Source organism: Coffea eugenioides, chromosome 10, assembly GCF_003713205.1.
Source record: "Coffea eugenioides isolate CCC68of chromosome 10, Ceug_1.0, whole genome shotgun sequence".
In the NCBI taxonomy this organism is placed as follows: domain Eukaryota; kingdom Viridiplantae; phylum Streptophyta; class Magnoliopsida; order Gentianales; family Rubiaceae; genus Coffea; species Coffea eugenioides.
Window position 1 is genome coordinate 28,761,386 of NC_040044.1, and position 72,089 is coordinate 28,833,474.

Sequence of the window (72,089 nt, forward strand, 5' to 3'; positions counted from 1 at the left end):
AAGACTAAATCAAAATGCAAATGAGTTTGCTATTCACAGGAGAAGGCAAGTCAGATTCATTAAACCTGTTCATTTGATTGATCCAATGTCAGTATGCAACTTTTGTTGTCAATTTGGTCACATGAATAGCAACTGTTTTGTTAAGAAAAACATGAGGAATGGCATGAGATGCATGTGGATAGTTAGACATAAGACTAACTCTCAAGGACCCAACATGTAAAGGGTACCAAGTATTATCTTGTGGGTTTGTGTGTAGGTGAACCAGGATAACATTGCTAAAGAATCAAAATGGTTCATTGATAGTGGATGTTCAAGACATATGACTGGTGATGCATCACAATTCATTAAACTCAAGCAAAAAGCAAGTGGAAAGGTAACGCTTGGAGATGATAACAAAGCCAAAACTGTTGGTATTGGTGATGTTGGTAAGAATGGTCAAACCTCTATCCACAATGTTCTTCTCGTTGACAATCTGAGCTACAATTTATTAAGTGTTAGCCAACTGTGTAATAGAAATCTGTTTGTATTGTTCAAAAAGCTTGAATGTCTCATATTTGACTCAAAGTTCAACATTATTTTCAAAGGAAAAAGGGTTAATGATGTCTATGTAGTTGTTCTTGAAAAAATTGATTCCTCCTATCTCAAATGTTTCAAAGTAGCAAATGAGGACCCATGGTTATGGCATAGAAGACTGTGTCACTTCAACATGGATTTGCTAAAGGAAATCTCTAAAAAGGATCTTGTTAGAGGTCTCCCAAAAATCAGATTTGAAAAGGACCGGATATGTGATGCTTGCCAATTTGGAAAAGAAGTCAAGGTATCTTTTAAACTCAAAAAATGTGTTTCTACTTCAAAACCACTTGAACTTTTACACCTTGACCTGTTTGGTCCTACACAAACTACAAGCCTTGGTGGTAAGATATATTGTTTTGTGATTGTTGATGATTACTCTTGATATACTTGGGTGATATTTCTTACTCATAAAGATGATGCCTTTAAGAATTTTACTTCATTGTTTGCTAAAGTGCAAAATCTGCTTGGCTTGAAAATTGTTAGGATTAGAAGTGATAATGGGTCAGAATTCAAGTTCTACGGTTTTCCAGAATTTTGTGATCATAATGGCATTACTCATGAATTCTCTATTGCTAGAGTCCCCCAACAAAATGGAGTTGTAGAAAGAAAAAATAGAACTCTCCAAGAGGCTGCTAGAACCATGCTTAGTGAATGCAATTTACCAAAATATTTTTGGGCTGAAGCCATAAACACAGCCTGTTATACCATGAACAGAGTTCTCCTAAGACCAATTTTGAACAAAACGTCCTATGAGCTTATGTTTGACAAAAAGCCTGTTGTTGGTTACTTCAGAGTTTTTGGTTGTAAATGTTTCATTTTGAATATCAAGGAACATCTTGGAAAGTTTGACAAGAAATCTGATGAGGGAATTTTCTTGGGATACTGTGAAAACAAAAGAGGTTCAGAGTTTATAATCGTAGAACACTGATTATAGAGGAGGCGATACACATTACATTTGATGAATCTAATGGTGACATTTCTATGAGTTGTGGTGAAGATGATGATACAGGTGTTCAAGAAGAACTAAAGAAGTTAGCAATCAATGATCATGACTCTGCTTCACCAGAAACTGATTTAAAGGATGCTGATACTCAGGACAGTCCAGCTGGAGAAGTGAATGACAGAGATACCATTACTCCTAATGATCTTCCAAGAACCTGGAAATTTGTTCATAACCATCCCAGGGAGCTTATAATTGGTGATCCATCTGAAAAGGTCAGAACTCGTTCTTCTAGACACCTAGTAGACAATCTTGCTTTAGTATCACATATTGAACCTAAAAATGTTGTTGATGCATTGAATGATGAGCACTGGATTTTAGCTATGGAAGAAGAGTTAATCCAATTTGAAAGAAACAAAGTTTGGACCCTGGTTGCTAGACCACAAGACCATCCTATCATTGGCACAAAGTGAGTTTTTAGAAACAAAATGAATGATAAAGGGGAGGTTGTTAGAAATAAGGCCAGGCTGGTGGCTAAGGGATATACTCAAGAAGAGGGAATAGACTTTGATGAGTCCTTTGCACCTGTAGTTAGGCTGGAGTCCATAAGAATGTTTCTAGCATTTGCATGTTTCAAGAATTTTAAATTATTTCAGATGGATGTTAAGAGTGCTTTCTTAAACGGTTTTATAGATCAAGAAGTCTATGTTGACCAACCTTCTGGTTTTGAAAATGAATCTTATCCAGATCATATTTTTAAACTCTCAAAAGCTTTATACGGATTAAAGCAAGCTCCTAGAGCATGGTATGAACGTCTGAGTGGATTTTTGATTGAAAATGGTTTTAAAAGGGGCATTGTAGATACTACACTTTTCACAAAACAAAGCTCACGAGATCTTTTAATTGTACAAATATATGTGGATGATATCATATTTGGTGCTACTAATGAGAGCCTGTGCAAGGACTTTTCCATCGTCATGCAAAAAGAATTTGAAATGAGCATGATGGGAGAACTGAACTTCTTCCTTGGACTTCAAGTGGTTCAAACCCAAGATGGAACATTCATAAATCAAACAAAATACACCAAGAAACTGCTGAAAAGATTTGGAATGGAGAATTCAAAGCCTGTTGGAACACCTATGTGCACCTCTACCAAACTTGACAAGGATGAGGAAGGTACAAAAGTTGAGGAAAAGAAGTACAGAGGTATGATTGGAAGTTTAACTGCCAGTAGGCCTGACATCATGTTTGCTGTATGCTTATGTGCTCGATTTCAATCCTGTCCAAAGGAATCACACTTGAATGCAGTAAAAAGAATTTTTAGATATCTTAAAGGAACCTTAAACTTTGGTTTGTGGTATCTAAAATGTCATGAACTTCCTTTATATGGATTCTCTGATGCGAATTTCGGTGGGTGTAAAATAGATAGGAAAAGTACTACTGGTATATGCAACTTTCTTGGAAATTGTTTGGTATCTTGGTTTAGTAAAAAACAAAATGCTATCTCATTGTGCACTACTGAAGCTGAATATGTTGCTGCTGGTGCTTGTTGTGCTCAATTGTTATGGATGAAAAATACATTGAATGATTTTGGTTTAGTGTATGAATGTGTACCTATGTACTGTGACAAACTAGTGCAATTAATCTGACAAAAAATCCCATTCAGCACTCTAGGACTAAGCACATTGATATAAAGCATCATTTCATTCGCGATCTTGTCTCAAAGGGGGTAATCCGTGTCCAGTTTGTTTCTTCTAAAGAGCAAATCGCTGATATCCTCACAAAAGCTCTTCCACTGGATCAATTTGTGTTCCTGAGAACAAAACTGGGCGTTTCAGAAAAAATATTCTAAGTTTCGTTTTCTGGTCAATCTTTATCGGACGTCCGACAGTGTTCTTCGTCCAGTATCAGAAAAACCCTGGTTCGGACGGTTGTGTCGGACGCTTCACTACGTTCGGACGTCCGACACTCAAAAATTGAGCACTATAAGGCAGTTACCCATTCTTCCCAATTCATTATCTTCCATAGTCTCGGACGCAACCTTTCAGTTTCCTTTCATATTTAAAATTCAAATTCCTCTCTCATCAAACCAAGTTTCAAGAAATTGACTCAACCAACTCCATTACACCTCTATTGCCCATTAACCACCCATAAAAATCACTCCTAACCGTCAACTACCTCATTGTTCCCAATTCATATCCGAAACGCTAACTTTTTATAATTCTCTCCCTGCGGCATTTCAATGCATTCTCATTCTTGCTCATACTGCATTCTTCCTCTGTACAACACGTTCTGTATCAAAAACACATCCACATTGCATCATGGTTAGAATCAGAGGTGGATCTACTAGTGTCGGACGGTCCTTTAGACTTAGAGATGAGGACATTGAAATTGTGGAACCGTCTACCAAATCACCTAAAAAGAAGATTGTGACCCGGGGTGATAAAGCCAAGCAAACTGCCCAAAGAAAATTGGTTTCTCAAACTGCTGAACCATCTGATGAGCAGATGGAAGAGCAGATCTCTGAAGGAAACACAATTGGTGGAAATGAGGAACCAGAACAAGCTACCCAGAATGATGAAATTGTCACAAGGTCATCTGGTAAAAGAAAGAGAACTGCAAAGAGGAAGAGCACTCCCCAATCCAAGAAAAAGCAATCTGCTGATCCCTCTGTTGATCAGCAGAATGAAGGAAACATTGCTGAGAATCAGCAAACACCTGAACCCTCCACCAGAAAGTCTCCAAGGACAAGGACTGAGGCTCAAAATGTTGGGGCATCTGGCACACAAACCTCAAAAGGGAAACGTTCTGGGAAAGACCCAGTATCACAACCCGTAACAGAACCCACTCCTCTCCCAAAATTCATTGATGATGAAGCCAGAGACAGATTTGAGTTAGTCTCTCAAAAAGGGTTCATCACCCAAAGGCTCATCCTTCCCTACGAATTTCGTAAGCTTGATCTTGAACCTGTCATTAAACTGTTTGAATTCCAGAAATGGACTCATCTTCTGACCATTCCTAATGTCTTTTACCCTGACATGCTTTATCAATTATTTGCTAATCTTAGAAAGGGTAAATCACACACTGAACTCATCTCTAGGGTCAACTCTATAGACATCACGTTAACTCCTGACATTGTGAATTCCATTCTGAAAACTAGCATTGAATCTAGTTTCAAAGGAAAAATTACAAATTTCTTTTCGTATGAGGAATTTCCTTCTGCCTACCATCATTTTTACATTGCCAAACTCATGACCTATTTTCAAACTCACTTCAATACTCCTGCTGAGGCAAGATTAGATGATCTCAGTCCTCAGAATCTAATCATCTTCACCATCATTTCGAATCTGTTGGTGCCAACTAATGGCCACAGAACAGATGCAAACAAAATGGAACTTTATCTTTTCTACTGCTTTGTTGAAAAAATCCGCATTGACTTTGGTTTTGTAATGTGCAAGTTTCTGCTCAAAATTAGCACTAACAGTCGTAGGTAGCTCTCTTATGGCAGATTTCTGACTCCTATCTTTGCATATTTTGAAATACCTTTTTCTGGAAAATCTCCCAAAGACAGTGCTTCATCAGTTTTCTCAAAAGCTTATTTTGAAAGAAAGAATTTAAGATTTTTTGATGGCCATTGGTGCTATAAGGAGACTGTGGCTGAATCCAGAAGGAAAAACTTTCATGAAACCCCTGTCACTCCTAGGACTCCTCGTGATCAGTCAGACTATGTCTCTCCCTTCACCATTCATCCTAGAAAGTCTGCCAGCAAGTCCTTCACATCCAATTCTGAAGTCATCTCCTTACTTGAAGACCTCAAACAACATGTCTTGCTTATTGAAGATGGTCTCATGATGACCATGACCCCTGCCCAACAATCCTCCTTCATTGAAAACAGAAATCTTCTTGTCCCTCCAATACCTGAAAACAATGCAAATGTTCATGGGAAAGAGCCAAGACTTGAGCCCACAGGGCCTACTACTGGTACTGAGACCACACCAGCTTCCAGTTCTCAGCCCAAGGATAAAGGCAAGGCTCCAGCAACTGAGGAAGCATATGAAGATGATGATGAAGAAACTGAGGAAGAAGAGGACCCTGAACAGTTTCGTCTGGCCAGGAGGAGGCCTGGATCATCTAAAATCACCATCTAGGCACTACTAGGTCACTGCACCTTAATCTAGGACTATAGTTCATCTTTTGCATTGCAAAACTTTTGGCTAAGTGATGTACACCTGGTCTGTACAACTGGATATTTTCTACTGTTTATGGATGTTATAACTAAGTGTTTGTTATGAATGTTTGTTATGAATGACTGTTTGTTATGGAATCTGCTGAATGAATGTGTTCGTTATGAATGTTTCTGTTGATTCCAAATTGTACTGAACATGAATGGATTTTGCTGATACTATCTGATATTGCGTGTTATTGATAATGTTTCTGATGGATCATACTGATGTTATCTGATACTGCTGGTATCAAAACTGATATCACTTTTGTGATGACAAAAAGGGGGAGAATTGGATTAGCACTGATGGTATAGAGTAACTAGTTAGGGGGAGTCAGTATCAGGGGGAGTTGCGTTGGATTAGCACTGATGGTATAGATTGCGTTTCTTCCTGAATACTTATGCACTTCGTTAGGACGAGTTGTTATATCCTAGTTCGTATATTTTTGCTCGATCCAAATGTTTTGTCATCATCAAAAAAGGGGAGATTGTTTATCTCAATTCATATCTTTTGATGATTACAAAACAAATGGATGTTACTAATACTCTTTGTAGAGATACTTTTCAGAAATGACACTAAACAGGTCTGTGGACTTAAAGCAAATAAAAGAAGATCAAAAAGGATGAAAAGTGCTGAGGAAGCTGTCGGACGCACAAAAGGAGAGTATCGGACATCCGATATCCTTTGAGTATCTTCGGATATGTGAAGAACTCAGACTCGGACGTCCGAAGAAGACAAGCCAGGGTTTCTACAATTACTGATCACGATCGGACGCTCAACACCTGAGTATCGGACGTCCGACAAGCGTTGCTGCACTTCGGACGCAACACTCTGGACACATCGGCCGTCCGAAGGAATTGAAGAGGAATTCCAAGTGTGCATCTTACCCTCGGACGCATGGTGATAAGGGATCGGACGTCCTAAGAGATTCAAGAAAACTTCCAGAACTCATTGATCTCGTTCGGACGCATAAAAACTGAACATCGGACGTCCGACAGCACCAACGGCTAGTTGACTCTTTAGTTGCCTTCTACCCGTTGACAGCATTAATTGAAGAATTTTCTGGTCTCCTATAAAAAGAACAAAGTCAACCACCTCAGAACAACTTTGCACATCAAGTCTACATCAGATTGTGAGTGATTCAAGTGTTAGAATACTCCAAAGAAACATTTGTATTCTTAGCTTGTGCAATTTTCTGGTAGTTTTTCAAGTGTGACACAGCTTCTTCAATAGTGTAGCTTTGTGAGGGTTTTTCGAGTGTTTGTAAAACTTCCTTGCTTGACCAAGTGTGGTTTGGGGCAAGAAGGAAGTGATCCTTCCCTTGTACACAGGATATTGGTTGCAAGATTGTTCAACTTGAAGTAACCTGGTATATAAAAGTGCTGTTCAAACTCCAGTAGAGTTTGAAGTCTGGTTTGTTTCTCTATTTTCATTTACAGCTTTTCCATATAAACTGCTCTCCTCTTCATCTTACGAATACCTGTGCTTTTTAGTAATCTGATCCATTGGGTGGTCTTTGAGAAAAGAAAGGTAGGCCTTGAAGAAAAGTGACCTATATCTTAGCTGGTTTTTTTGAAAACCTAATTCACCCCCCCTCTTAAGTTGTCTTCGATCCTTACACAAAGCTGCCCCTATTTATTCTCTTCATGTCTCTTCAATTTTCCACAAGAAACCTCTTTTGTCTTGAAGAGTCAAAAGTTAAAAGTAGAATGACATAAAGTTGATAAAAGTTGATGTCTTAAACCTAAAAAGTGGTTGTCAAAATGTCATAGTTGATGTAAAAGAGAAGGATGAAAAGCAGGCCATAAGTTGTGCAAGTTGCGCAACTTGTGAAATTTTTTTAATCAAGTATTCGACTCAGTATTTGATTTGGTTTTCGCTCTACAACCCCGGATACTGTTTAACACTCTTGCTCTTGCAAAACAATCTGACAAGTATCCAACTTGATATTCGGCTCCATGTTCATTAATCAATGCCATATACCTCTCAACACCCTTGCTTCTGAAAACTTTCTGATGAGTATACGGCGAGGTACCCAGTTCAACTTCCACTATTCGGTGCTGTATCTTTTCTCTGAATCCAATGCAGTAAATTGTAATGGGCGCTGTTTATCTTGTATTCCTGCCAAAACAAGTTTTACAAATAAGTCTACCCGCCTTCACACAATTTTCCACAGTTTGCTTACTACATCAACTAGTTATCACCTAATCATCAAAATAACCATTCTTATAATCATTTTAAGCCTAATTAACCACAATCCATCCAAAATATATACAAAATATTAGGCAAAATATACACTAATCAAATTGATTTTTAGTCTTCTTGAATTTTAACTCAAGTTTCATATATAATTGATTTTTCATAATGATTGAAGATGATAAGTTGAGTGTTAATTGAGTAATTGATTAATTTGATGATAATTTTATCTTTGTTATCAATAATGAAGTTTTCGAGCACTTTACATCCATATTTTCTAGCGAATTGTGACTGCTTTGTGAATGACTATGTCCATTTAATCATTCAATCTATCCTAGAGCTTGTTTTATTACATTTTGAGGCGATCAGGATCGACTTGAAAATGATGGTAAAAGGCATTCTTTGAAACGTTTGAGCCTTTCAAACCCACCTTTATTCATTAATCCCTAGTGTCCCTATTGAGCTTTAATATGAACAATGGAAAGAACCATCATTCGACTTTCTTTCATGGAATCTTATTTACTTTCCAACGAGCCTAGCTACTATTACAGTTATGCTATCCTAAATGACCTTTGTAAGAGAGTTTAATGGCACACTTTTTGTTTACAAGGAAAAATAAGGATAGAAAATGATAGATAGGGGAGAATTGAAAGAAGTTCAAAAAGAGGTACAATCATGTTATTCACGAATGAAAGATAGCTGAAAAGAAAAAAAAGGGGGGGGGGATGAGTATTTGATGTACGTGCTACAATTGAAAAGACAATGAAAAAAAAAGATGAAAAAAAAAGATGAAGAAGGGAAAAGCAATGCTTTGAAAACTGCGGAATGAAGTTCGGTTTTGAATGAATATATGTCTTATGCTTCATAAGTTGTTGCAACTCATGAGTCAAGAAACCATAAGAATCATTATAAATATCGAATAATAGCAGTAGAGGAGGGGGCTATGTTCACACCATATTTTTCCTACTATCAAGAACTGAGGGATAAGCTACGAGGAGAGAGTAGTAAAAGCACAACGAAAATAGATTTGCTACTCCTCTTTTACTTTTTTTTCTTTTGCCTCTTGAATTTCATTTTTCTAAATGTCTTTAGGGAAATCCATGATTGTATTTTTTAGTTTAGTTATGTTTTAAATTTTCTAAAGCAAGGCTATGCTAGGTCAAAATTATACGATGTCTAAATTATTTGAATTACTTGTGGTTGGATCTCCTTGTGGTTTGTCAAATGTTCAATTTAACCTCCACTGGTTTAGAAACCTACACTATAACTCTTTGTAATTTCAACTAAATTAAAAATTGGATGGAAAACATCCAATTTAATGGTTATACGTGAAATGTCAATATTGCCCTCGTATAAATGAACTCCTTGTGGTTTATGAATGTTCAATTTAGCTTCCTGCAGTTTTGACTAAATTAAAAATTGAACGGAAACCATTTCACGTTAGTAGGGGAAATATTAATATTTCACATACAACTGTTAAAATTTTTCAATTTAGTTGAAATCACAAGGAGCTATAGTATAAATTTCCAAACTGGAAGGAGTTAAATTGAACATTCGGTAAACTGTAGTGAGTTTTTGAATATTTTACCCTATATTTATTGTTGATTTAAGCACTTAATGCTTACAATTGCATGATTACATAATTTTTCTTGAGCTGATTTTTTAACTTTAAAAGAAACTACGTTCGTTGCTACCAAACTTAGAATATTGATCCCACCAGGGTGCATGATATAGGATCATTACTTTGACTAGATTAGTATATTCATATCACATGTATGCGTGTTTTTACATGATCATTCATTCTCTTTCACAGTGGCAAAGAAAGAGTTAAGAAAGAGTTTATTGCCAAAATGGAGGTAACGGTGGAAATGGATCTACTAAGAATATTTAAAATCTTTGTTTTTGTAAACCTTGAATTAATATTTATTCATTTATTTGGCTGTTAATCAGGTGAAGCACCTTCGACCAAAATGACGAAGAATGATACTCTTCTCAATGGTCCAAGTCTTGACATAAACGAATATGGGTGAAAAAAGAATATTGAAGCTAAGCATCATTCAAAAAGGATATTAAATAGGGACGCTTTGATTATATGGTAAGGTTGAAGGGGTTATAAGTAAGAGGTATTGAATTCGAGTTCTCAAACTTACCAAAAAAAAAAAAAAAAGATACTAAACTATGGCGTAGGCATGTATACTCTACGATGAAACAACTAAACATTTGTATGTGCACATATACAAAAGTGAAGAAAGGATCCCAAATTAAGTAGGTTTGTGATAAAAAGATGTTAGTTTATTTCCAACTTTACTAAAGAATTCTTGCCTCGTTTCATTTTCTGATATGTTACAAAACTATCCCAAAATTGAATTCAGTACCATTAAAAAATTTTAACTAGATTGAAATAGATTTCCTTTTTCCTCATTCACATTAAACACAAATACTGAGCACGGATCTACAAACTAGTTTGCTACCAAGACCAACCCCTTTTTCTTTGCTAGGTCACTAGCTATGACAAACCAGACCAACTTGCTATTTTGAAATATCTACTTTTGCTTCCTTTTGGTCTTTTGGAGTGGGGAAGTTTAGTTATCCAGAATCCTGGCGACCCTTTTGAAGAAGACCCTTCAACCATTCAGCTAATACTTGTCGTTGAAATATTATACATCAAAATAATTAAGATTCGGCTCAATTATTGGTCTTTTTCATTTTGATTATTATTGTTCTCAAGATATTTCTATGAATTGTTTGGTAAATAATTCTTTGTCCTTCGAGGCAATGGTCATGGAAGCTATAAAAGGAGGGAGTAAACAAAAAGAACATCATGTTAGTTTGACAATTTTTTTTTAACCTCCCACAGTTATCCATGCCCATCTGACCTCCAATTATCATATCAAGATTCGAACCTTAAACTTAGAAGCGGCAAGGACTTTAAGAGCCTCCCCTCCCCTCACTACATGTTAGTTTGATTTAGTTTCATATATGATAGATAGATTATACAGATCTTCTCACGAGCAGGATCAACCTTTGGCTGAATGGTAAACAAAATGTAATGCCATTTTGTATTTATTCACGTGTTTGAAACCTTGAAACAGATTCAAGTTAGACTACTCTCATATTTTCATGATCCTTTTCCTTACAAATTCAACTAGGTCACACTTTGTGGTCAGCATCAAGCTCTAACAATAATCAATAAACAGACAAATATGATGATATTAAGAAGGGATAATTTCAGAAACATTCCTTGAGGTTTCTGGCAATTACAGAGAGCTCCCATCAAGTTTTAAAAATTACACCTACCTCCCTTGCTTTTAAGGTTTATATAACAATATAGACCCAATAGCCTATAATTTTTCACAAATATCCTAAAATACCCTTCTTCAGAGAACAAGACAAAATAAAACAAGGTTTTAATCTTTTATTTCTTGTATGTGTCACATTCACTAAAACAAACAAAGTCCAGCGACTCCAACTAATCTCAAAATTCATTACTCGCTAATTCTTGCCTAATGCAACTCACTACGGCCACTACCAATACTAAACTAAGAAATGCCCCCATGTCCCTATGAACATAATTCATCATTGCTCTGGCAGTCTTAGAAATAAAGACAAATTTCTATTTTTATAGTAAAACCACAATCAATAGGTAAACAAAAGAGAGAATCAATGAGTAATTGCTAGACTTTTTTGCTTAGCAAACAAAATAGTCACTTCTTTATGTTCCAACTCTCAATTTTATTTTTTTTCCCTATATCACTGTCACATTTTTCATCTTCCCTTAGTTTGACAATAAAATCCACAATTTGCACCTTGTTAATTTGGTAACTTCAATTGGCTAACATTTGTAAAGCGTAAAACTATTGGGAAAAAAAAAAGAAAGGGTCTAAAATTTTTATAGTAAGAAAGAGATAAGAAGACAAAAAATATAGATAAATTTTAGAGATGGTAAAAAATTCATAGTGGTGTGACTGGTAACAATGGAGCACAATATTTGGTGAGAGGGAGAAGCGGTTGTAGGAGAAAAGGAGAAAAGAATATGAAAGAGGGAGGGAGGGAGGGAGGGGGAGATGAAAATTAGAAAATTGATGGAGATTGTTTTTTGATATTAGAAAATGACAAGTAGAATAATAAGAAGTATTTTTTGGATTTAAATGTCCCTTTATGATTTAGTTATTAAGTGGAGGACATTTTATTCATTTGATTGGACCAAGGGAGGTCTATGTAATTGTTGAAACCGCAGGGAAGCCAAATAAAATTGTCAAAAACCTCAAGGGAGGTTTTTGAAATTATCCCTATTAAGAATTAACTAAACCATGAGATTCTTATATTTTAACATGTATAAAGTTATTGAGTGGTTTAAACTGTTGAAACTTCACTTGGTCCAGCTTTATTTATACTTTCTTTTTGAGAATTTGTTAAGATCATACTTATAAGTGAGCTTGGTAAATTTTAATTAGAATAATAATATTTTAGAAATATATTTCAGTTTATTGAGTAATAGCTCATTGAGCAAGTAACGTGCATTTTCAATTTTATTTTCCTTGCTTGCTTGTTCTTCTTCTTTGGAAGCACAAATTTCCTTTTCCCCAAACTCCTCGATCCCCTCTTTTCTTTTTGTGTAAATTTCAGCCCTCCCCTACTAGAAAAAATTTTTAAAAATGTAAAAAATAAGACAAATGCAGGTTCTGTAGTATCACAATATTAATTGCATGGTATAGTTTTCTGTCGAAGATGGATTGATTTGAAATTAGATAGATCAATTGCACGTCCGTGAGAAAAATTTTAGTAATTCTTACCTTAGTTTGTACATCTGTTATGTCATTATGTACATACATATGTACATATATGTATGTTATTTGGTGCTACTGTAACTTGCGAACTTTTGGAATCCAAAACTTTTCCTTCCATATTTCATCTTTGACTTGCAAGGGACCAGACAAAGAACTTGACAACAAAATCAGTAGTCCATATCCACTTTTTCAATGTTAACATGCTAGTTACAAGTCAGGTAGATCGTCTAGACAGCAAATATGGGTCCTCAGTTTGGTGGATATCATTGTAGGAACTGAATGAAGTTTGGTCAAAAGCCAATTTGGATGATCAATACTTTCTGGTTGAGACATACAATCAAAACTAGAATCGCTGCCCTTTTCTGATCCCAACCAAATTCCAGTCATCATGAAACAGGATTAACCATTAGAGGGGGTTTTAGGCTTTTTTTTTTTTGGCAAGCATGATTAAAATAGTTAATTAGAAATTCTAAACTTCAGCAATGGGATGTCTAGGTATCAAATAGTATTGCAAATAAAGTAGTTTGTGTAAATGTAATATGTTGAACAGTAGAATGCTTTAACATCCTTTCGGCAAAAAGAAGGGAAAAAAAAAAACAAAGGGAAAAGACTATGGAGATGAACTATCATAGATTGGATAATGATAATAGTGTTTATAAATTAATATTAGAACAATAACAATAAGGGTAAAGTACGTCACTTGTCACTTGGAAGTTTCATTTCGCCCACTATATTTATTGATCAATTTGGTCATTCCATCTATTTGCTTGGCCAAGAGAGAAGAACTTGCCGCACATGAGCAATACGCTACTTTTTGCGGGTGCATATGGAGTAGTTTGCAAATGAAATGAGACATTGGAAAAGTTGGACACAAACTCAGTACAGTTGTATTTTGTTCAGTTCTGTTCAATCATTGTGTATGTTTAAAGTTTTGATGTATAAATATATTATAATGTTATATTGAATATATGTTAAATATTTTATTTATATACACCACTTTTACTTTGAATATAATAATATAATATAATTGTATACTAAATAATATAAAATGTACGACAACTGGACCAAACGGTACCAAACTCGAACGGTACTATGTCCTCTGTTGGAAATGTTCACTGACTGGCGGCATAGATTATTAAGCCCTATCAGGAAAAAATTCTTTTAAAAAAACTACGACAATAATGATTCTTGCATTCCTATTTTTCTTAGGAAAACAATAGAGGTGTTTTAGCTGGAAAATTACTGGATTTATATTTCTTACAAAAAGAGAGAGAAAATGTGAAAGTCATAGAGTCATGAAAACACTTTTAACAAAGGGGTAAAGGGAGATGGTCAACTAAGACCAGTCACATATTGTGACAAATTTGTGGAAGGCAGGGGTTGAATCCTGACCTTCAGGTCACCAAATATGGTGACCACTGGACCCAATGGCCAGTGGTAATGCATGTGCTACTCGGTAATTAAAAATATCAAATGTCCCATTTCGCTGTCCACTATATTATTTTATGCGTAAAATGACACATGCTCCTACAAATATAGTGCGCGACTCTTGTGCTGTAAATTTTTCTTTAACTAAGAACATCGTCAAAGTGATTTAACTAATTACTTTTTACCAGTTTAGTGGGTGAATTGACATGAAATATAGTGTAATCAATAAAATGAGATTTTTGAGAAGTGCCGAAACAGGTGATGCACTTTACCCTCTAATAGTTTTTGTTCATAAATTTGCCTTCTAAAATTTTGAGAGAAGATTATTAAAACAAATGCCACAATGCTATTTTCAAAAACAGTATTGCTATACTAAGCGAAACATCGGCACGAAATTTCAAAGCAAAAATAGGGTCTTAAAATTAACTTCATTCGTAGAAGAGAGGGAAAATAGGAAGTGTTTATGAAGTGAGACATCTTCTTTTTTTATCTTTCTCACTTAATTCGTTTAGTCGTAAACGTATTTTATATCTTTTTCCCTAAAAAAAAAAGTTGTAAATACTCTTCATTTCGAGTGATTAGAACTAAAGGTCGATGACCCGAATCCTTGCACGATTCTCCGAAGTGAACTTGCAACTGCTTCCAGGGGACCAAGATCAAAGTAGGACCGACATATCATCATCTTTGTAGCTATCAAAGATAAAGTTGGTCTTGTCGATAAGATAATGTCATCTAGCATCATATTGTGTGGTTCATTTTTTCAGTATAATGAATGGATCTCCCACTTCAAAGTGAGAAAATGCTTTGACCAGCCAATGTAGTTTTCGGGAGGAACAAAAGTCCAGATAATCCATTGAGCTTTTCTTTCCCAGACGCAGACACATGCATGCTTCTAAGAACCCAATGCCATTTCCTTCATGGGTCACCACAACCATTAAGATCACCCCATGTGCTGCTTGGAAAATCCTTTTATTTGGTCAACATATTGTGCTAAAATATCTTCACAATCCACGTGACAAATTATTTTTGTATGTTAGAAAGCCAATCACGTAACTATATTATATCAATTAGTTGCTAAAAATTTGCACAATTTAGATTGCAAGTTTTCACAGAAAAATTTTCTCGACACATTTTTCAATTACCATTTTATTTCACATACATCACATCACTACAGCATATTTTTCTACAAAAATTTGCAATTCAAACGAACTCAACATTTTTTGTATTCATGCAACTAACAATTTAAAATAGTTCAATTTTTTTAAAAAAAAAATTTAGTGTTGAAGAGAATAATATAACCTGAGATTGCACGACTCACAAAAAAAGTCATGAGTGTCATCTAATGCATATCAAATGGGATATTTGTAAACATTATTTTATATATGTACACACACACGCACTTTTTGTTTTGTAATGATTTAGGTTTAAGTTTTCTAGTTACTTCACACCATTTTTTGAGAAACAACAACTGATAAATTATGTGATTTGGACAGCCAATCAACTAGTTGATGAGTAATAATTTACATGATTTTCATTACCTCACCCTCATAAAATTGAACATAAGTTGTTGTACTCATTCGAATTGTATGGTTATATCTTACAGAATCCAAATCTTGATTAATGCAATTTTTGATCACTGAAGATAAGGTACACATGGAGATTGACCCCTAATGGCTAAACATACATGACATGCATGATTGCTGACAATTGTCATTGATGTGAGAATGTGTCTTCAAGTGTTTGAACACTTTCGACTTCGTCTTCATGCTTAGAATGGACCTATGGAAGACAACAAAAGATACATAACAATATGTTTGTCCAAAAATTTTTGAATGGAAAGTGTGTTTGCCATATGGTTGTTCTTACTCGATAAATGTTTTTAAAATGGTTTTTTACAAGTTGCAATTATTGAGGAGCTATTTGGTAGCATTTATGTTTCGAGTTTTTCTATTTTTGTTTGTAGAATTTGACAAAGAAAAAAAAAGTCATATAACTATTTCAGATTTCAGATTTGCGAGAGTGAAACATTTCCTTGTTAATTGTAAGTTTTGGATCATATAAGATTGTTAGAATAGTCATTTTTTGGGGTTGACAATAATGGTTATATCTTGCTTATACTAAAGTAGAACTCAATTTGATTTCATTGCTATAATCTTATTATTAAGAATCTTGCAAATGTACTTAATTTTAGGAAAATTCTATGATCCCTTTCAAGTACCATTCCCTCAACTTGAATCTCTCTCTGAAGATAAATAGTTTAATTTTTAAATATTTAATTTAAGGGTCAATAACACTTCTTTTGTCATCTAACGGTAAATTTTATTTATGAATATGATATGTAAAAGGGACTGTACACCCTAACTTTTAATTCTCTGAAATTATTAATATTCATTGACCAACGAAGCCCACTTTGGTCTAGGTATGGGTTTCCTTTCTTGGGCCCAATAGTACTCAGCTCTGGTATGGATTTAGCAAGTAATTACGCCTAATGTTTTCGACGCAAATTTTGTGCAAAGGCATGCTTACCCAGGATCCAAAACATGAGACTATAAGATAGAGATCATACGAATTGAAAAAATGTTGTTCTCTATCTAATTTTTATAAAAAATCAAAATCAGGTGTTCTAATGGGTAAAATTTAAGCTAAAATCTTCTTTGTACAAAACCCATCCAATTTTTCAGGCCCAAATCCATGCTCCTAAAAGAAAAAATTCATACCCATAACTTATGTGGTCTTTGTACTTCTTGTCTACCCACAAATACAAAGGTTGAATTTTCTATACTCTTTCGTCGTTAAATATATAACACATAATTTAAATTTAAATTTGAAATTCAAAATTTGCATATGTGTTTGCATCCAATTGTGATAGTGTATATAAGATTAATTCAAATACAAATACAACTCTTAATGACATCCCACTATTTATAGTGACAATCACATCATCTTCTTCACCATTTATTCTAATATCATGAAAAATAAAAGATAGTACGAGTGCCAGTATGAAAAGGCAGGATGACATTAACATTTCCCGGATAGTAATTTCTTTAAAAATAATTGAAAGCAAACATGTATCCGAATAATGAATTTATATGTGTGTGATTGAATCCTACAATGGATGAAGGCAGTATGATCGCTGCTTTCTATCTTTCAATTGAATGCCAATTGCTTGGAGATTTGTTATACAGGTTTTATTCATTTGTCGCAATATAGATCTGGACATTTTGTAAGATGAGTTTGATCTGAATATGGACCCAACTCTACCCTATAGTTGTCTTGCATGATTTTGATTTTGATGTGGATTCGGTTAGATGTGGTGTCATAATTTTGGACCCAAATCCTCCAAATGCTCACGCATCTTGCCTGTGGTGCCAAATATGGAGGCTCAACCAGCCAAAGACAATGACCATCAGGTTAGCAACTGGTAAAAGCACAAGAAGAAGGCTGGAGACAGGTGGATGTGCAATGAGACTGTAAATCAGTGATAGACCAGATTAGGAAGTAATAATGTGTTAGTGGAAGATATTATAGCTCTTGCTAACACCTTTTGTAAATGTTCCTTTTCCTTCTATTACAAGAGGGAATCAGAGCAGTCATGAAGTGGAAAAATTCGCCATAAACCTTTGTTATAGTATGGAGTGGAAAGGATCTTTCCCCCTCGGGCTCTCTAGAAAGGCACAGGATGATCTAAGGGTAGTTACCATATAAATGTACATGTCTTTTGTACTTTTTTTTTTCTTTTGTACTTTTTTTTTTTTGTAATAGCAAATCCCGTACTTGAAAAAGAGATATCAACGTCAAAATTTTATGAGTAAACTTTACATACACTGTCAGTGTACATCAAGAGCGGAGCCAGAAAAAAATTTTAATGGAGGCAAAAATAATGCTAAAATTTTTTATCTACTCTTTTTCTAATTTTTTAAGCAAAAAAAAATGAATTCACCAACAAGTACAAATGATGGAGGAAAGGGAAATTGGGAACTAGGAAGTAGGAACAAAGAAAGAGACCATCGGTTGTGGATTAAGAAAGGTGGGAGCAATAAATGATGGATTAAGAAAGAGAGACCGTCGGTTGTGCGAGGGGGGAAATTGGGGACAGAGGAGGAAATGGAATTTGGGGAGTGGGGGCACAGTCAAAATTACGTTAAAATTGTATAAATATTATAGGGATTTAAGGGGCCCCCCAGTGCCCCCACCTTAAATCCGCCCCTGGTGTACATACACTATTATGGTTTGATAAATAACACATGAGCAAATTTTGAATTTCAAATTTAAATTTTGTACATGTGTCATATATCTAATGGTGACAGTGTATATAAGATTACACCAAACTTTATTAATAAAAAATGAAAGCAGGACAGAGACATAACCCAAACCTCCAATATAACAATTTAAGCAAAAAGAAAATCAGAAATACTACTCCTATATGTGTTGAGTCATAACATAAGGCATGTTGATGAAATATAATTCAATGATTGCACGAAGTCTACCAGGAAGCTGAGAAAAAGACGGTATAACAGACTCTTGATTCATACCAGGAGACGGTAAAAAATCCGCTGCAGCATATATAGAGGTGGCAAAATGGGCGGGATGGGCGGGATTTGTTTGGGTTTGAGATGGAACCGAATCATATGGGTTTGGGTCCAACCTTACCCATATGTGTTTTGGGACTAATTTGGGCGGGATCACTTTGTGATGGGTTTAGATTGATCCCGCCCAATACCCAAATCTATTTTCTACATATTTTTTTTCCTTTAATTCATTTTTTTATTTTTTTATATAATTTTAATATTTTTTATTTATTAATTTTATTTTAGTTTTATTAAATAAACATGCAAATATTTTATACTCAGGATTCGCATCAAAAATTGGATTAACAAATAAAGGAAAAGATAGATATACAGCCATATTCCAACATATATCAAGATGGCCAAGGTACTTAGGGTGTTGAATATTTATCCTCATCATTGTCCAAGAATGACAGGTCTAAACTGATTGAAATGCTGGAAATTCTTGTGGATAATGACTAGGAAGACTACTAGATTATATTCGCTGGTATGACTATAAAAATTATTAAAGATAATTTTTGAATTTAAGACTCCGTTTGGATTGGCTATTTTTTCAAAAAATAAATTTTTCAAATACAATGATACAGTAATACCACTAACTCAATTGAACAAAAGCTTGCTGTGTTGAAGGGAAAATCAGAAAAACTTGAAGGAAGTCACTGCTCTTTTGGCTCTTTATATTCAACCCAACACTTACGTTTCTGTTAGAGTGGACTCACCTCCAATCACCCGGATGAACGGTCTATTCAACATTTATTGACAGCTAAATTTCATCTTTATAAATCATATGCAATCCTTTGGCCTTCTGGCATTTGAAGAAAACAGGAGATATCTTACATGCAGATAAGAAGTTCGTAGAAAGCATACTCTAGGAAACCGTCTCTGAAGATATGAAAAGTCAGACCAATGTTGTAAATGGTTTCAGAAAAATTCATCTCCTATGTCTACTAATTTCAGCTCCTATTTAAGATCTTCAGATTTTCGCCACTATTCGAGTCCACCTCCAGTTACAGAAAACCTTTCTGCAGGATCTCCTGTTCCATACAATAACAGTGGTGAAGCATTTCTCTGAAATTACATTAACAGTTTAGGTTCTCGTGTAGCTATTTGTTTAATAGTGATTCCCTTCAACCTGCTGATAGTAATTTGAATATACAATTGTTGCTTAGATATTTTCCTTAACTATTTCTTTCTAAAAGAAATAGAAAGATGGAAAAGTGCCTCTTTCACTATGCATTTGTGTATCAAAAGCAGAGACGCTCAATAGTGTTTTTGCTGCCCACTTTATTGTCAGTATATGACCGATGCAAACCACTAATTATTCAAACTTTCATTTTATTAAAAAGAATTTAGTCTAACTCTTCATTTCTTTCAAGAATTAGAGCGTTTGATTTATACCATCTATTCATAGTCCAAAAGGAGTACATTTCTACACAAAACCACCCAAATACTAAGGATAATTAAATATGAAGACCAACAAATTGCTACAACTAACAATAAACAATTTCTGTTAGTCCTATTCCAACCTTTCAAAGCTGAAGAGTTTTTTCAATATTTTTTCAGACACTGAAAACATGAAAAGCCCCAAATTTTTGTTTCAAGTTGTAACAATAAAATATCATAATATGAAGATAGTATACTTATTACAACAGGATAAAACTTCTTAGAGTAATAGTAGGAAACTTCAAACGTCACACGCTATATCTATGCAAAGCATATTCTTATGCAGAGTAAAGGGTGTAACATTCAGGATTAAAAAAGAGGCTCAGGTATTTCTCAATAAAGGAAGAGAGAATAGAAGAAGAATAGTAAGTGGTTACTGATTAGGACTTTCTATAGCAATTAGCAGAGAAAAGCTCCATTTATTGGTACAGGAAAAGTTTCAAGTACGTAATAAAGCACTAAACGAATATTAATAAGAAATAATTTCTTATAGAATGTCCAAAGAAACATTCACGTCATTCGTAAAGCACAATTAGATGTATTGCCCCTATGCTTTTAGTTTAGTTTTAGATACACTTAATCTCAGCTTGAAAAGGAGAAAGAAATGGAAGATACTAATATACTTGTGGCTGTTGTAGAACCACAAATAAAATCTACTACTATAAAATTATAAAGTGTCAGTGGTAGATATGAACGCGTTCTCTTCTAAAGGAAAAAAAAGATATAAATGCGATCTAACATTAATGCAGTATGGGAAGATTTGCAGTAGATTATCACTAACAGATACTACATAATGATTTTAAACAGAAAATAAGATGATAAATGGACTCTAGAAGGAAACTTGGCTTTGAAGATTAGTAAAGTGAATGTCAAAGAACCATTTACCTTGATGCAAACAAGGGGTTCTAATGGATTTATCCCTAGTCTCGCACAGCCATTACAACTTTGATAATGCAACATTTGGGAGAGGCACCTACTTAATTAAATGCCTTCCTCGGAATTAAAGTATCAAATAGTGCCATCTTGTAGCAAATGCAACGTTATGCAGCAAGTCATTCTTTGCCTTGCTGTAATTTTCCTCGCACATGATAAAACTAGGCAACCTGAAGAAGGGTACTGTGGAGCCAAAAAACAAGAGCGTGTAGTCATTAGAAACACCCAGCATCTGTCCCCAAAACTAGAGGATTCCTGCTACCTGTGAGACCTATGCCGATGATCATCATCAGAGTTTCTAGGACGGCTTGGGGAGACTACCTTATCACGAGTCGACCTTCTGTCTAAACCCCTATTATCTCTATCTTCATTTGTGTAGGATCCATCTTCATACTTTCTTGATATTTTCTCCTCTACCATTACGATCTTCACCCGAGTTTGATTTGGCATCACGCCTCCTTGACTCTCTATCACGCAAGTCATTCCTGTCATCCCTATGCCTCGCATCTGTCTCCTTTCTGTCCAATCTCTTCTCATAGTCCCCGTGTCCCCTATCTCTGGGACTCAATTCACCATGCTCATAGTGTCTGTCTAAGCCCGTCTTGGTGCCCTTCGCCCTGGAATCTCTGGAGTCCTTATCTGTCAACCCACGCCCTTTCTGATTAGCAGATTCCAGAACACGGTCTGGCACACCAGATTGTTTTCTGTTACCTGTGGAACCCTCAAACTTGTCATTGGCCCATCGTGAATGCCTATCTTCCTCATGACCCCAACCCGTGTTTGCAGCTCTCTAAACCAAGAATAGAAAAGCACAAGCAACTTAAGAGTAAGCAGCAAAAAGTAGCCTTCATAAGTTATCAACTATGGTAGACCAGCAACATTTCCAGGACTGGTAAATTGTGACTCAGCCAAATCTCCATAGTATTTCATTAACTACAACCAAGAGTTGTATGCTAAATTAACTAAAACGGAGACAGTTTATAGTTTTAGAGCAATTACGTCTGCAAAGAATACAAAGCAGAATTAAACAGAATACCTGATAATGCAATAAACAGTAAAGCAATACATTACCATTGAAGTTCTTACTTGTTTTGATAAACAGTAACTGATTAAAATCAAGGATGGTGCAACTAGCCATTTTAATATGAACTAAGAATCCCAATCCAAAAAGGCTGAAAACAAAACCAAACAAAGAAAAATCTCACTCACTCGTTCATCATGCGAAAATTTACACCCTGCTCCGCGATTGCACTCGCCCCTCTGGAAAGCACGGCAAACCCCACGCTCCTCCCTCTTTCGCTGCTCAGTCTCTTCATCCTCTTCCTCTTTCTTTTTATATTTAGAAACATGGTCAACTCTGATTGTTCTCCCAAGAATTTGGGCACCATTCAAATTATCTAACAACCCCAAATACTTTAAATTAAAATACAAAAAAAAAAATCTTCCAACACAAAAAAGGAGAATAATAATAACAATAAAGAATTACAGAAATTGCTGAATGCTGAGGACTGACCTACAGCAAGATTTGTGCTTCTTTGATCTTCATAAGCAATGAAAGCAAAGCCTTTAGATTTTCCGGTGCCTTTATCTCTAACAAGATTAACATCAACTATCTCCCCGTACCTAAAATCAGTTCATCAATAATTGCATAAAGAAGATAATCAGATTACTACTTTTTATTTGGGCCGGTCGACTGAAAGAAATTTAACTTCCGCGCTGAAAATATAACTTCTTTTGAGCGAGTCCCGGACTTACTGAGCAAAGACGGCGAGGAGATCGCCTTCGGTGAGGTCAAAAGGGAGGCCACCGGCGTAAACATAAGCGGAGTCTTTGTACTTGGTGTGCCAGGACGCCTCGTCGGAGATGCCTAGGGCTGCTTCTTTCGCGTTGATGTTCTGAATCCGCTTCACTAACGTCAATGGATTCATCTTCTTCCTCAGAACTCAGAAGGTTCACGAAAACCTAGGCTGGCCGGGAACCTGGGGGACCCAGAAAGAGTTTTCAGGAGGCCGGCTGCTTGTCACTAAAATCGTAGGCAAATAAAGCGCGAGTTTGTGTTTCCTGCAATGTTTTAAAACCCGGCCCGTCAATTGAATAGGTGAAGTGAAAGGGTCGAGGTTCAATCGGTCGGACCGATTCAACCCCGGTTCAATAAATAAATAAATAAATAAATATATATATATATATAGACACACACACACACACCTATGCACAGAATAAGATATAAGTGCTAAACCACAATTAACATAAGAGCAATATCCAATAATTAACACACACACAATTAACATTTTGAAAACTTTCATCTGTCATGTTACTGTAGATTTTTGTATGGATTTCATCTGTCATGTTAATGAAGGCAGGACAGCTATTGATCTAATATTAGAAGGGGAAAAGGGAACTCTACACTTGTTTGCACCACCAAAAAACAAATAGAAGTTGAAGTTCAGATGGCTCATAGTAGTTCAGTAGCAAAATGGTACTTGAATTCATTTATAATCCTAAATTTCCAGACGAGTCATAATTCCAATCAGGTCAAGCGGAGTTAAACATATGACAGGCGAAATAACTGCTTGATACTTTATTCATCAAGAATCAGCACAACACATCAGAATGTATCATTTTAGGAATTCCAAAATAGGGCGTTGTGTGGATATATCAGCTTGGAAAAACCAACAATATGTTTATTTTGTGAGCCTAATTTAGACATTCTTTCATTTAGGAAAAGAAAATATATTTCAGTGATGTCATGATTCAAAAGCCCAGGTCTCATCAACAGCTTGTTAAGAAAAATCCTCCAAATGGTGCGAGATTTCACCTTTGTCATTAGATCTAGTCCTATTAGGGCTCTTATCTCACCAGACACAAGACCTTATACAGTGAAGTGCAGCATATAGTCCTATTCTCTGCACAATAAAGGAAAACTAAATGAGCAGAGTTGCAGAGAGTAACAGAATTTTCCAACAGGTATCCCTCTATAAGGTTTAGCAACTTCATTCTAGCTCCCTCAGCGGAATATTCTAGCTCGCTCTCAGGCAACAAATTCTCATTTCGAAAGAAATTCTGCATCCAGGGTATAAAAAGTTAAAATCCCCAAATTTAACTTCTACACATTTGGAAATTAGGAATTTAGTGGAAAATAAAAGAACTTTGTAAATCTGTTATGCAAGAATTGCTCTTGTTATCCTCAAAGCAACCAAAGCGTAATTCCAGAGTTTTTTTTGGCTTAGAATCAACAACGAAAGGGAAAAAAAAAGGGAAAAAAGATTAACGAACCTGGTATAAGCTTGAATTCCAGAGATTTTTTTGGCTTAGAATCGCAGCAGCAGGCGGAAAAACTTCATGCTTCGGTGCTTCCTTTTTGCTGATTGCTATGGCTCAAGAAGTCAAGATTGGAGTTTGGAGTTTGGAGAAGGGATTAGAGTTAAGCTATTAAGGGGAGAAGGAAATAGAGACGGCAGGCAAGGCAATTTCGGCAATTGCAAAGAGAGGAAACAGGAAGACCGAAGCGAAGTGCGAAGAGGAATACTGAAGTGAAGATTAGGGGTGAGCATTTGGTGCAAATGCGGTAAATCGGTGCGCTGAATTCGGTTTTTTCGGTTATTGCACCTGTAGAAATCTAAATCGTTTTCAATTTCGAATTGGGCATTACCGAATTCATGCGGTACCCGATTTCAAATTCGAAAACGGTAATGAATTCGGTTAGACCGAATTCATCTATTATTTAAAAAAAAAAACCTGAAGCAAATTAAGAGAATATATAAAACCAATCTTTATAGTTCAGCAACTACCAACCCCCGCAAGCCATTAGATGTTTCTTCTTTTGCACATTGCAGAAAATTCATATCCAGAATCCTAGGTACAACTTCTGGAGCCGTACTTTCACTAGATGTGCACCAGAGTTTGAGAATCTCCACGGACAAGGAGGTAAAATTTTCATTTTAGCAAGTTTTTTCCTTTTTAATTTTTCTAACGGGTAAAAGGTGGAATTTTTCCCCAAGGCCTTAACTTTTAAAGGCTGCACAACTGGAGAGAGCTTCTTGTGTATAAAATACAAAGCTTATGTTATATCACACCTAATCTAAACTACTACAACAGTTAGAGTTTGCAATTGGAAGCTCAGATTTCGTCCCCTTATCAATTCAGGATAACAAATTTCCTAGTCGATCTTGGCCCATTTTAATGCCAGAGACACAGAGCCAAAAACAGAGGAGCACTTACCTAAGTGAGCCAGAGATGAGCAGTGATGAACCAGCGATGAACTAGTGAGATCTTGGTGCTTCGTCTTCGACACTCGGCAGCGATGAACCAGCACGGCAGGACACAACCGACAGGAGACGTAGAGCGCGGCGGACTGGCGGAGGCCGGAGAGGCAGAGAGCAGCTTCGATTTGGGAATTGGGACTTGGGACTTGGGAGTGTTAGTGCTGTGAAAGCCCTAGGTGATGGCAGTCACGGCACTATGCAATATTGCAAATTTGCAATGGTTGTTTTCTCACTTTTCAATTTTCATCAGCTGAAGATGAAATCCGACTTTTCCCAAATGAAAGTGATTTTGTAATTTTTAATATACAAATTGGGGCTCCTAAATTATAATACATTCATTATGCTCCTCAATGATTTAAAAATTAATACTGATTTGATCCCCAAATTTATTCATAATTGAATACATTACTTATGTTCAAATCATTTTGTGGTTTAATTGGCATTTATTTGATCACTTATACCTAAAATCCTTGGTATATGATTTAAGAAACACATAAAAAGTGATTAATTTAACTAATTTAGTTAGTAGTTACAATGAATTTATAATTTACAATGATTAATAATAAGTAATATTAGTTACAAACTTACAAATTACAATGAATCAATGATTAGTGATAAGTTACATTAGTTACAAACTTATAATTTATTTCAAATCAAAATAAAACTTATTTACTTGATTTGCAACTCACATGTATTCACTTACACTGCTTAGTTATTTTGTCTATACTTAAAACCTTAAGATTAGTAAATAGATAATATGAACTTTTAACTTATTTGATCACTTATACCTACAATCCTTAGTCTATGATTTAAGGAACACATAAAAAGTGATTAATTTAAACTAGAATAAACCTTAGACTGTACAATGATTAGTAATAATTTATGAATTTATAATTTACAATGATTAATAATAAGTAATATTAGTTACAAACTTACAAATTATAATGATTAGTGATAAGTTATGTTAGTTACAAACTTATAATTTATTTCAAATCAAAATTAAACTTATTTATTTACATATGTTATTGTGAAAGTCAATACACGAATACATTGATTTGCAATTCATATACATTCACTTACACTGCTTAGTTGTCTTATCTATACTTAAAGCCTTAAGATTAGTGAATATGTAATGTATATTTAGAGTACACTAATACTTGTAAGTTATAGATTACGCATTCAAATATTCAATAATTCAAACATGAATGATGCATCAAATTACCAATATCTAAATTCTAATTACTAATTATGTTTATTGTTTAATATTTAGTATTATACATATATGTATTAATTATTATCTAATTCTAGTCATGTTACTCATGTATAAAATAATAAGTATTATAGTTATCTTATATTGTAATGTTTTACTATGCATTATTGTAGTCATATAACAATTAATAAATACTAAAATAATATAAATATATTGTACATTATTGTACATTATTAGTATTATAAGTACATGATATGATGATAATACCATATACTAATTATTATTAATAACATTTACCTGTATAATATAATAAAGTATTAGTAGTATATACTAATACTAAATAGCATTTATCTATATATTATATAATTTTATATATCAATTTGGTATTCGAATGCGGTAATGTGGTACCCGATTTCAATTACCGAATTTTGAATTCGAAATCGGTTATTACCAAATTCATAATCTCATTACCTATTTTATACCATATTAGAATTCGGTGAATTCGGTATGCACCGAATTGGAACCGAATTACCAAATACCCGATTTCAAATTACCAAATTGAATTTGAAATCGGTTATGAATTCGATACGAACCGAATCTGCTCACCCCTAGTCACTTGTGTCATAAAGACAGTGATTCTCCCAGTCTATAAATTGGTATTGAACGATGTGCATCTAAAAGCCAGTGTTTACTAATTTCATCAGCTCAAGTTAGCATTGGCTTAAGGGCAATAGCACCTAACTCTTGTTGAGGAACCCTTCTGTAGGTAATGACCATAAAGTAGCTGATTCAGGAATGACTATGAGTACTTCTTTGCCATATAATATAGAAGAAGGGACGGTTTTTGTGTTACTTCAATTGCTAAGTACACCTAAAGTCTGTTCTTCCTCATTTTGTTTCTAGTTTTTATATATGAATGGAAATTAGCAGCTAGGAAGTACTTGTGTGAGAACATTTGGTAGTAAAGTTGACAAAAGAAATCGTGTAATCATCAACTTATAGGATGCATCGATCATTAACAGTGTAATGTAGGGGTGAGCAAATTCGGTTCATACCGAATTCATAACCGAATTCAAATTCAATTCGATAATTTGAAATCGGGTATTTGATAATTTGGTACAAATTCGGTACATACCAAATTCACTGAATTCTAATATGGTATGAAATAGGTAATGAGATTATGAATTTGGTAATAACCGATTTCGCATTCAAATTCGGTAATTGAAATAGGGTACCGCATTACCGTATTACCGCATTCGAATACCAAATTGGTATATAAAATTATATAATATATAGATAAATGCTATTTAGTATTAGTATATACTACTAATATATTATTATATTATATAGGTAAATGCTATTAATAATAATTAGTATATGGTATTATCATCATATCATGTACTTATAATAATAATAATATATAATAATGTACAATATATTATTTTAGTATTTGTTAATTGTTATATGACTATAATAATATAAATATATAGTAATACATAACAATATAAGATAACTATAATACTTATTATTTTATACATGAGTAACATGACTAGAATTAGATAATAATTAATACATATATGTATAATACTAAATATTAAACAATAAACATAATTAGTAATTAGAATTTAGATATTGGTAATTTGATACATCATTCATGTTTGAATTATTAAATATTTGAATGCGTAATCTGTAACTTGCAAGTATTAGTGTGCTCAAAATTTACATTACATATTTAACATAAAAATTCATATTATCTATTCACTAATTTTAAGACTTTAAATATAGATAAGACAACTAAACAGTGTAAGTGAATGCATATGAATTGCAAATCAATGTATTAGTATATTGACTTTCACAATAACATATGTAAGTAAATAAGTTTTATTTCGATTTGAAATAAATTATAAGTTTGTAACTAATATAACTTATCACTAATCATTGTAATTTGTAAGTTTGTAATTAATATTACTTATTATTAATCATTGTAAATTATAAATTCATAAATTATCACTAATTATTGTACAGTCTAAGGTTTATTTTAGTTTAAATTAATCACTTTTTATGTGTTCCTTAAAAAAAAATAATAATAAATAAAAGATATAAGGGATACAATTGATATTATATATGCATCAGGGGAGGAAAATGAAATTATCCATTTTCAGAAACAGGCGCCTTAGAGTAAAGCCCTTCGCTATCACTGAACCCGTCACTTTTGTCTAAGCCTCCACCACCGTTACTCCCAGCACCTCTCTCCCAACGGCTCCACCGCAAGAAAACGTAATCGACCTCTCTGAATTCTGAAATCATCAATAGGACTCCACTTGAGGTAAAGCTTAAATTTTTTCCGTTTTCTTTAATATGCCTGTATATATATGTCACCGGTGCTTCGAAATATTAATTCTTTTTGCAAGCTTTAAGTCGATATACTTGTTATTGAGCTCTGCAATCGGAAAATCATTATGTTGAATTATAATTTTGTCTACTACTAGGTTATCTTGTTGCATTTTCACTGGATTTTGAAAATATACTGCTTGATTTCGTCGGCATTATGAACAATATACTGGAAATCTTGACCTTGACACAATTGAGATGCATATCATCCTTATATGGTAGAGATTTTACTTCACTTTTGTGGGGTTCATATGGAGCAGACTCGGAAGGTGTTCTATCAAATGTTTGATTAATCTTTTCTTTTCTAAGATGAATTCGGTTAGACCGAATTCATTACTGTTTTCGAATTTGAAATCGGTTGCAGAGTGAATTCGGTTATGGCCAATTCGAAATTGAAAACGGTTTAGATTTCTATAGGTCGAATAACCGAATTCATTGCACCGAATTACCGATTTTGCACCAAATGCACACCCCTACAAGTGACACTGAAGACAAGTTTTCCTTTCATCTCCAATACCATCAAGTGAAAGAAGAACATTGAGTCGTTAAGGATCCAAGAGCCTGGACATGAGAGGCTCCATGAATTCCCACTCAATTTGTTTGTCACCTCACAAAAACTGAAGATCAGCTAGGCAATTGATGGTGTAGAAATGCCCATGATATTGCAATCTCAACCACATGATCTCCTTTGTGAAGAAGTGTCCAAGGCATGCTGCGAATAAGGACAACTCATGGGTATTAATCGCCTGCAATCTATCATCCAAGAAGTACAATAGGTTAGTCAGCAGTTCTTTAAACTCCCAAAGGAAGAGAGAGAAATATGCAAATGATCCTAGAACAGGTTAAGTTTGAAGGATATGGATTAAAGATGACCAAAATCTAGATCCCAAGGTTCAATGGATTAACTATTTCTTTCATCTCATGCACCCATGTTGTAAGGTCTATTGTGATATATGGACGACTTTCCACATCTCGTTGGCCTAATACAAAAGAAGTTAATTGGCTGTTCCTTCTGTTATAATACCAGGTATTACATTAAATCTAGCAACAACTATGCACTGAATTTCTACTGTTGCAAAAGTTACAAAACTACAGAGTCATCCAAGTTCATCCAGGAAATCACAAATAAAGTTCATTTCCAGAATGAAGGAAGGTGAAAGTCAACTACAATGCAAAGATAATGAGCATGAGGATCAGCATTTGGAAATGCTTGTAGAGGATTAGGTTTGAATGGGAAGGTCCTTTGAACTTTTGCCTAGGTGGCAAAGATACCGAGCTGGAGATGAGAATTAACATGTATTCGCATGCCGACAATTTGAACTGGCCTTTGAAGTTGAACCTCGCACTGATATGTCTGCTCTAACCACACTGCTTTGCAGTGATGTTCCAGGACTCTTTTTGAAGATGTTAACTGGTTTGCTATCAACTTCATACCAGACCCACTTATTGTCCAGGTTGGTGATCAGAATGAGCTAAATTGCCTTCTTTTATTATTTCAACTAGTAACTTGTAAGCAATATTAAAGCCAATATAAATAGCAAGCACTTGAATAAAATTTCAAAGTGAATTAAATAATAAATTCATGAAAGAAGAGCATGTTGGACGCGTAAATGGCTGCAATGGATAAATTCTTGCTCTTTAACTTTTGTTTATCTTTTCTTTTCTTTTATAATGGTGCTCAGCAAAGGCAATAATGGGAGTGTTTTTCAAAGGAGCGTGGTCAGCGAGAAAACAACACACATGTCGCGATCTGTTATCTGTGGACCTCTGCTAAGCAATTACAAGTCCTCTTCCACAGCTTGTGGATGACAAAAATTCAATCAAGAAGTCAGCCAACACATTTGCCGAAGTCCGCCACCAGAAGTTTTAATAAGCTACCACAATAAGCAACTTATGTAGCTTGGGCTTTGAAGTTCAAGGATCCACTCAAAAATTACGTCCATAAACCTGAATTTTGAGGAGCCATTCAAGTATGGACTTAATTTTATATTATGTTGGCAAATCTTGGTAGATGTTGTAATGGTCTCAGTATTGTCTCAAGTTCCTTGAGATCTTTCTCTTCTCAATGTTTTCAGCAGTGATGGAGGCAGACAAATAAGTCAACAAATTAATCATGAACATTGAGTATGAGATTAATCAACAGTATCTACTTTTCCACTTCTGTAAATAAAAAACTAAGACTGATCATAGATTGCTTTAGTTAGACAGTGTTTAATTAGTGAATATACTCATAAACTATTATCAGTACACACTAGAAATTTGGAAGTGGTACAAAATACCCGTAAACTCATTGTACATAGGTCCAACCACCAATATTATTTGCTAAACAGTCTCAGACATGTTTTGTCAGAAGATAACATTTATCTCAAGTTTAACACTCATTCTTGCCATTAACAGTTCAAGTGATTATGCTGTTTGAATCATGACTTACCAAATCCTCCTTATTCAGGCTAAAATGTGTAATAGGTAGTTAATCTTAAAAAGTCCTTTTCCATAATAGTTTGGACCATCTTCAGCCATATTCCTTTTTATGTACATTTCCTGCTAGTGTAGACGAGATTTATTTAACATTTCAAAAGTAAAGCATTTTACTGGTTTTTACTATAGTTCACCACCTGTACTAAGTTGCTCCCATCTTAATAGAATCTAATCTTTCTATCTAACCAGTTTTGTTTTAGCAAATTTTGGATTGATTTTGATGTCTAATTTAATCATAATAATTTGTATAAATGAATATTCTCGAAAAAGTTGTCTTAACCATTAGTACCACTTTACAAAGCTAACATTCTTTGCAAATATGCTTGACATCCTATTCTGTATCTTCCAACAATAAGTAGTAGTTGTATCAGATTGCTCCCATCTTAGGATAACCTAATCCCAATGACCAAAGGAGGACTCTTAGGGTGTTCCCCACCGCTAGGTTCAGGGTTCGAATCCAATGCTTGGTAGTTGGAGGCGGAAAGGCTGTAGGGAGTGTGGAAAGGTGTACAATAAAAAAAAATGAAATAAATGGATAACCTAATCTTTTTATCTCACCAATTTTCATTTTTGCAAATTAGCATGCATTGCTTATATGTTTAACATCCTATTCTGTATTTTCCTAAAACAAACTACTTATTGATATCTGTTGATTTGTTTGAGAAGAGATTAACTGCATATCAAATTTCACACCCACAATAAAAATAATCCCCAAATTCAACTAATCTCGTCTTGCATTACGATCAACTACGGCACACAAAAACTATCATCTCACTATCAGATTTGAAAGGCATTGTCAAGTTCTCAGACAAATCTCCATTCTCTGATCTTCTCCTTAACGACCGATATTTTGCTTAATAAGAAAGTAAACAAAATTCAACCTTCCAAAGAAATGGACTTGACAGCTGACATTCAATATGATCTCTTTGGATTGAGATACCAAAGGTTAATTGCTGTCCATGTTGATCTGGTGATCTACGGTACAGTACAATAACATCTAGCATGATCTCAAAGTTCTGACTCATCTATTCTGACACCCAATGATGTACCCCAACGGTGCATTGGATATCAGATAGTTGCTTACTGGTTATTACTTTATGATGGATCTTTCTAGATGATTTGGGTAGAAAAGTTACTCAAGTTGTGGATTATCAGGGCTAGCAGAATATCAAGATTAACTTATCAAAAAATACATCAGAAAGACCGGTTAGTTATCAACTAATTAGAAATTGTTTGTTCATTAAAAGTTTTTAGGATTAAAATCCATCAAATGGCATTATATCCATCTAATACAGGACTACTAAAACTAAGCAGAGCTCAAAACCATACCCAAAAAAATTACTTTTCAAGTCTAATTTTCTGTCCTATTACTCATCGAACAATGAGGAAAAAGATTTAGAGCTAACTAACAAAATCATCACAATCTATTGAAGTTTGATGAAGTGAAGAAACAGATATTCTTTATAAAAAAAAAAGAAAAAAAAAGACGTGCATTTGCAATTCATCTGTTGTTGGCAAAAGGTGCAGCTTTATCATTTAAGTGAGAATATATTGTTAATCCTTCATCTTTTCCCAGAAAATTGACAACCTATCTTTGCATATCTTCTTTTACTTCCCAAATCTTGTCTTCACTTTCCCAATCCTATATCTCACTTACAGTAGAGTATGCACCTTCTTTCGTTTTTATATATATCCCAGATCCCTAGAGAGTAAATAGCCAAAAACAAAGCAAAATAATATCAATCAACCATGTCGCAAAGAAAAAAGATTGAAGTGGTTGAGACTTTAAGTACAACGACCAAACACTATTGCAATGTTAGAATCCTGACTCAAGCCAACAGTATTAGACCTATTATCATTACTTTTTCAAAGCCTATTCTCATCACTTGGCTTCACTTTCATGGAACATTGCCAAAAATAATGCATTCACCAATTTGAATCCTCAAAGTAATATCATCCATACTTGAAACATTAGATGAAAAAATTAAATCCATGACAACATTAACCGAGAATTTATGTTGATCAGATTATAAAAGATGGGATTAATGACAATAATCATATCTAATATGTGTCACGCTATCCACCCAGATCCCTAAGATGAAGTAGTTTGCATTTGCCAATTATAAAGCAAGACATATAGTCATGTAACCCTTCATGCAGGAATTGTTTCTCACGTAAGTTTGTCTTTTCAGCTTATGTGTTTCTTATCCTCTCTTAGATTATTTATTAGATTGCTTATGGTCTTATAATTGACTAAGAATAGTTTTACCAGTAACTGAGTTTAAGCCCTTTTAAAAAATTTGGGCTGTTGACTACTGAAAATTGGACCTAGATTGGGCCCTTTAGTGCTGTACAATAGCTCACTGGTCTAACTCTATAGCACCAAATATCTATCAGGTTCAAGTGATCCACAGAAGAAACAGACCTTGAATGCTATTTTTGTAAGTGTCAGGCAGCACATGTTTACATGTTTCTTTGTAAGCCTTAGAACCACGCTCAAACAAAAATTGCTCCCTTTCTTTTGCTCCTTAACCTTCTCTTCCTATATCCAATCATGAGTTCTAAGTTAAATTTTTCATCATCCTAATAACTTAAGACATTTAGACTCAATCACAGCTTTAATCCAGAAAAAGAAAAGAGACAGATTCTTTCACAACATAGATTTGTATTGGAAAGGAGAGGGAGAGAGAGACAATTAGACAGTCGCAAAAGGGAAAACATGTAACTTAATTTCGACTACAAAGAACTGAGAAACCTAATCTAGAATTGTTTTATGGTGTGTCAAATCAAGAAAAAGTTAATCAATAACCGACCTTTCTCAGTCCTAAAAGAATAACATATGTAACCACTAAATAGAATACACACTGGAAATATGAATTTAAAAGACAATCTATTACTGTTACTAGTGTATATATGACTTCAAGACTAGTAAAATTCCAGACATCAAAGCCCAAGTAAAATGAGAACAATTGGCAACACTAATATGGACATAGCACAAAGTGCTGCCAATTGAGGATGCATGATTGTTTTGGAAGGGGCAAGCCTTCTAAGGCAGATGCTCAAAAGTTTCATAGGCAGTTGAATCATTTTGTACCAGATTATTATTTTCAGGGCATGTCATTTTAGAAGAGCTATGACATCAGCAGTATGTCAGGAGAGAGATGCTAGTTAGTGCTATAAGAGATTGTGTAAACTCAACAAACTAATTTAGAAAAATCTTTGACTCTGTTTAATTGTATAGTTCTATATTGGTCCTATGTACAACATACATCCATGCACACCACAAAAGAAATAATTCCAGATACCTCTAGAATGAGTGAACATACATCTCCATGATCCAGCACATGGAGATTCAGGTCGGGTGACTGTTTCACAACAATCAGGGCTGTCCCAACATCAAGAAACCCAAATTCCACCATCCTTCTCAATACTCTAGCCTGGAAAGTCCTTCCTCTAAAAAGAGGTAAAGACAACAAACAAATGAAAGACCAAGCAAAAGACTTTCAGTAGAAAATAACAGAAAATTTTAACAATACTAAAGCAGAAAATCAAGACAACAAATATAAGAACATTAGGAGTTGAAACCTGCTGGCATCCCTGAAAGGAGATTGAAGCTCCGGTGATGGTATCATTCCTGCTAGCATGGCACACTCTCCCAAACTAAGAAGTGAAGGTTGCTTTCCAAAATAAAAACGTGATGCTGACGCAATACCATTGACACCATGTCCCTAATATATCTGCAATATACCACAGTTTGAAGAAAATATGATATAATAGACTAAGACAAAAGTCAAAGTACTAAAGGATTATTGCCTAGTCATGTGATCTATAAACAATCGGTAACACAAAATTACCCAAAGTTATATCTTATTAAAATAAATCACTGGGAGCACAAGAAATCATTGATTGGCAATTATCAGAGTTATCTCTTAACTTAAAGAGGATGAAATCTATATGGCACCTCAAAGAATGACAGACCAATTCATTTAACAAAACATGCACCAGCAAATTAAGCTCAAAAGTTGGCAGGCACTTCATAAAAAAACTAATGACAAGTTGACCATTGAACTTAACAATACTAGAGCTGCAACTTAGCTTGAAAGAGCAGTTGACCATTGAGCTCAGAACTGCTAAAGTTGAAACTTAGCTTGAAAAGAGGTGAAATCATATAGTAAAAAAATGAAATTCCAATGTTATTTAACTATTTTGTTTTTGAAAGCAATTGCTGAACCTTAAACCTCCTTGAACAAATCCTCTAACTATGAGAAAACCAATTGGATAGACCTCTACATGCTCATAAAAATTCATGTCCAGAAACACCCTCAGGTACAGAAATTAGAAGCAATTCGACATCATCTTGATACCCAAATTGCACAAGGGGAAACTAGAAGAATACATAGAGTTGAACATAATAACATAAGAAATTGAAAATTTTTGTTGAAATTGTTCATTTGGATATTTCCTTTTCTTTTATTACCACTAGAATCCTACAATCACATTAAACCGGGTTAAGTAGCATACAATGTCCTTGAACATGGTAAGTCATTAAACTATCCCATATTTGGAAAAAGGAAAAAAAACAATTGCTTCAACTCAGTTTATGAGTTAGATTATCTTGGGGGAAACACAGTTTGATGAATTTCCACTAGATGCTTCATCAAAATATTCAACATCTGGAATTTGTTCACTAAATAATATTCTGAATGGGGTAATGTATTCCCAACTTTTCTAAAGTGTGACTGTATTAGCAAACAGAAATGATCATCTGATATAATTCCTAACCCAAGTTTAGATTACTAAGTCTGGTAAAGCTGCAGCAATTCCTGTTCAGTTGCCCACAATTAAGCTGCACAAGATGCCATTGCTGGACCTATATATGCCTAATACACCTTTATATGAACAAAAGATTCCATGCTAGTCTATCACTGCCTCCAGGAACTCAATGAGAAATCATATAGCACTAGTTCAAAATGTGTTAGAGAAATAAGACTCCCCAAAGTTACACAACTAATAAGTTAAGACTAGATATGCCCAATTTGTAAGATATCTAGGTTCATCGAACATATATTTTAGCCAAAGTTTTCCAATATAAAGTATGCAAAGCTTTTGGGAACAATATAGATTAATTGCCAATCCATATCATGCTAAACATGCAGCTCAGGTTGTATGAGATGGAACGAAGTTTAAGAGAGATTAAAGATTATTGACCTTAAACAAGTAACTGCTCAAGATTCTCAACTTTGAAATTCACCTCTCCATTGCTAGAGCCAGCACCATCTCGACAATTTTCCTCAACAAAGTACATTTGTTTTTCAAGAATGTGTTTTTCACCAGCTGCACTTTGTAATGGGAACATTAATGTACAGAGAAAATTCTATATATCTCATGAAATACACAGGGACCAAAAAAAAAAAAAAGAAAGTTGTTAACAAAGAGCCAAGTATCCAACAACAAGCAGAGGCATCACATAGCTTAGCCTCAAAAGTCTCTGTTATCGATTCGCAAAGATAAATGTTGCCATTACCCAGAAAGTGAAAACAAGGACATAGTAGACCCTGACAGAAAACATTTTAAATTTAATCTCAACACATAAAGATAGTAGTTAGCATTCTTTGACCACATTTGCAACGATGTCAGACACTCTAAACTTATTCGCTCAGTGGATTTAGTTTAAAATCCTATTGGCTATCCCCCTGCATTTTCTACCATCCACAGACAACACAAAGCTGGTGAAAACAATTTTATTTTCTTTTATTAGCCCTTCTCTTATTGTAGATGAGTATCGAAAATGGGAAAAGTGCATGTATCCATCGCATTGTTCTTGTAAAGACTCACTCGAGAAATGTCACTTGGTGAACCAAGCAAAAAAACCTCCTTTTGAGAGACCATTTGAAAAGTGTCCTCATTTTGTATATTCATCATGCTCACTCTTACCAAGACGCCACAACATTCCAACAAGTGATTGACTCTAATACAAAGGATAGCCAGATTCCAGATGAACCAAGTCATGCAAACTAGAAATATATCATAAGATAATAGTCACATTGTACACATATTCAATAGAATTTGATAGCTATTTAGATTACAAATCACATAATTTCTTTCTCTAATCTAATCATACAAAATCAAGTATTGGCGGGTTTTGCCAAAATCTCAGCCATTAGGTGCTATCTTGGACCTGATATTTGCTGTGATGACATATAAGACATGCAAATATTAGAACTAGTCCTCGTACTTATGTGAGCTGTATTTTCTTGTGGAAATAGTACAGCTTCATTTGGCCCTCTGGTTTCTTCCTGTGTGGAAGCCTCAGTAAAACGAAGTCCATAGAACCTTAAGAAGTTTAGAGACTCTATTTTAGGCTACACAAAGGTATCTCACCCTCCAACATGCCAACAACACTAGCTATGTTTGGTCTCAATTGTGGCTCCTCGTGAACACAGCACAATGCCACACGGACAAACTTCTCCACCTCTTTACTTGTCACCCTCCCCTCAAACCTTGGATCAGCAAGTTCCAAGTACCTCTTTTGCTCATGCATCTCTAGTGCAAACAGTGGGAAGTAAACAAGGCCTAGTCCTGATGAAGATGATGGGCTAAAACCTACACTGCTACAGTCATCAAGGCTGTAGCTTCGTGAATGTAAAGGGCAGTTTTTCCATCCACTCACAATTTCAAGTAGCACCATTCCAAAACTATAGACATCAGTTTTGTCTGATATTGCAGAATTTGTGAGCCGCTTTGGAGCAGGATAGCCATGAATGCCTCTTATAGTCGTGAAAGACTGGACTGTTCAGGGCTCAGAAGCTTTGAGAATCCAAAATTAGATAATTTAGCTTGGAAGTGATTGTGAAGAAAGACATTCACTGGCTTCACATCAAAATGAATAATCTTATGCTCACAACCACCATGCAAGTATGCTAACCCTCTTGCAGCTCCAAGTGCAATTTCAACCCTTTTTTGCCATTTTAGGATTGGTCCGCCATAAAAAAGGGAACGATCAAGTGAGCCACAATTCATATACGATGCCTACCTTGAACACAGTATTCTTTCAACCTGACCAAGTTGATGTGACGAATATTACCAATAACAGCTATTTCAGTGCAAAAATCCTTCTTTCCTTGAATACCTAGGTTGTTAATCCTTTTTACTGCAACCAGAATTCTATCACAAAGAATGCCTTTATATATAGCACCAAAACCACCTGATCCAATCTGAGTCTTAAAAATTCTTAGTTGCTGCCTCAAGCTCTTCATATTCATACCTCGGGTACAGCTCTCAACATAATCGATCCTACTTCATTCTTAAGCACATAACAGGAGCCAGATGAGTTCTCATAGAAAACCCCAAAGCAAGCACAATCTCCTGAGTAGAGATACTGACAAACTGATAAATTTACTCCATCCTTGGAATACATGGTAAAATCGTTAGCAAAGTAGTCCACACCATGCCCTAGGCTTAAATATGAGACTGTCAAATAATTATAACTACTGTTGTTTTTGGTTGAATTACAAGAGAGTGGTAGAGAACAAGAGCCATCAGTCAGTGAACAATTTGAGGTACTTGTGAACTAGAGTGAAAGTTAGAAGGACAAGAACATTGAGGATAATATGAATTAGCACCATTACTACACAACCCTAGCCTTCTGCAGACGTATGGAATCCAACAATAATCAATTGGGACCACAAAATTCTACTCTTGGACAGCCCCTGAGAAACTTTTGATGATGAACTGACCAGTGTAGTCTAACTTGGCAGTTCAAAAGCCAAATGGTGACAACTTCACCTGAACCACTGCTGCAGATCCTTTGTGACTAAACAGATAGAGACCTGTTTCATTAACTGCTATATGGTCCACAGCATAGTTTGAGTCTGTAAATGCCTGGGTATCCATGGATAATTTCCAATAAGTCTGATTCTGCCACTGTAACATGGCATCAGAAGCTGTCAAAGCAAGGCTATAATCCCCTGTTGACAACTCATCACTTGATAGGGCACTGTACAATGATAACCCGGCAAGCAAGACTTGGCCAATCACAATAGTTTTCGTTGGATATCTAAAGCTCTCCTAGACAGTCACATTAGATTGATCAAGCAAAAGAAGATTCCCAAGCTCATTTAATTGTAAGACACAATCTGATGACTGCATAGATGGAGTTGACCATTTTAAAACAACCATCCTGTTCAGTTATCCTAATACCCCGGGAGGCCAATTGCATCTTTCCCAAAGTCAAAACAGGTGCATCTTGATTAGCAGACCAAATGATAGTATTGGATTCGGAATGAATAACGTACAAGTAGATTCTGGTTTGTTGAGCTCCAGCATTGAACATGGTAGAGTTAAATGTTCCATTTTGGGAGAACAAGAAAGTTCGTCAGGGTCAATGAATTGCATAAATGCAGCAGTGAAGGTTGGGCACACCAATTCCATGAAAGGCACACTAGTTACAAGAGGCAAAGGCAAAGAGACAAAGGCAAGGAGAAATAAGAAAGACCGCATAAAGACTGGGAATGAACGAAAGACAGATATCAGTAAGTCGTACTGGAATTTGTATTGGTGTGATTGTATTAGGTCTGCTCTGTTTGTCTCCATTTCTTCTTTTTTCAATCTTATCCATTTTTTGGTCACACGTTAACTCTCACGTTATTGGTATGCCCAGCCTTTTGATCCCGCGTTGAACAACTTTAACTTGATAATGATTGATGAACTAAAGAGACAATGAGTTTTGTTTAATGCTATGATCAACTGAGATTTTAATAAATAAAATGTTGTGCAGATCTGACTTTTGTATGCATTGATAAAACCAAAAAAGATTTGAGTTGTCATAATTCATTAACTATATTTTCTGTCCTAATCATTCTCGTTGAATGTCACGTTTAGTTTGAATTTCATACACCATAACACCGACAACAACATTAATTGCATATTTTCCACTTTGCACTTGAATTTGTCAAATTTTTCTACGACTTTTGGCCTAAAAACATAAAATAGACGAAAAAACAAAAACCCACAAACAAATAATGAAAATTAAATAACGCACTTTCTTTCGGACAAAACATCTAGCACTTGAAAGGCTACAGAAAAGTACCCGTTGTGTAATGGTGCTACCATCGCCACGAGCAGACAATGAAACTACTGCTTGAAGAATGCCAACTGAGTCCTCCCCAAAATGGCTGAAGAATCGTCGATCCTCGTATGTTACCACGGCTTAGAGAAAATGCTGAGGCCATTATTCCGTTATGAGCTTGGTTTCTACTTTGGCAGAGAATGCAATGAGTTTGTGCCATCTTTGTGGGAAATCAAGGAGGAGAAGGTTGGAGATGAGGCGGAGAAATAGGAGAGTCAGAGAGAAAATGCAAAGAATCAGAGCTTTGATGACTGGGATTCAATGGATGATGGGATTGAGATGGTGAGTCTGTTGGAGAACAGTGGAGTTGGCATTGGTGTTTGTGGAAATGCACGTGTGGTGCTGATTTTGAAAGGTTGGTTTTTGGCTCTGAAATGAGAGGACACAGGACACCTGTGTCATGTAGGGCTGCAAACGAACCGACTCTCGAGTGGCTCGAGTCGAGCTCGAGTTGGCTCGAGTCGAAATCAAGATCGAATTCGAGTTCAAAATATTAAGTTCGTTAGCTCGCGAGTCTCGAGTATATATATATATATAAATTTTTTTATTTTAAATATAATTTTTTTTTATTTTAAGTGTATATATATTTTTATTTTAATAGTAGAATTACATATATATCCTTAATATTTTATTATTTATCAAGAAAAAATTATTATTCTATTTATTTTTTTAAAAATAAAATAATTATTTTTTATTTTTTTCGAGCTCGGGCTCGACTCGAATCAAGTCGAGCTCGAGTTCGAGTTCGAGTTCAATAAAATTAAGTCAAGACTCGGTTCGTTTGCAGCCCTAGTTGCATGGGACGGCTGATGAGATGGCTTTTGGATTGGTCAGAGTGGACATTTTCTTCTAAAATGGTTACTAATTTTTGTAGATAACCATGGGATTGCCTTTGAACTATGAATGAACAATGAATCTTCTATGAAGAAAATTTACACAAATTCTGCCTTTGGCTTGATCACAAAAAAAAAACTAAATTAATAACAAATTCTGCCTTAACATATTGCCCTCTATTATGACAGGTGTGTCACAAGATCTATAAATTATCATTTTTACCAGAGAAGCTATTGAGTTGAGCCAGGCAAGGAGAGGGCCACCCCTTGAGTGTAAAGTTCAAATTCATAAGTAACTACTTCCCAAACTTGAGTGATTATAATTGTCAAAACTCAATCTTGACATGCAGTGAATTGTAAGAGTTTGAGTTTGAATTTGAACTTGTTTGTAGCTCGCTAATCAAGCTTGAACTCAAGGTTGAAAAACCATTTTCCTATCCATCTCTAGCAGTTTAAAGTTTCTTTTTTTGTATTCTTGGAGTCTCCAAACTAATGAATCCAGACAATCCAATTATTTCTATGGTCAAATAAGGCAGTTAATTCTAGCCAACTTTGAAGCTCAAAGAATCATTAAAAACCAAGCATTTCTAATATTTCAAACAATAAGTGGAAATCATTCACATGGTAATTCACCATCTAAAGGAACAACAAATTACTATGAACAAAATCACAGCAAAATGGGACCATAAAAGAAAAATATAGAGCCTTGTAATTCACTTCTGTAGAATGAACAAATGCCAAATACAGTACTAACATGACCAGACTAATTTTTAGGCACAATGCTGCATATATCTTCCAAGAGGAAAACAAATGCAAATATCAATGCAGTACCAAATACCTAACCTACTCCTACTTTATGGGGGATGGGGAAGTTTAAGGAGGTTGTATAAGGGTTGGGAGGTGAATCACCAGACTAGACAAATACACTATTGTCCTCTTTGGATTTTTTAAAAACAAGAAGCATTATCCTTCTTTTGAGATGCACTAGGAGGGGTTTGAACCTCCAATCTAGTACACGAAAGAGTTTAAGGGGCTCTCCCTATCCATTGGATCAAGACCTAATGGTTCATCACATAATCAAGCATGCCAATTTTAAGTTGGAACATAGATAAGGAACCAAAGGGAAGGCTTGTAGAATTGCATTGTACAAATTATAGTTGAGACAAATTTAAGCCTGTTGATGCTAAAAAATGGCTAAACGGTCTAAAGAAGATAGAAAGAGCAAAGAGACGAAGTTTAATCCCTAGGGAAGTTGTGATTTTTAAGTTAATCTTTTTGTATAATGCAAGAAAACTATAGAAAGAGACTCTCCAAATATATAATTCTAGAGAAAGAATCTAACTTATTAAAATCAAGAACATACCTCTTTTTTTATCATAGTTATAAAATCTAGCCTATAAATCGCTCGGATTGATGAACTGGCTACTTTGGGCTGACTAGATTCCTAATTGGACCAATTAAGTATTTACCCAGTCAAAATATGGTCAAACTCATTTGATTCATTGAGGAACTGCTCGGCCCAGTGAACAAGATACTAGGCTCGACTGGATTCATAATTGGACCAATTAAAGAGTGACCTAGTCAAAATTTGGTCAAATTTGTTTGACCCATCGGTTCAACCAAAAACGATAATGGATTGATGAACTGGCTACTAGGCCTGACTGGATTCTTAATTGGACCAATTAAGTAGTTACCCAGTCAAAATCTAGTCAAACTCATTTGATCCGTTGAGGAACTGCTCGGCCTGGTCGCCCAACTGGATTCATAATTGGACCAGTTAAAGAGTGACCTGGTCAAAATTTGGTCAAATTTGTTTGACCCATCGATTCAACCAAAAACGCCGATGGTTTTTTAGAGACTCATGGCCCATTATTTTAAAGGCCAAAATTAATGGATCTATTAAGATTTGAGCCTTGGACCTTCTTGTAAATATAAAGATAACTTTACCACTAACCTTTACTTGTTGATGAAATGCATTTTTTACTATATTTTGTTTAATTTCTTATTATACAATTAATCACTTCGGCTTTCAAACTAAGACATTATCACTATATAATAATAGTTGTATATTCAAAAGAAGTACATCACAATTAGGCAAAAAATATGAATAAAAAATTAATACTATTACTTATTTTATTGCTAATAAATTAATTTTCTTTTTCCTTTTTATTTTTTGCTTCATGATATATATATATATTGTAAAATTAAATTGAGTCCTCTATTAATGTTTATATATTCTAAATAAATCTTTTTAAATACAATAATTAATGTGTAGAAGTACTTTATCAATAAATTTTACATATACTAAGATAAATAACATATTTTTCATATTTATAAACATTATTTCAGTAATCCATTGGTTTAATCACCTATTCACTGGTTGAACTAGTAACCTAGCCAGTCAGCCCCCTTATCGAGTTGGATTTAATAACGATGCTTTGTAAGGAGATTTTTTATAGGACTTAATAGGCCTTAGATATGTTTTGGATCTAAGTTGTATTTGTTCTAGGCCAGCACCTTGTTAATCTTAATTGGAGCCCAATAAAATAACTATTTATGGGTATAGGTATTACATTGGGATGGAGCCTCAATTTCAAGTCTTGATCCATAATATTTTTTTTATCCAAACAAAGCCTATAGGACATTTGAGGTACATTTTATCACAAAAAAGTACAGAGGCATAAGAACATAAGAACAAGAAAGTAGCATATCAGACTGTAAAAGATATCATACTAAATTTGATCCATTTTAAAGTGCCACTTCGAACAGTTAGGTTGTAAAATTTTCTTTGGTCATTTTCACCTACTAAATAGAGGAAGAAAGCATGCAAGTAAATGAATAGAAACAAAAGCGAATACATTATGAACAATCACTTAACTTTGCAAAAGAAAAGTTTACGGTCATGTTCGGGTTGGCGAGTTGTCTGGAATACTCGTGTCTCAACCCGACCCGCCAACCCATGACCCGACTTGATTGCCACCCCTACATTTTAGTATTTTACCTATAATATAAGGTACATATGGTCAATTGAGATGATTCTTGAAACGTTATAAAGTTAAGAGGAAGGGCTACAATTATTATACATATATCAAAGTTTAGTTCTCATGTTTGCCTACCTAAAAATCTAAATTACAGAAGTACTTTTTGTGGCTACAATTTGAACTAGTCTTGTGACCAGTTATGGGTAATCTGGTCATAACTCATTCTCCAGATTACCAAACAACTTGATTCTTGATTCATTTGAAAGTTAACATATTTGACTATAGCTTTTATGTTTTGCATAAAAGTTGATTCAATGTTCACAATTGGGATATTCGAGTTGCAACTTGGCTAACCTAGCAGTAGACTTGTATTAGCGTTAGGATGTCCAAACCAAAGGAAGCTACATCCGAGTCACCGTCCAAACCGCCTAACGGCTAGTTTGTAACAACTTTTTTTTTTTTTTTACCATTGGAGCTCCATTGTCAGCACTTTTTCACCTATAAATGGCCTAGGGATATCCATATGAAATAAATTTTTTGGCTTATGATTATCCTAGTTTATAGAGAAACTAGTTTGACTAAGAACTCTTTGTAATCTTAAGATTGTGAACTAAAATTGTGAGTGTTCTTCGAGAGAGTGAAGAGATCACCATTATAATAAAGGGAGGTTATGGAGTTTAAAACCCTTGGCTTAACTAGAGTAGAAAGGTTTAGTGTGAGCAGGGATATGCCTCATTTATGTACAAGAAAAGTTATTGTCTCACCGACATTGAAGAGACACTTGGTGGAGAAACACCAAGACTTGAAGAAACTTGGATGTATGTAGGCACCGAGGGTAGGCAAACCACTATAAAATTGGGTTGAATATCTTACTCCTTTACCTTTTATTATGCTGTTTATTGTTTTTGTATAATTGGTTAATTGAGTTTGATTGTCATATGCTTATACTATGATTTGTTTGATACTTGTTTGAAAGAATTTTTGATTTGGGTGATATTAGTTTTGAATTTGAAAAAAATGTGAACAACCTAATTCATGAGCCCCCCTCCCCCGCGCCCCAAATCAGGTTGTTTTTGGACCTAACTGGTGGTATTGGAAAGAAAGAATGAGGAGGCAAAAAAGGGGGAAAAAGGGTGGCAGGAGTGGCAGTGGAGTAGTAGAATTGTTGGAGATGGAAGGGAGTGGTGATTGGCATTGGCGAAGAAAGAAAGACATTAGTGGAAGAAATAAAATTGAAAAAAATAAAAAAGGAAATAAAATGGTTTTTTTGAATAAATGAAATGAAGAAATGAAGAAATCAAACTATTATCCAAAAGAACAATAGAAAAACATAAAGAAAAATACAATTATATTCATTTTGGATTAGTACAAATTGCAGCTAAACCTTTGACAAGAGAAGGACTAGATACATCCGTACTCTTTTGTTTTAGAGATAGCAGATTCTTAGAATTCAATGATTCCCTCCTACGAATGGTAGAAACTAGCCTCTGTGCAGGACCGGTATATTTTGATTGTTTTCCAAACTTTATAGTTTCTTTAAAAGACAAAAATATTCTAGATGCTTTAACATTAAACATAAAAACTGCTAACTATAGAGTCAAAACTGGGATTCTTCCTGTAGCTATTATTGATAGAATTCAATACAAAATTATGAATTTAGCATTTAGAACAGGAGCCCTAAAAACATTACAAAAAGAGAAACAGTCCTATTCCAAACAGATCTGGTCAGATCTAGGATTATAGTTCCAAGATCTATCAATTGGAACCAGATCTCACTGCCGGAAAGCTGGTCTTCCTGAAGTAGCTCCAGCAGATCCAATACAAAATACAACAATTTCAAGCATCCAACAATTTGCTTCTGGAGCTGTTCAAATCAAATTTGACAGATCCATGAGTTTTAGGGCATCATCTTCATCAACAACCGGTATAGATATGCCTAGATACTCAACAGAAAGAAGATCAGTTTCAGACAGACCACTGACTCCTTCCATTTCAACTAGACTACAAGATTTAGATCTTTCTTCTAAAATTCCACAAGCAAGGTATGCAGCCAGCAGACCAACTCCTTCAGAGGTCCAAGATGAATCCTCTGATGATGTGGAGCAAGAAGGACTTCCCAGATCTCCTACATATTCTTCAATAACAGAAAGTCGTCCTCAACTTGATGAGTTAAGGGTAATTTCTTCTGATAAACAAAATATCAGGACAAAATTTTATGCTGACAACAATTATTCAAAAAGAATGTGGTTCTTTGACAAATACAAGGGACAGTATCGACAAAAGATACAAGAAGATTTCTATGGGTTTCTCAGAAGAACAAAACAACATATTCAGTTCTTCGATGTAGGGGCTCATCATTGGAGATAGAAATATAATTCATAATATTCTAGCTGCAAACGATAAGGGTAAATCAGACGGGATGAGGGGTTAGCCCCTTAAACCAGGAAAGATATAAAGATTAAGAGGAGGAAAGCATAAGAATTAGGAAGATATAAATTTGTAGATCTACACTACCAATATCATAATAAGTAAAGAAAGATAGCCATCTCCCCACTTCCCCCTCTGGCTCTGATACCAGACAAGAAGGAATTCTATCTAAAGATTATTATTATATATAATAATATATTCTCACTGTAGCGAGAATGTTGACTAACAAAATTCTTTATTTATTAATTTCGTGATTACCATCTTTCTTTATTTATGCTACTGAGACATGGATCTTTAACAGAGTAAAGGGACAGTCTCAAATACAGGAAATATCTGAAAAATCAGATCTATCAAATCTAGCTAGATCTCGAATCAATATTCCAAGACCCATCAGACCCTTCAAATGGAGTTAGAAAAATCAATACATCCAGCTTTTATATCCTCGGAAGAATGAAATTGATCATTCCTCTGTTCAAAGAAATAAAAGGCAAGCTATCAGACGGATCAGATGGAAAGCCCAGACAAAGTCTTCTCTGACAAAATTAGTCACTAAATAAGAGATTCAAACAGTATCTGCTTCAACAAAATTGGTCATTCATGAAGTTGAGATCAGAATTGACCAAGGAGCAGCTTATACCAATGCCAAGAAAATATTTACAATCTAGAAAAATATCTTTTCAATCTCTTTACCCAATTCATCCCAATAACTCCTGTTCCAAATACCTACTTCTCAAACTTGATTTTCAAGCCTTTAGACCAATCAGAAAATCAAAAGGTTAGGATTGAACAATCCTTTTTCATTCCATTACCCGAGCCAGAATTAAAAATCCAAAACACCACCTTGAATAGTGTCATACAGAACTTCCAAGGGTCTTTTATCCTAAACAAACCTTGTATCATTTTACAAAGCATTCCAAGTCTATATCATTCTCAGACAAATCATTTTGATATTTTCAAAACAAGACCTAATACCCTCAGACATTCATGCAATACAGATAGTATTCATGAATGGAACATTCATGGAGTATTCAGCCATGGCATTCTTATAATATCTCAACAAGTGGCAAGCATAACCACAGCTGTGTTTAATCAGACATCGCATAGCTGTAGTCAGTTGGCTACTCATATCCTATTCATAGGATCCATTGGACAATTTCAAAAGTGGTGGGAAGAACATCTCATCATTGGAGATAGAAATATTGTTCACAACATTCTCGTCATAACCAAGGTGAATTTGATCTACAAGATAGAAACAAGGTTATTCATTATCATATCAATTGAATATATCCTAGATATATTCACATCTGATGATGATTCTGGAATAGTCCAAGAGGATTCATCGAAACTATTCTCAAGCTCCAAAAGATATCAATATATATTCCGGACAAGATCAGACAGAGACAAAGTTCACAACAAAGATTTCTTCAAAGGCCTTCTTGGTTTCCATTACAAGAAGATTAAGCCCTGGGAAAAAACAACTTGTAAACAAAACCAACAAGTAGGATGGTCTCCCAAACAACCTGCAACAGAACAAGTCCAAGAAAGAAATCTTGGGCACTCTTTCAAACAGTATGGATTATCCAACTACTATACAAAGCCCAAACCTATAAGTCTTGAAAGACTTTTCTCTTCTACAAAACAACCAGCCTTATCCGCTTTCAAAATCCATGAACCTATAGTCCAACATTACAAATTCAACCAAAAAAATATTTTAGCAGCCCAACTATCAAATCCTCTGATCAAAACAGATGCTGACAAATCTGGACGAAAAGAAGATTATGACAATTATATTCTAGTATCTTTCTCAACCACCAGTGATGAAGATGAAAAAGAAGAAGTTTCTATAGTCAATTTATTGACTAATAACCAACATCTTCTTTTTAACATCATTAAAGATGTTTTTGAAACAAAACAACCCTATCTAAACAGATTCAAAGAATTCTTGAACCCAACCTATTCTTTAACCAAAAGCCTTCTCTTTGATATTCTAGAAAATGACAGTTTCAAAATCCCTAAACAAAACCTTTGCAAATCAAAACTCCAGGATTTTCTAGAAATCCTTGACAAATTTCCTATTTGGAATCCTCAAACCAACATTATAAACCTAAATAATATTTCTCAGTTACTTCAGGAATATCCAATCCAAATACAATTACTAATTATTGACAATTATGTAATCGAAACCAAAGCCCTAGTTAATACAGGGTTAGACCAAAATTACATTCCTGAAAAATTTATTCCAATCCAACTTTTAGGATTCCTTAGAGTAGACAATAATCCTAAATTTGATATCAAATTCAAACTTTCAAATATCCTAAACCCATTCTCAAGTACCTTCTTTTTTAAGTATCTGACTAACCATATTATTTTGGGAGCATCATTTCTCAATCATTTGGCTCCTTTTCAAATTTTCTATAAAGGGATAACATCCCAACTTTTTAAACTAACTACTTCTTTGTGCAGAAACATGCCAGGTGAAGGAAGTTCATCATCATACAATTCAGAAAAGAAAACCTATCTCTTCGATGGATACTCTACTTGAGAACAAACTTCCCATGGAGAAATATCCAGCAATCAAACTAATGAGTGCCAAACATCATCAAATCAGAATCAAGCTAATTGGGAGTGAATCCCTGAGGAATCATCCTCAAACTGGATACCTGCAGAATCTACTTCAAATTGGGTACCCAATGAAATAATCTCAAATCAATTTCAAGCAATTGATGAGACTTTAACAATAGATTGGATCCAGAAGAATGAAGAAGATGAAAATCCATTTCTAATTCCTGAAGATCGTACTACTCAATCCTTCCAGATCAAACTCAGAGATGATACTTTCTCACAACTCTGGATGGAATACCATTATCTCGAAAACGAGAGAAAAGAATCCAAAATCAAAAACTGTGACATCATATACTTAAACAGGGATACTGGTGAAAGAATCCCTTGCTATAACACCTACAGATACAATCACTTCTGGGCAGTAAACTCAAACTACTCAATACAAACATTGAAAGAACAATGCTTCATGCAAAGGAGAAATATTCAAAGATTGATCCTCAACAAATACTTGCTTGACAAACGGGGAGTTAATACAAGGCATTACAAGCAATGGATCAAAGAAGCATCAGAAGAATTATCAGCAATGATTTGCTGAATGAATGCTTCTAGAAATGTTCAAGCTGGCTCAATCGGAACAAAAATTCAGAAAAAATTTTTACTGTAACGCCGGAAGCACTGTAGCAGTCCGGCAGGTTACTGTGCAAACACGATAACAAAAGACAAACGATGCACTGTAGCAGTACTATAGCAAGTCACTGTAGTGGGTACTGTAGCACTACGGAAAATTTTGCTATAATTACTCCTCAAACCCAACACATTTCATACACAATTCTTACAACACTTCTTCAAGCTCTTCCTTCTCTCTAGACTTGAAGAAACTCTCCTCGCTCTCTCTACAAACAAGTTCTTAGTTTTTATATTTCTAGTTTTAGATCAAACAAAGGAGCCTGCGAGCTTCATATCTGTAAGTTCTTCCTTATTCCCATATTCAATATCATTCAATCAAATGTCGGTTGAACCGCCTCATATCCATTTAGTTTTTATTTTTTAAATTATGTTTATACATGACTGGTTCAACCGCCTATAATAACTAGTGGCAGTCCGACTGCGACCTATTTCCTAATTCTTATGCTTTCCTCCTCTTAATTTTTATATCTTTCCTGGTTTAAGGGGCTAACCCCTCGTCCCGTCTGGTATTAGAGCCAGAGGGGAAAGTGGGGAGTGGCTATCTTTCTTAACTTATTATGATGTTGGTAGTGTAGACCTACAAGTTTATATCTTCCTAATGAGATTTATTAACTTCGTGATTACCATCTTTCTTATTTATGCTACTGATAGTATAGGTCTACAAGTTTAGATCTGATTAGATGAAACTGGTTAACTTCGTGATTACTATCTAATGTATTCAAGCACATTATAATTTTGATAGTATTGATTTCATGACTTTGAATCTGATTAAAGGGCATGGAACCAGTAAGTGCTAGCATCCGGTCCAGGTAAGACCATGAGGGATTTGGCTCTGTAGGGATGTTAAGGTTCTTGGGGTGGTATGCTCTAGGACGAGGAAGTGTCAAAAGATCAGATCCAGGAAAAATAGGTTTTTACTATCAATCTTATGATTTTGTTTGGAAATATAGTCGTCATGCATAGTTAATCTTTCTCAAAAGATTTAGATCTATTCTCGTAGGTTTATTTTACTATCTTTATTATGATAGAAATATGGTAATCATGTATAGTTAATTTTTGTCAAAATGTTAGATCTTTTCTTGTAAATTTTCACACTATCCTTTATAATCTGATTAAGAAAAATGGTTATCCTCCATGGATCCTGAAGGATTCTGTGCCAAAGGGAAGATGATTATAAATTTTTAAATCATTTAAGTGTTTATTTATTTATTTTCTTGTTTTATTATGGCTTCATTGGTTAAAGCTTACTACATAAATTCTGGTTCTTCTTCAAACAATAAACCATTAGATAACCTTCAAACCAGAATTGCTCATATCGAGCAATCAATTCTTATTCAAAGAAAACCAGAAAAAAACCTCTTGAATTCCAGATTAATGAACAATACATTAGATCTGAATTCTTTGCAAACCACAACCATTTTAAACGAAAATAATTTTTTAACAAATATCAGGGAAAAGCCCGAGAAAAAATACAAGAAAACTTTTATGACTTTTTGACAAAAACAAAATAAAATATTCACTTCTTTGACTGGTATGAGTCTCAAACATTTAAGGTATCCACACCAGAACTCAAAAATCCAGTCCAAAATACTTCAAAACTTGCATCCTCTATGTCAAAAACTATAGAAACTCAAGTTTCTACACCAGATCTCATAGATCAGGTCCAAACCAAGTCAAAATCGTTAGACCTATCCAAAGATCTGTCTCAAACAACCCATACACTCAAATCCTCTCATAAACATTTAGAATCCATAGATCCATCAAAATCAATTCATATAAATCCAGCAGACATAGATCTACCAGGTTCCCCCGTAGATCTATCAAACCCAATAGATTTACCAAACCAAGAGTCTATTGTAACCTCAAAAATTTTGATATCCAGTCAACTAATAGATAATTCTGATAATACCACTAATCTTGATATTAGAAAAGACATAGGATATTCCTCAATAAATGTCTTAACTGAAACTTAACCTAGTGTTAAACTGATAACTGTCAAAGATCCTCAAGAAAAATTTATTGAGGAAAAAATCCAAACAATTATTAAAAAGCAAACTTTTAAAATTTCTTAACCTATTACAAAGTCTATGGTTATTGGAAATCCACAAATAAAGATTATTTCTTCTAAACAAGAAAATCAATTAGTTGAAACCCAATCAACTAAAGGTATAATTCAGAATTCTTTACAATTATTTATCTCAAACTTGTCCCATGATTTTTCCTGTAGCAAACTTATTTCTCGAAAAAATTCAAAAGAAAATTCTGAAAACAATAATCAGGAAGAAATTCCTAAATTATCTATATATTCTTTCATAACTTACAAAAAGTTGCAGCCTGATAAGCTGAAGGTACTTAATATTGAGTACCCAAGTCTCAAGGTGGAATATTATACAGAGGAAACATGGTTATCCAGCAAATACAAGGGACAAATAGAGGGGACATGGATCTTTAACAGAGTAAAGGGACAGTCTCAAATACAGGGAATATCTGAAAAATCAGATCTATCAAATCTAGCTAGATTTCGAATCAATATTCCAAGACCTATCAGACCCTTCAAATGGAGTCAGAAAAATCAATACATCCAGCTTTTATATCCTCGGAAGAATGAAATTGATCATTCCTCTGTTCAAAGAAATAAAAGGCAAGCTATCAGACGGATCAGGTGGAAAACCCAGACAAAGTCTTCTCTAACAAAATTAGTCACTAAACAAGAGATTTAGGCAGTATCTTCTTCAACAAAATTGGTCATTCATGAAGTTGAGATCAGAATTGACCAACGAGCAGCTTATACCAATGCCAAGAAAATATTTACAATCTAGAAAGATACTGTAAACCTTTAGTTGATTGGATTTATTTCTTCTAAACAAGAAAACAGGGGAGATTCTATCTTTCTTTACTTATTATGATGTTGGTAATGTAGATCTACAAGTTTATATCTTCCTGATGAGATTTATTAACTTCGTGATTATCATATTTCTTTATTTATACTACTGATAGTGTAGATCTATAAATTTAGATCTGATTAGATGAGACTAGTCAATTTCATGATTACTATCTAATGTATTCAAGCACATTATAATTTTGATAGTATTAATTTCATGACTTTGAATCTGGTTAAAGGGCATGGAACCAGTAAGTGCTAGCATCCGGTCCAAGTAAGACCATGAGGGATTTGGCTCTGTAGGGGTGTTAAGGTTCTTGGGATGGTATGCTCCAGGACAGGGAAATGTCAAAAGATCAGATCCAGGAAAAATAGGTTTTTACTATCAATCTTATGATTTTGTTTCAAAATATAGTCGTCATGCATAGTTAATCTTTCTCAAAAGATTTAGATCTATTCTCGTAGGTTTATTACTATTTGTATTATGATGAAATATGATCATCATGTATAGTTAATCTTTTTCAAAAGGTTAGATCTTTACTTATAAATTTTCACACTATCCTTTATAATTTGATTAAGAAAAATGGTTTATCCTCAATGGATCCCGAAGGATTCTGTGCCAAAGGGAAGAGGAATATAAAGTTTATTCATTTATTTAAGCTTATTTTATTTTACTTGTTTTTATGGATTTCTTTTTTAGAACTAACTCTACCTCTTCTAGTTCTTCCTCAAACACCAAACTAAAAGAAGAAATTCACATACAAGATGTCAATCAAGACATAGACAATTGAAAAATTCCTAAATATACTCAAACTGATATATATGAAAGAGACAGAAAATGGATGTTTTCCACATCAGATTATACAATTAAAACAGTAGAACAAACAATATCATTAAATGCTGATCATAAAGAAAAATACAATTATATTCATTTTGGATTAGTACAAATTGCAGCTAAACCTTTGACAAGAGGAGGATTAGATACATCTCTACTCCTTTGTCTTAGAGATAGCAGATTCTTAGAATTCAATGATTCCCTCCTAGGAATGGCAGAAACTAGCCTCTGTAGAGGACCGGTATATTTTGATTGTTTTCCAAACTTTACAGTTTCTTTGAAAGACAAAAGTATTCTAAATGCTTTAACATTAAACATAAAAATTGCTAACTATAGAGTCAAAACTGGGACTCTTCCTGTAGCTATTATTTATAGAATTCAATACAAAGTTATGAATTCAGCATTCAGAACAGGAGTCCTAAAAACATTACAAAAAGGAGAAACGGTCCTATTCCAAACAAATCTGGCCAGATCTAGGATTACAGTTCCAAGATCTATCACCTGGAGTCAAATCTCACTGTTGGAAAGCTGGGTTCTTCCTGAAGTAGCTCCAGCAGATCCAATACAAAATACAACAGTTTCAAGCATCCAACAATTTGCTTCTGGAGCTGTTCAAATCAAATTTGACCGATCCATGAGTTTTAGGGCATCATCTTCATCAACAACCGGTATAGATATGCCTAGATACTCAACAGGAAGAAGATCAGTTTCAGACAGACCACTGACTCCTTCCATTTCAACTAGACTACAAGATCTAGATCGTTCTTCTAAAATTCCACAGGCAAGGTATGCAGCTAGCAGACCAACTCCTTCAGAGGTCCAAGATGAATCCTCTGATGATGTGGAGCAAGAAGGACTTCCCAGATCTCCTACATATTCTTCAATAATAGAAAGTCGTCCTCAACTTGATGAGTTAAGGGTAATTTCTTCTGATAAACAAAATATCAGGACAACATTTTATGCTGACAACAATTATTCAAAAGAATGTGGTTCTTTGACAAATACAAGGTACAACATCGACAAAAGATACAAGAAGATTTCTATGGATTTCTCAGAAGAACAAAACAACATATTCAGTTCTTCGATTGGTTCGAAGTATATTCACAAAGAAAATGGATTGATTATCCTTTTTCGCAAACAACAAATGTGGTAATAAGGTAGCAAACAGCTGAAGGAGAAATTCAACCACAACATCCACCACCAAAGTCAATCACCTTCACATACAAATCAACGGATATCAATGCCAAACCTTTCAAACTCAAAAGTACCCAGGATAAAAGTGCAATCAATAGCAAAGACATCCAGGGAATCTATGGGCAAAACAATTATACCAACAAGTACCTCCAAACACTTGGAGAATATCTTTTAACCCAACCTATTCCCAAAATTCCTTCTGTAACCATTTCTTCATCAAACCCAATTTTCAAATCTCATGAAATACCAACCAAATTTCAGAAAGAACTTCAAAACAAACCCTTAACCCAATTAGAAAAACGAATAGCCAAAATAGAACAATCATTTTCTACCCCAATATCCAAACAAGGGTCAAATAACCAAGGTTCTGCAAGTGTTAGTCAAACAGCTTGCACCATTACCAAAGGGGAACCTCAAGAGCCGCTGACCCTAAACAAACTACATTAGCCTTTTTCTTCACAAAATCAAATTTCCAGTCAAATTTCCAATTGGAAAAATTCACAAAAACTATACTATTCCAGAGCCACTTATCCAAATATCCTTCTTGAAGAAAAATCCAATATCCTACAAAATTCATATAATGCTAATAACATATATGAATGGAGCATAGATGGGATTTCTAAATACAACATTCTTACAATTCTTCAACAAATGACAATAGTGGCAACAGCCTATTGAACATCACATGGCTGTACTGATCAATTAGCTGCTCATATTCTTATTACAAGATTTACAAGGCAACTTAAGGGTTGGTGGGATGAACATCTTACCACAGAAGACAAAGACAACATTCTTAATGCAATTAAAGTGGATACCAATGGTGAACCTATTCTTCGAGATGAAGAGACTATCTCAGATGCGGTGGCCACATTAATATTCACTATTGCAAAAACATTTGTAGGTGTTCCAGGGATATTCAGGAAAAAATCATCGAAGCTTCTAAACAATCTCAAATGCAAGAGTCTTTCAGAGTTTCGATGGTATAAGGATACATTCTTAACCAGGATATACTCCAGGACGGATGGCAACAAGGCCTATTGCAAAGAAAAATTCCTCGATGGTCTTTCAAAATCATTACAAGACCTTGTTCGAGAAGAATTAAGGACTCAATACAATGAAACTGTACCATGGGAAGAAATAACCTATGGACAGTTAACCAGTCAAATTCAACAAGTTGCACTCAAAGTGTGTAGACAAGACAAGATGCTCAGACAACTAGCAAAAGATCGAGCCCAAAGGAGGAAAGACCTTGGATCCTTTTGTGAACAGTTTGGGTTACCCAATTGTTACAAAAAACCTCACAAATGGCCCAAGTCTACAAAATATTTTGAAAAACCACCCATATACAAAAAGAAATATCAACCCAAACAACCTTTACCCATACATTCTCCTCAAATAACAAATTCCTCTTCAGTTTGCTACAAATGCCATAAACCCGGGCATACAGCTCGTTACTGTAAACTCAACCAAAGGATTAGTACCTTGGGATTGATGACCAAGTCAAAGTCCAAATATGATTCTGAAACTGATGATTCTGAAAGAGAAGAAGAAGATTATCTCAATCAATTGGAAGATGATATTTCAACATCTTCTTCCTCACAACCCAACAGTGATAAAGAAGAAGGAGATCTTACCATCAATGTCTTAACAAAAGACTAAAACTTTCTTCTTGACATCATTGGAGATACTCATGAAATAGAGAAGAGACAACTCTATTTAGACAAATTCAAAGAATCCTTGAACCAAACCACAAATTCTTCAAATCCTTTAGTCAGAGACCCTAGAATTCTCAAAACCTATAATCTCACAGATATTCTTGATAGGTTTCCCTCTAAACCTATTAAATCTTTGACTCTTCAACACCTTCAAACAGAAATTGATCTACTCAAAGAAGAAATTAGATCAATTAAAGCCAAACAAGACCTTAATAGCCTTGTTCTTCAAAACCTAACACCAATTGAGGAACCTATCAATCAGGAGCATTGACGGGATGAGGGGTTAGCGCCTTAAACCAGAAAAGATATAAAGATTAAGAGGAAGAAAGCATAAGAATTAGGAAGTGGGTCGCAGTCGGACTGCCACTAGTTAGTATAGGTGGTTGAACCAGTCATGTATAAACAGAATGTAAAAACAAGAACTAAATGAATATGAGGCGGCTCAGCCGACCATTTGATTGAATATAAAAGAAAAGAAAATTTACAAGATATGAAGTTTGAACAAGCTCCTTTGTTTTATCTAAAACTAGAAATATAAAAACTAAGAACTTGTTTGTAGAGAGAGGGAGGAGAGTTTCTTCAAGCTAGAGAGAGAAGTATTCTGGTTTGCAGGAAAAATGACAAACTCAACACCAGTCAACGAATGGATACCTAACTACCTTACTAATAATTCTATCGCAAAAGAATATTATTCCTACAAACTATGAATTACTGAATTCAAATTATTTCCTAATAATCAACCATAACATGCTCTGATACCACTAATTAGGGTGGTTGTTTGTATTTAACTTTTGATGAAATTCATCACCTATTAAACGCAAAATCTTTATGACGATTATTAAGAAATAAATTAACAATAAAATTGTGAAAGCGTACCTGCATTCATGTTGATAAACTGGTATTTGAATCCCTAAAAATTTGGAATGGCCTTCCAGGTCAACACATATTTGTCAATCCTTGAGAAAATCCTTTAATTTCTCTCTAGTATGTTTCTTGATGATGAGATATCAAGAAAGAGTTAATTTGTGGTATTAAAAATACGACAATAAAAATACGTGTAACTTGGGGACCATAATCATATCTATAGATAACATTCCTGTTATCTTTTGGATTCCTATTTCAACCCATCATAGAAATCGAAATTACTCTTAAATCTCTACACATTAAAGGCCCACATCCTATTAGATACATTAAAACCCAAGCCATATTTGATCACTTTAATTAGATTTAACTTTATTTGACAGTTTGCAACACATAATTATTCACATATAAGTCCAACGTTGGATTAAGAATCCAATAAAAGGAAGTCAGTGGAGAAGAACTTGAGCCTCTCCAGAAAAAAACAGAAAGACAGAGAACATTCAACAACATAAAATGAAAAAAAGGTAGAGAAAATTTGTGATGATATTGAACACCAAAATAAACAAGAATAAAGAAAGATAGACAAAATAAAGTCCTTAAATCCAATTTCCTATCAGACAAATGAGAGAGAGAGAGAGAGAGAGAGAGAGAGAGAGAGAGACAACATTATATGTAGTAAATTACGTAAATTAATTGAAGAAAGGGTGTTGGCAGCTCTGCACCACCAGACTATGTGAGGACCCATATTTTAATTATTTCAAAATATTCTTAAATTGGTCATTTAAAAGTATTTTTGTATGTGAATTACTCAAGTTTTCCCAAATTGCATGAATTTCTCGAAAATGAGTCTAAACAATTATTATTTTAATGACCAAATTTATTCGAGTTGAATTATTTATGGTGCTTTTGATTGTTATATATACTTGTCGCATTTGCATCTTTGACTTTTAATAAATTTTATTATTGTTGGTTCTTAGATAAGTATGTAAAAATAAGTTTAAAGTTGCAAATAAGTTAATTGTGCAAAATATTGGGTTACTTGAATATTTGGCCATTTGAGTAAATTTTTGCAAGAGTTTAATTTTGGTGAATTTGTTCAAGTGGTTGGCTGAAATGTATTTGGAAGGTCCATGGTTTGTGATTTGGAATTGTTTTGATACCTTGGACTTCCTTTGTTGAATTTTATATGAAATTGAATCTGTTGAGACTTAGGGCTAATGATTGATGAAGCCCTAGTGAAATTGATGTTTAAACTGTGATTTGGCTATTTTGGCAACCGGGAATACAATGTGCAAATGATTTGAAATCGTAAAGTCCGTTTTGGCCCTTGAATTCGAGTACCCTTGACCAAGCTTTGTTGAAATGTTTTGTTCCAATATTAAGCTATAGAAATTGAGTATAGTACGATAATGCTAAATTCGAGTGTCGGGACTTTTAAACCCTTGCTGACTTGTTGATTCTTTTCTTTGCTTACACTAGCTTTATTATTTTAAGAAATAATTGCACTAACTTCCAAACTCTAAATTTTTCATAAAATTATTCCGGGCCAGTTGTTTTAGAGGAAAATTGTTAAAAACACTAGATTTTAATAAATTTAAATGAAAAGTGTAGAAAACTTGCTCGGCAAGAAAACATGATTCTTTTTCACTTATATTCTAGTACTTGAGCTTTTATTGAAAATTTTCTAGTACGAACACATTTTTCACCTTCTCGATTTCCGTGCCAAATTAAGCATTTTACTCTTCTTTTGAAATTGATAGTCCTTGCCACGATTTATCTCGGAAATGGGACTTTTAAATTCCTTTTGGTTTTATAACAATGATTAAGTTAAAACTTCCTATTTCAATTTGTTTGAGCTTGAGGCTTGAGTGTGTGTATCTAAGAGGTTTTCTTTTATTCGCCTTAATCGAGCATCTAGGTAATTTGTAATTGTGATTAATCTCAGGTGATTCAGAGGACACCGAGAAGCTCTTTTAATTTCCTGCTTTTGCTCTTGCTTTGCTCCGGATTACGGTGAGGGATTCCAAACTGTTTTGCACAAAATTGCTTCTCGAACTTTTATAACCACTACTTGTATACTTGCTTATATATATACGTGATGTGATTTGATGAGTGCTTCTTTCATGCCTAAGTGGTCTAATACTTGATGAATCTTGTTCATTTGAATGAAAAGTACTTATTTCTAGGCGAGTGTGTACTTTATCGCACTCGACCTAACTGTTGTTGTACTGCTTAACTGTTCAATATTTCATTGTTTATATGTTATTTGCGTATGCTGTCGGCCATGTGTACTTTATCACATTGGCTGAACAAGGCCTTCTTCCCTTCGTTATCACCTATTCGAGCCAGAAGCGGACTCGGTCGGATAGGTTGATAACCCTGGGCACTGTATTTTGGTATACTCGAGTATTACCGCTGGAGGGATAAGGTGATGGCCAGTCAACCGAAGGAGTTACCAATGGAAGTTATAAGGACGGGAAGTGGACCGAGTACTGTATCCTTTTGTGTTTGCTTTACTATTAATACTGTTATTGCTCTCCTAGTTGACATTTCTCGGGTAAGACTCCTCATGAGCATTAATCTCTGAGACGAAGCAATCCTTGTAATGTTCTTCTAGTCGGACGAGCCACTATTTGTTTGACTAAAATTCGTGAAAATATATTTATATGGTCGTTCATTCCAAATGTACGTTAGTGGTTTTTAAATGATTTATGAGTTGTACGCATAATAAAGTTGCCAACAAAAGTATTACTTCTACATGTGTTTCCAAAGTAACACTTACGCAATGGTTTATAAATACTTGATTTTCCCTTTTGAAACCTCATTGAGCTTTAGCTCACCCCCAAAAACATTTTAGTTCTATGCAGGGCTCGAGAAGGATAGTTACTCAAGCACAAGGATTTGGAGTACCGTGGATTATCCTTTATCTAGGTTGTGATTGATCTTCTTTGTGGAATGTAATGGTTATTTTGAAAGATTTATGAACTTTATGGTATGATGTACTTGTGGTTGAAGTGAATGTAAATCTCATGACATTTTGGGGATTTTACTTTTGTAAGAATGATTTGAATTGCAAACATAAGATTGTACTTAAGTTATTATTGTGAAAATTTAGATGAAGTATTGGACTCGTACTTTGGTATGTTGGACTGGTGGATATATTATACTCCGTTTGAGCTTTTAAGAACCATCGATTATATTCATGCTTGAGTTTTGTAGTGAGTCCCGGCGAGAGCTGGGTAGACGGCCCGCCAAACCCTTTGATTCGCCTTAGGGGGAAGTGGGGTCGTCACAGGTGGTATCAGAGCCATATGCCGACAGTTGGGACTTTAAGTCCTTCGTCTGGAAAAGCCCCGAACCTCTCGTTCGTGAAGAGTCACGAAGCGAAACTCTCCGTAGGGGATGCCCGCGTGCGGGTGGCAAGCTGATAGGTACCCCGTGATGTGACCCTGAGAACCGTCACAGGTGGTATCAGAGCTTAGGCTCTAGATCTTTGTAGTGTATCCTAGGCTTTAAGTATAGGATGCCGGACTGTGGAGTTTGATTGTCTAGCAAGTGGAATGTGATCTTAGTACTTGATGATTGATTGAGTAATATTGAAGTGCTTGTTTTTAAGTGGGTTTGCACACTAGGGTTTCTTATATTATAGGAAGCTGAAGAGAATTGTGTGAGATTGATTTGAAAAGTGATAGTTGAGTTTCTTGAACATTGGTACTAGTGATATCTATATGATCGAATTTGACTAGGTAAATCATAAGTTTCGAGGTATCCTCTAGGCTTGTAATCTTCGTAAGTATATGTATAAAACTGAATGTGAATCTTGGATCGATTGCTTGAGTGAGACCTCTTGCAAAAATTTTCTTTGAGGAATAGTGCGAATTGACTTGGTGTCCACTTGACGCTTAAGTGAGCCAGTTGTACATATTCTTTGAGTTTGAACATGGGACTTGAGGCTTTAACTAGAAATTCCAAGGTTGGTTATTCTTGGAGATAAGTGTACTTTAGTTATTGGTTGGCTTGCTAAAGATTTATAAACTTTGGATGAATGACCTTTGATTTCAACTTGTATTATGACCTGATCAGCTCTAATTTTGTAATGGCATACAACTTAATTGAGACTAGTTTAAATTCTATGTTAACTGTGAATGTGTTATTTGCGAAATTGTTATCTGTGGATATAGTTTTATTGCTCATTTTGAAAATTGTTAAATACACGTGTGCATAGATAATTTTGGTTTAGTGAGCCATTTACACATACATGTATAGATTAGTTGTGAGAATGGAAGCTGGGAGACGACGACGTGGGCGTCAACCCAGACGACCTCAAAATCAAGGAGGAGATAAAGAATCTACCGCCGACCGAAACGTTGAACCTAGGGTTGGGGTAGAAAACCAAATTGGGTTAGTTTTGACTCGCATGACAGACATACTAGAGCGATTGGTACCCCAACAAGGCCAGGGAATTGGACAACTGAACCAACTTGGAAACCAATAAATAGGGGAGGATAGGGCTTTAGAGAGATTTCAAAAGTTTTCCCCTCCTAAATTTTCTGGGGGTCCTGACCCCGATATAGCTGAAAATTGGTTGGAGAATATAAGGAATATATTTGATGCACTAAATTATTCCGAGGAGAGAGAAGTAAACTTTGCTGTGTTCCAACTTGAAGGACCGGCTCGAGCATGGTGGAATGTTATAAGAAATAAGTGGGAAAGGGAACAAACTCCGAGAACCTGGATGAATTTTGTCCTAGAATTTAATGAAAAATTCCTTCCACCACTAGTCCAAGAAAAAAGAGAGGATGATTTTATAAAACTTCGCCAAGGAACTTCAAGTGTGGCAGAATATGAAACTGAGTTCACAAAGCTGTCTAGGTTTGCCCCGGAATTGGTAATTACAGAGCGAAAGAGAATAAGGCGGTTTATTCAGGGCCTCAATCTAGAAATTCAAGATGGCCTCGCAGCGGCCCAAATCGAAACGTTTAGTGATGCCCTTGAGAAAGCCCAAAGGGTTGAAATTTCAAAAGCCAAATTGAGAGTTTTTCAAGTACGGAAAAGAGATGCACGTAGTAGTAGTCACCCTGAGGCATCTAGAAACACTGTATCACCACCGAAAGTTGGAAAAGGAGCTGGTGGGGTGAGACTACCACTTCCATCTTCTTCTCAGATACAGCAATTAGAAGGAACTCCGTCACAAGGAACTCAGATTAAAAGGGGTCAATCAAGGATGACGCCACAGGGAAGTCAAGCCATGAATTTTCAACCAATCTGTGGATACTGTGGAAAAGGAAACCACACCGAAAATAACTGCTGGGTGAAGGAGCGAAAGTGTTTGCGTTGTGGGAGTGCAGACCATCAAGTTAGCAACTGCCCAAGAAAGCAACCACGAGAGAATAATCATCGACAAGGATATGGAACTACTTCTGAACGAACTACTGAAGGAGGGAACCGACCACAAGTGCCAACTGGAACATATGCCTCTATTGGTCGACAGACTCTGGGGTCGACCGAGGTAGTTGAAGGTATGAATTTCGAGGACGAAATTCTCTTAAGGGGGAGAGGATGTGAGGACCCATATTTTAATTATTTCAAAATATTCTTAAATTGGTCATTTAAAAGTATTTTTGTATGTGAATTACTCAAGTTTTCCCAAATTGCATGAATTTCTCGAAAATGAGTCTAAACAATTATTATTTTAATGACCAAATTTATTCGAGTTGAATTATTTATGGTGCTTTTGATTGTTATATATACTTGTCGCATTTGCATCTTTGACTTTTAATAAATTTTATTATTGTTGGTTCTTAGATAAGTATGTAAAAATAAGTTTAAAGTTGCAAATAAGTTAATTGTGCAAAATATTGGGTTACTTGAATATTTGGCCATTTGAGTAAATTTTTGCAAGAGTTTAATTTTGGTGAATTTGTTCAAGTGGTTGGCTGAAATGTATTTGGAAGGTCCATGGTTTGTGATTTGGAATTGTTTTGATACCTTGGACTTCCTTTGTTGAATTTTATATGAAATTGAATCTGTTGAGACTTAGGGCTAATGATTGATGAAGCCCTAGTGAAATTGATGTTTAAACTGTGATTTGGCTATTTTGGCAACCGGGAATACAATGTGCAAATGATTTGAAATCGTAAAGTCCGTTTTGGCCCTTGAATTCGAGTACCCTTGACCAAGCTTTGTTGAAATGTTTTGTTCCAATATTAAGCTATAGAAATTGAGTATAGTACGATAATGCTAAATTCGAGTGTCGGGACTTTTAAACCCTTGCTGACTTGTTGATTCTTTTTCTTTGCTTACACTAGCTTTATTATTTTAAGAAATAATTGCACTAACTTCCAAACTCTAAATTTTTCATAAAATTATTCCGGGCCAGTTGTTTTAGAGGAAAATTGTTAAAAACACTAGATTTTAATAAATTTAAATGAAAAGTGTAGAAAACTTGCTCGGCAAGAAAACATGATTCTTTTTCACTTATATTCTAGTACTTGAGCTTTTATTGAAAATTTTCTAGTACGAACACATTTTTCACCTTCTCGATTTCCGTGCCAAATTAAGCATTTTACTCTTCTTTTGAAATTGATAGTCCTTGCCACGATTTATCTCGGAAATGGGACTTTTAAATTCCTTTTGGTTTTATAACAATGATTAAGTTAAAACTTCCTATTTCAATTTGTTTGAGCTTGAGGCTTGAGTGTGTGTATCTAAGAGGTTTTCTTTTATTCGCCTTAATCGAGCATCTAGGTAATTTGTAATTGTGATTAATCTCAGGTGATTCAGAGGACACCGAGAAGCTCTTTTAATTTCCTGCTTTTGCTCTTGCTTTGCTCCGGATTACGGTGAGGGATTCCAAACTGTTTTGCAAAAAATTGCTTCTCGAACTTTTATAACCACTACTTGTATACTTGCTTATATATATACGTGATGTGATTTGATGAGTGCTTCTTTCATGCCTAAGTGGTCTAATACTTGATGAATCTTGTTCATTTGAATGAAAAGTACTTATTTCTAGGCGAGTGTGTACTTTATCGCACTCGACCTAACTGTTGTTGTACTGCTTAACTGTTCAATATTTCATTGTTTATATGTTATTTGCGTATGCTGTAGGCCATGTGTACTTTATCACATTGGCTGAACAAGGCCTTCTTCCCTTCGTTATCACCTATTCGAGCCAGAAGCGGACTCGGTCGGATAGGTTGATAACCCTGGGCACTGTATTTTGGTATACTCGAGTATTACCACTGGAGGGATAAGGTGATGGCCAGTCAATCGAAGGAGTTACCAACGGGAGTTATAAGGACGGAAGTGGACCGAGTACTGTATCCTTTTGTGTTTGCTTTACTATTAATACTGTTATTGCTCTCATAGTTGACATTTCTCGGGTAAGACTCCTCATGAGCATTAATCTCTGAGACGAAGCAATCCTTGAAATGTTCTTCTAGTCGGACGAGCCACTATTTGTTTGACTAAAATTCATGAAAATATATTTATGTGATCATGCATTCCAAATGTACGTTAGTGGTTTTTAAATGATTTATGAGTTGTGCTCGTAATAAAGTTGCCAACAAAAGTATTACTTCTACATGTGTTTCCAAAGTAACGCTTACGCACTGGTTTATAAATACTTGATTTTCCCTTTTGAAACCTCATTGAGCTTTAGCTCACCCCCAAAAACATTTTAGTTCTATGCAGGGCTCGGGAAGGATAGTTACTCAAGCGCAAGGATTTGGAGTACCGTGGATTATCCATTATCTGGATTGTGGTTGATTTTCTTTGTGAAATGTAACGGTTATTTTGAAAGATTTGTGAAACTTTTTGGTATGATGTACTTGTGGTTGAAGTGAATGTAAATCTCATGACATTTTGGGGATTTTACTTTTGTAAGAATGATTTGAATTGCAAACATAAGATTGTACTTAAGTTATTATTGTGAAAATTTAGATGAAGTATTGGACTCGTACTTTGGTATGTTGGACTGGTGGATATATTATACTCCGTTTGAGCTTTTAAGAACCATCGATTATATTCATGCTTGAGTTTTGTAGTGAGTCCCGGCGAGAGTTGGGTAGACGGCCCGCCAAACCCTTTGATTCGCCTTAGGGGGAAGTGGGTTCGTCACAGACTACCAGAAAGGTAGTCGACAAAGAAAAATTTGAGCTCAACACTGAAAGACTTAATATTCATTCCTATGCAATAGCAAATTCTATGCTAGTGGAGAAGCAGATCATGTTGGGGAAAAAGCTCAAAGAAAGGGGATACTTGGTAACATTAGAGGAAGGGACAAATTCTATGCCAGTGGAGATAGAAGCAGATCATTCTAGGGAAAAAGCTCAAAAAAAGGGGATACTTGGTAACATTAGAGGGAGGGGGATCATCAGATCCCGTTGACGATCTGTTGTAGTAAAAAATGGGTCAAGGGCATTTTTGGCATAGGAATTGTCTCACACTAATGATTCCCACCATTCTTTATCTCTCCTGATCTTGTGAATAGTGCTGGGAACAGATGGTAGTCCGTTGATGGTGAGAAGAAACAAAGGCAACCTCTTTACCTTTGGACAACCAAACATTTCAATCTCCGTGATTGAATCGCAGATCATGGTTGCCATGCAAATGTTCTTCAGCTGTGGCAACCAAGTCAGGTGAAATCTCCTTAATTTTGGAAGGATGACAGTGGTGGTGGTTTCACTTGAAGTCAATAGGATGCCTTCTTTTCCTTCTTTTCCTACTCCATTGTCATCTGCTGCTATCTCCTTCAATCCTTCACAATTCTTGATTTCTAAATCTTCAAGATTTTGAAGGTTCTATAGTAATTGCATTCTGAATAGTTGCTTCATGTTGTGACAATAAGAAATCCACAATTTTGTAAGGGAAGAAAAAGTGCCAAGAGGAAGAAAATATGCTTCTATTTCCCTGTAAAAGAGACCAACCAAATTTGGGTAAATTGTTGAGCATTAGGGCTTGTAGATTTCACAATGGACTAAAAGACGAGACTTCTAACTGATCAAATGGAGTAGGAGCAAAAGAAAATTGCAAGAGGAACTCTATTCCATCCAAACCACTAATCTCCAAATAAGACAAGTCATTTAAACTTAGAAAATTCTTAAAAACAACAAAAAAGCACCTTATGCCCATGCCAACACATTTCTTGAGTATTAGATATTTCATATCATTTGGCAGCAACAGCACAGGATAGTTCGATCCTCTACCCAAGTTAAATAGATGGAAAAATAGTTCTTCACGATACCAAATATCATTGTCAAATTCATTTAGGTCACTAATCCGATTCCCAGGCAAGAAGTCACTGATATAAACATTATGGTATTTTGGCCACCTAGAGATTTTATAGAAGATTGTAAAAGGCAAATAGCCAGTGAAAATTTCTATTTGGGTCAACACTTTTGCATCATTAACTTGTACCCTACCATAGGTTGGTAATACTAGCAGTTGAAGATGGTGAAATTGGGTAAATGTTTCTTTTGGTATTATCTTTTGTATTAAAGATGAACACACATTCAAATTAAGCCATTCAAGATTGATCAATGACTCCAAACCTTGAGGTAAATCCAAAATATTAGTCTAGGATAGGTCCAATTCCCTCAATTGCTTCAGCTTTCCCAGTGGTGGCAAAGAGTCGAGTCCTTGACAGCCTTTCAACACTAATGCAGTGAGACTTACCATGCCTGAAACACAATTAGGCAACTTCTCTATTAATTCAGAGTTACTTAGATCCAAAACCTTAAGTCCAGACATGTGCATAAAGAATGAATCTAGAATGCTTTCTATCCAAGGAAAATAAAGAAGCAAGAGTGAGAGCTTAGGTCAATTTGGTGACCAAGCTAGTGGAACTTTTATTTCTTCACCTCCATATAAAGAAGCTACGTGGAGATCTTCTGTCCATTCTTTTTGTTCCACTGTTACTCTTAAATTTCCCTCTTCTATTCTTTTCACCAAGAACCGTGGTACATTTGTACTCATCTTTTGTTTGGAGTTTCCATTCGTGACCCTTAGTGCCATATCTCTTACCAAATCATGCATCTTCACATTCATTCCCTGTGAAATCTGTAGTTTTTTCTAGCAAGCAATCTTTTATCAATTTGTTTAATATCGTGTGACCACCAAACTAAACTACAATCAAGCTTAAACTACAATTTGAATAAAAAATCATATCTGTAAGTGCAGAATTTGGAATCCAGTAGTTCATCTTTCATACAACCTATCAAACGTGTAAATTAAATTGTAAAACTCTATGAGCCATTTTTTGTCTTTGTTTACGGAAAAAGCCCAATTCTACACCAGGGAACTTATACATACGATTATACTAACCTCACTTAAATATTTCTTGGCAAGAATGATAAGTTAAACCATCAAATAAATGTTCTTTTTAAAGAAACTTGGTGCATTATAAGTTCAGATTGATACACAGAAGGAGCTATATAGCAAGAATTAAGATTGAACATCTTTTTTTTTGAGCCCATGAGTTTATGTGACAATGTTCACCTTTGGTTTCTCTTGCTTGTCGCCACAAGCATTAGTTTATCATTCCTTTCATTTTCTCCAAAATTAATTATTTATCTTAATTTTCCAATATGTGGTAACTCAATCACTAGGATTTCCTAATTGGTTATCCTGGATTTGCACTGCACCATGTCCAACTAAATCATTTTACTGTAAGAAGTTCTTTGATTTTCGTTGTTTCATTGTTTCGCATATGAATTGAATTTTTGTCTAGAGAATTATGCAACTAAAATGGGAAAACACTTCAAGTACAGAAAACTATAGACCATGAACCCCAAAAAAAGGAGAAAAGAAAAGGTGATAACTAGTCCAGGTTACCTTGAAATGCTGGAAAACCAAAAAGCTTTTACAAAAGTTGCTCAGACTAATGATAAGCTTCCAAACCATGAAATTCCTTGAAACTTTCTCCTTTTTCTTGCTTCAACTTTGTGGAATGGTATTGATTAACATCACAAGTAGAGATGAATGAATGAGGAAGCAGTCAAATTAGTGAGAGCGGATAAAAATTGAGAATTTGGCTTATGTTCCAACGTCCAGAGATGTGGACATGCAAGAAAAATGACAGAGAGATTATGATATACATGTATAATTTCAAGGGGAAAAGTCAGTGAAATTTTTTAAAAATACAATTCTTTTTTGTCCTTTCCAACCTAGCCTTTTCTATATATGGTATCATCAACCATGACTTGCTGAAGTATACGATCAGTAAAGAAATTTTATAGATATTAAATAAAAAATCAGCTTCAAAATTTTCTATAGACTCATATGTGTCAACGAACTTCAAATTTTGTGACTTGAACACTCAAGTAAGGCAAGGATTGAGGCAAATTTTGGTATACTATTGAATTGAAAATGCTGAAAATCATGAGGATCACAAGAATAAGAACTGCAAAAATTTGTAATGTCGACCAAACAGGTCGTCCCTGCAAGTAAAGAGAGAGACTCAGACGTTGATGACAAAAATTATGAAAACCAGATAACTAAGATTTACAAAATAATGGACTATTAAATAATTAAGATTGTCCAGTCGGCTGATAGGTTAGTATATGCATGTACACGATAGGTTAGGTAAATTTTATGTGTGTTAATCAGTGTCTATTGAGCACTCGTTTGAAAAACTTTTTTTTTTCCAGAAATTTGAATGATGTATATTATGATTTTCGAAATTTTGAGTTTAGGAAATTTTTTAGTTTGATTGAATTTCCTTATACACATATGAAAAGTCTTTGTATAAGAAAATTTCAACTTTAATTAATTTTCTTTCTTCATGGTTCTCCCTTCAATTCTCTCGATCTGTTCCACCTTCTTGTATGAATTCCAGTGGACTATATTGACAATTTAGTTCAAGAATTGTGCAAGTTTTGACATATTTTTTTACAAATAACTAAAGATTAATGATAGCAATTTATGCCTATTGATGTTTCATAATGAGAATACAATGTTCCTGATGTGATGCATATTCCTATTAAGGAACGCATTTATAATATGGTGTGGAAATTTAAGGAGGTCAGTGTAATTCCACATACAACAAAAGAAGTGTGTGCAATTTTTTTTGAAAGAAATTAAAGGTTGTATTAATCACGAGGATTGCTGGAAATCGTCCAGCACTAACTGTTTGACAAAAGCCGGGGAAGAGCTCCAGAGAGATTCAAGAAGGTTGGATATTTTAGCAAAATTTGCTAAATTATGCGCAACCTTGTTTGCATCTCTAGGAGTCCAGACTACATCCAGTAGATGTTGGTCAGACAAGGTGATACGGAATCCTCTAATACAGTGCCTAAGTCGGAGAGGATCTCATCTGGGCTACTAATATGCTTAATAACTAAGAGAGCGTCCCCCTCAAGAAAGAAGCTTGGGATCATCAATATCTTAGCCAGCGAAATCGCCTCCCTTGCAGCAAGAGTCTCTGCCAAATCTGCACTACTTAGGATACGTAGCTTCTTGGATAAACAATCAATGAGCTGACCATCACAGCTACGGATCACCACACTAATGCCAATGACTTGATGTGTTGTTGAAATAGAGGCATCGAAGTTGACCTTGAAGTGGGGAACTGGAAGCAAAGACCAAACTAAGGAGTGCCTTGGTGACTGGGTAGTTGAAGCTTGGAGATTAGCCTCCCGGAAAGCTACTTGACTATTAAGAGCACAGCTCACCAAGGTTAAGGGATCTTGAACCTTACCATTAAAGAATGTATCATTTCTATTGCCCCCGATTTCATAATTGAGAGCAGTAAAATCCTCGTAGTCTTTAGGTGGTAAGGATCGAAGAATCTCCTTTACCCACTCGTCCACCTGAGACCCAAAACATGCATGAATTTTCCTCTCCATAAAGCTAAGTGCCCATATTTGAATAGAGGCTAGACACTCGAAGAGGAGATAGGATAAATCACCAATTGGTCCATTACACATTGCACCATTGAGATTCGCAGGGATCATTCTTTTCTAAAGATTGTCTGGTGTAGGTAAAGAGTTTTGACAGATATGCCAAAGAAAATGCTTCTTCTTGTTAAGGATATCCAGCAACCAAATCTTCTTCCAAACTGCATCGTTACCAGAACTAGATGACCCTTGCACCATCTGACCAATAGCGAGGATGTCTGAGTCCATAATTGCATGATAGGCACTTCAAACTGAGAATTTGCCATTCTTTGTATGGTGCCAAATCCATCTATCTCTTGACAAGTTTTTGTTAGGGATATCCAACAACTAGATCTTCTTCCAAACTGCATCGTTACCAAAACTAGAAGACCCTTGCGCTATCTGACCAATAGCAAGAATGTCTGAGTCCATAATTGCATGATAGGCACTTCGAACTAAGAATTTGCCATTCTTTGTATAGTGCCAAATCTATCTCTCTCTTGACAAGTTTTTGTTAGGGATATCCAGCAACTAGATCTTCTTCCAAACAGCATTGTTACCAGAACTAGAGGACCCTTGCGCAATCTGACCAATAGCGAGGATGTCTGAGTGCATAATTGCATGATAGGCACTTCGAACTGAGAATTTGCCATTCTTTGTATAGTGCCAAATCCATCTATCTCTTGACAAGTTTTTGGAAAGAGGTAAGCTCTTGATCAAAGAAGCCTCCTCTTCCCAAAATATTTTATCGACCAAGGCCTCGTTCTAGCTGCGAAGATCTTGATGGATAAGGTCCGCAACACATGCCTGATCATCAACACTTGAGGCAGAGAGCAGATATGAAAAGATCTTAGTCAGGGCAACCAGCGATCATGCTAGATACGAATTGAGCAACCTGAACCAACTTGAAGTCTGCATCCAATGTTTAAAGATTTACGTCCTTCAAGAATTCCTCTCCATGTGAGCGAAGGATGCTGTCCCAATCTTGCTTGGAGAAAATCAGTCTTGGGGAAATATTTGGCTTTGAGTACACGATGAAGAAGGGATGTAGGCGTAGTAAGGATCCTCTAGGCTTGTTTCCCCAGCATAGCATAGTTGAAAGTTTTCAAAGTCTGAAAGCCTAATCCATCTTGATGCTTGGGGATACATAATCTATTCCAGCTAATCCAATGTGTACTGTGCACTTTCGACTGGTCACCCCACCAAAAATTTGATGCCATGGATTGAATGCCCCTTAAGATGCTGTCAGGAAGGAGAAAACACAACATAGTATATGTAGGAATGGCTTGGACGATAGCTTTGAGTAGTACTTCCTTACCAACTCTAGACAGATTCTTCTCCTTCCAACCCTATAAACTCTGTCAAACACGATCTTTAATAGACGTGAAAATTTGAGATTTGGACTTCCCAATGACCGATGGGAGTCCCAAGTACTTCTCATGCGAGTCAACTATCGGTACATTTAGAAGTTGGGAAATTCCAAGTCTAACCTCATGTGCTATACTGGGGTTAAAACTAATTACAGATTTATCTAGAGTGACACACTGCCCAGAAGCCCTTCGTCCAATTGGATGATCTGCTGGAAATTGACAGCTTCCTCCATAGAGGCTTTACCAAAGAGGAGGGTATCATCAGCAAATAGAAGGTGTGATATTGATGGAGCTTGTTTATTGATTGCA

At 35.1% G+C, this 72,089-nt stretch overlaps 2 protein-coding genes and 1 pseudogene across 3 annotated transcripts; 1 reads left to right on the top strand and 2 right to left on the bottom strand.

The window, feature by feature from the left end:
- Nucleotides 1–3,834: 3,834 nt before the first annotated feature.
- Nucleotides 3,835–19,784, top strand: LOC113750619 (histone H3.v1-like). The gene is made up of 3 exons (XM_027294576.1): nt 3,835–4,335; nt 5,161–5,539; nt 19,690–19,784. Exons 1-3 carry the CDS (start codon nt 3,835–3,837, stop codon nt 19,782–19,784), a joined length of 975 nt encoding a protein of 324 aa, XP_027150377.1.
- On the bottom strand, nt 19,588–23,105 carry LOC113749602 (zinc finger CCCH domain-containing protein 25-like). 2 transcript variants are annotated; one of them, XR_003464549.1, is made up of 5 exons: nt 22,844–23,105; nt 22,602–22,711; nt 22,298–22,485; nt 21,041–21,878; nt 19,588–19,746 (listed from the first exon to the last, which is right to left on the bottom strand). XR_003464549.1 is itself a non-coding variant. In XM_027293395.1 (4 exons), exons 1-4 carry the CDS (start codon nt 23,014–23,016, stop codon nt 21,477–21,479), a joined length of 873 nt encoding a protein of 290 aa, XP_027149196.1. In that variant the 5' UTR covers nt 23,017–23,105; the 3' UTR covers nt 20,986–21,476. The 2 variants fall into 2 exon arrangements, 1 of the variants encoding a protein (XP_027149196.1); XM_027293395.1 differs by lacking the exon at nt 19,588–19,746 and having other exon boundaries at nt 20,986–21,878.
- An 830-nt stretch (nt 23,106–23,935) lies between these two features.
- Nucleotides 23,936–39,832, bottom strand: LOC113750620 (annotated as a pseudogene).
- Between the last annotated feature and the right edge of the window lie 32,257 nt (nt 39,833–72,089).

What these genes read in the sequence shown, in the direction of transcription:
- LOC113750619 (XM_027294576.1), top strand. Translation starts at nt 3,835, where the DNA reads ATGGTTAGAATCAGAGGTGGATCTACTAGTGTCGGACGGTCCTTTAGA. An exon ending in AACGTTCTGGGAAAGACCCA is followed by an intron (nt 4,336 to 5,160) that starts GTATCACAACCC and finishes TGGTGCTATAAG; the next exon opens with GAGACTGTGGCTGAATCCAG. An exon ending in TTCTCAGCCCAAGGATAAAG is followed by an intron (nt 5,540 to 19,689) that starts GCAAGGCTCCAG and finishes TAAGATCTTCAG; the next exon opens with ATTTTCGCCACTATTCGAGT.
- LOC113749602 (XM_027293395.1), bottom strand. Translation starts at nt 23,016, where the DNA reads ATGAATCCATTGACGTTAGTGAAGCGGATTCAGAACATCAACGCGAAA. An exon ending in CTCCTCGCCGTCTTTGCTCA is followed by an intron (nt 22,712 to 22,843) that starts GTAAGTCCGGGA and finishes AACTGATTTTAG; the next exon opens with GTACGGGGAGATAGTTGATG. An exon ending in AATTTTCGCATGATGAACGA is followed by an intron (nt 21,879 to 22,297) that starts GTGAGTGAGATT and finishes TTCTTGGTTTAG; the next exon opens with AGAGCTGCAAACACGGGTTG.